Source organism: Sus scrofa, chromosome 14 (genome assembly GCF_054392235.1).
Source record: "Sus scrofa isolate SSC_HxYL_T2T_F1_AM1 chromosome 14, Sscrofa_HxYL_maternal_Yorkshire_Landrace_v2.0, whole genome shotgun sequence".
NCBI lineage: Eukaryota > Metazoa > Chordata > Mammalia > Artiodactyla > Suidae > Sus > Sus scrofa.
The window spans coordinates 25,340,903-25,412,991 of NC_139396.1; the positions used below are offsets into that span (position 1 = coordinate 25,340,903).

The 72,089-nt window shown below is 42.5% G+C and overlaps 1 long non-coding RNA gene across 2 annotated transcripts; it reads right to left on the reverse strand.

The window, feature by feature from the left end:
- Positions 1-29,206: 29,206 nt before the first annotated feature.
- Positions 29,207-60,329, reverse strand: LOC146396416 (uncharacterized). Of its 2 annotated transcripts, XR_014826438.1 has the most exons (6): positions 59,881-60,329; positions 51,123-51,207; positions 46,418-46,525; positions 45,764-45,865; positions 44,884-45,020; positions 29,207-32,312 (listed from the first exon to the last, which is right to left on the reverse strand). It is a non-coding gene; the product is annotated as an uncharacterized LOC146396416 (long non-coding RNA). The 2 variants fall into 2 exon arrangements; XR_014826437.1 differs by lacking the exon at positions 46,418-46,525.
- Positions 60,330-72,089: the final 11,760 nt, after the last annotated feature.

A 72,089-nucleotide genomic window follows, 5' to 3' on the forward strand; every position in this document is an offset into this window, starting at 1 on the left:
GCTGAACTGGGACCCCCCCAAACTTCATACCTTGAAGCCCTATCCCCTAGAGTGACTGGAGATAGGGTTTTGGAAGTGATTTAAGTTAGCTGAGGCCATAAAGTTATCTATCATTTATCTATCTCTCTCTCTATCTCTCTATCTCTCTATCTATCTATCTATCTATCTATCTATCTATCTATCTATCTATCTATCTATCATCTATCTATCTTCCATGGGCACACACTGGGAAAATGCCATGTGAGGATATAATGTGAAAGTGGCCATCTGCAAACCAGACAGAGAGCTCTCACCAGAAACTGAACTGGCTAGAACCTTGACCTTGGATGTCTAGCCCCCAGAACTGTGAAAAAAATGCATTTCTATTTAAGCCACCCAGCCAATGGTACTTTTTATGTCATCTGGAGGCTGCTAATACAGAATGGTATCAAAATTCTTGAAAAGTTCAAGCCTAGCTGTTCTTTACAGGCTAGAGCTTATAAGAGAAGGGTCATGAAAATTATGCAAAATTTTATAGTCATGAAAAAAGAGAGGCCAAGGTGCCATTTAACCATCTAAGGCAAGGTGGGTGCAATGTCATAATGATTGACAAGTTCAGTGTGGCAGCCAGGTAGAGGTCTGACCTGCAGAGTACTATGAAGATTAAGGGACTTGTCATAGTAGTAAAAAAAAAAAAAAATTTAGGGCTCTAGTGTCTGGGGTGTGATAGGACATTCCCTTCAAAGTGAAGAGTAAATTATTGTTTTGCCTGTATTTCACCAATAAGAAGGAAGCACCATACTTAACAGACTCCTTTCAGTGCTGAAGAGTTCACATTGGAGAATATTGTGCCAATCTGTGTCATGGCTGAAATCGAAGGCTTCCACCTCTGAATGAGGCCTAGAACAGGAAAGGGCTCTGTAGCAGGTCAGGCTGCTGTGCAAACAGCCTTAAAGCATGTGCCGTAGATCTTGTAGAACCTATGATACAGTTCTGTGACACATGGGTTGTCAGGGAAGGAAAACAAAGTGTACAAAGGAGTTCCCATTGTGGCTCAGAGGGTTAAGAACCTGACTGGTTTCCATGAGGATGTGGGTTGGATCCCTGGCCCTCTCAGTGGGTTAAAGGATCCAGGTTGCCGTGAGCTGCAGTGTAGGTTGCAGATGCATCTCCAATCTGGCATTGCCGTGGCTGTGGCGCAGGTCTCAGCTGCAGCTTCAATTCCACCCCTAGTTTGGGAACTTCCATATACTGTAGGTGAAACCTTAAAAAAAAAAAGAAAAAGAAAAAGGAAGTGGACGAATTATATCTTGCACTCCCACTGATGTTGCATCAATTAAGTACACTTTTATAAGTGCCCAGTGGCCAAATACTTTGATGTAAGCTATCGTGTCCTGGAATCAGTAAAAGACACTTCTAGGAAGATGATGGAGAGCTTGGGGTCATAGCAAAGAGAAAAAAAATGCTTCACAAAATATTTACGCATTACAGGTAAAGGCACAATCTGAAAAATATGTACGACGTACCACTGGCAAACAGACCCCCTTCTGCATTCTCTATCCCCACTCTCAAGGAGCTAAGAGTCTTAGACTGTTAGCCTGGGTCCCCAACCCTGGTCCTTGGTCTGTTATTACCTCCTCTCCATGGCACTCCATTCTCTGAAACTTTCCTTTTTTTTTCCTTCTGTCAACATGGGTTGGTCAAAGTGTACAGTCTCCAGGCAGTGCAGGGGAACTAGCTTCCTTATGCTGTACTATATGGTTATCTATATAATCATCATTTTCCATTTATTTATTTATTTATTTAGGTCTTTTTGCCATTTCTTGGGCCGCTCCTGCGGCACACGGAGGTTCCCAGGCTAGGGGTCGAATCAGAGCTGTAGCCGCCGGCCTACACCAGAGCCACAGCAACTCGGGATCCGGAGCCGCGTCTGCGACCTACACCACAGCTCATGGCAACGCCAGATCGTTAACCCACTCAGCAAGGCCAGGGATCAAACCTGCAATCTCATGGTTCCTAGTCGGATTTGTTAATCATTGCGCCACGACGGGAACTCCATCATTTTCCTTTAAGGTGGGAGAGAAACTATGTTACAGGTAGCATAGACAACAATTATAAGGCACACATGATTTATGAATCCTTAACCTGTACAAACTAGTATTTTTCCATTTGAGGAAGTAAAATATGGCATTTAACAAACTTAATATTTTTCTTGTTAATAAACTGAGACTGTTATTGATATCTCTTGGGATGTTTTATGCTAACAATTATCATGTATATGTGAAGGATAGTGTGAATATTAAATGACATTTTTAACTAATAGCAGACCAGAAAATAGGTTTATACATAGGATCCTTTCTTTTTTTTTTTTTTATCCGCCCTTGAGGCATATGGAAGTTCCCAGACCAGAGATTGAATCTGATCCAGCACTGTGATCTACACCCTAGCTGCAGCAACGCTGTATCCTTAACCCACTGCACAGGGCCAGGAATCGAACCTGCATCGCCACAGAGACAAGCCAGATCATTAACCCACTGCACCACAGCCGGAACTCCTACGTAGGATCCTTTAAATGTATCATTGTGTTATCCTACCTGGAGAAACTTGAAAAAAGAGGTCATCTGTCACTCAGAGACCAAAAATGCAATTTCTCAGAGCAATGAATGTGTGATAGTGGAAATTTTAGGCTCCACTTCAGAACATAGAGGATTTATGTCTTAGCAGGTCAGACATTTACTGTTGCCTTGAAATCTTACCACGGAGATATTAGCCAATCGTCTCCATCTGCATTTGAGACCTGTCCTGCCTTTTGTTTCCCTATTGTTACTCTATCCTTTAAGATGACAAAAGAGGCTGCTTAGGATGGCAAAAATTAGGTTCCATCTGGAGTCACTTTTGTTGTTTGTTTATTTACGCTTGTGATACCAACAGTGCCCAATCCTGTCACGGGGTGAAACCCAAGGTCTCAGCATTCTTCAATCTGCATTGCTCCTTTGATCAGCAGAAGCCTGGAACGGCGCAGGCTAGCATCCCTCTTCACAGCCAGCTGCAGCCTCTGCACACCATCCTACCAAGGAGCCTGCAGCTGGGAGAGGGTGCTGTGTGTGAGGCTGTAGGGATTGATGGGCTGTTAATGCAGTGGGACAGTTGCATTGTCTCATCTCGACAATGCTGCCATTTAACATCCTCATGGGCGGGCACCGGGCCCCAACCACACAGCTAATGAGGCTTAGCACGCCCAACTCAGTCTCCCCTCTGCATAGTAGTTAACTTCAGTGTCCGCAAGCACAAATGCTCAGCAGGCTCACGATGGTGTGGAATGATGCACAGTGGCTCTTGCATATGAAGTGAGGCCCCTGGAATTTCTGACCTTTTGAAGAGAAATTCATGCTAGGCATGGGAACTCGCAGGGGAAATGAGCATTTCCCAGGACTCTTTCACATAGAGTTTTTCATGAAGGTCCTAGAACAGACCTCAAAGCACATTTTATCAGTCCCAAAGCCTGGAGGTAGGATAGGACTTGACTAAAACAACTATAGACATAAAACTTCAGCCCAAGGCTCCTGGACTCCTAGGTCCACAGCCTCTTCCCAATAAAAAAAGTCTTTCACCTGGAGGCTGACACCTTGATTTTACCCGGGCTTAACTCGTAGTCATCCTTCATTCCTCCCCCAGCTTCCCCTTACCTTCCATACACACTCAGTCAACGTTTTCTGAATCGAGCCCCACTCAGCCCTCCCTTCACTTTCCCACCTTCTCCTTCGTTGAATGCTCATGACCTTGCTCCTTGACCATGACAGTAGCTTCCCAAATAGTCTCCCTTCCCCCAGGATTTTCTCCCCCACTTTCCCTGCATGCTACTGAAACCTCCTTTTCTTATATGGCCTTTCTCTGCTCAAGAACCTGCCATGGCTGTCCATGGCTGATGGGATAATGTTCACAGGCTAAGTGAGCCCTCAGACCATAAGAAGATTCCCAGGCTAGGGGTCGAATTGGAGCTACAGCTGCTGGCCACAGCCACAGCCACAGCAACATGGGATCCAAGCCGCATCTGTGACCTACACCACAGCTCATGGCAATGCCGGATCCTTAACCCACTTGAGGGAGGCCAGGGATCGAACCCGCAACTTCATGGTTCCTAGTTGGATTCATTTCCCCTGCGCCGCCACGGAAACTCCCCAATGACCTTTCTTACCAAAGTTTCATCTGTTTCCTATGTGCTTCCAGTCAACCTAGGCACCTCATCACTCCCCAAACACAGTAAGCATTCTCACCTCCACACCGAAGTAGTGCCTCTTCCTCCCATTTAGAAGTTCTTCCCTTTTTTTCCTCCCAGGCAACCAACTACTGCCCCCTTTCGAGACCAGATCAAGCTTCTCTCCTGTACTGAACACTGCACCAAATACTGCAACTGCTCCATCGCTCACTCCTTTGGCCTCTGGCCTTCTAGGTCTTCACAGCACATGTGAGACTTAGGTGTCTGCATTTTTAGATGTGGTTGTGCAAGTGTTTATGGATTCTGTGTCTTTTCAAACAATTTGTAAATTGCACAAGGAAAGAAAATTTGTCTTTGCGGTGGGTCTCCCATGACGTCTAGCAGAGGAATATACCACAACAGATGCCTAATGACATCCTCACACCATAGTTCATGGCAAATGGTAATGCCGGCGGATCCTTAACCCACTGAGCAAGGCCAGGGATCAAACCTGCGTCCTCATGGATACTAGCTGGGTTTGTTTCTGCTGATCCATGATGGGAACTCCCTCACTCCATTGAATTGTAAAAAGTTCAGGTGCACGTGTTCTCTCAGGTCAGCATTTATTGGCATCTCTCCACGTGATCTCCAAAAATTGGCACTAATTCTCCAGGAAAATATCCTGCTGCTCTTAAAACCAATGATAGGTTATCAAGTCACTTTTAACCATAAAACAATTCAAAGCCCCCGTGTTTCAAATAAGGTGAAGCTCAATCAAAATCCAAAGGAGAATCAAGACAATTCTCTAAAATTTATCATAAAGGGGATTGGTGTACATGGTGAAAACCCTTCATGGTTGAATCGGGGATATTGTGTAATCAACCTGAAATCAACCAGAGCTCAGCCCCTGTACTAAGTTTTATAATATTGCTGAGCCTTGGTTTCCTTATCTGTAAGGTTTGATAACCCCTTGCTTCTAACAGAGTGGAGGATTAAATGTGTTAGCATATGCGAACGCTCTTAGCGTGATCTCGGGCATATAGTTGGGGTTTGTTACATCTTTTGTTTTCTCCCTTGTCACCCACAGAGCGCACAGAGGAAAGATCTCCATGCACCATCAGTGACTGTCCTGTGTTGCACAGTGGGGTCAGAGGTGATAAATAAATACCGGAGTCTTTTCAGAAGGGCAGAAGGGCTCACTCATTTTCATTCTCCAAAGTGTAACTGCTTATAACAGAATGAGGCCTTAAGAAAAGGCTTTTTCTCCATCCCCATGTCCATCCATCTACTTTCTTGAACCAAGTTGACCATCCTTCAGCCACTGGCAGCCCAGGTCCCTCTAGCTTCCTGGGTCCCCTCTCTGTCTTGTTTCTCTGCTGCAAAGCCTGGAGTGGGGCAGGAGGAACAGGCAGGAAGGCAAGCAGCTGGGCAGAGTTTTGAATCTCATTCCCTACCCTATGCCCCCTTGAAGGTAAGACTTCGTACCCACCCTGAATGGTCCTTGAACAGAAGGTCATGTTAATTCATGATGCATTCATAGAGCTGTCCCTAGAAAGAAAAAGTCTTAGTGGATAGAGGCAGTTTAGCAATTCAGGGGAAAAGGAGAAAATGTGTTACTTTTTCACCTTGATGCAGCTATGCATCCCCAACCTCGGGACACCTGGACCTCGGTGTGGTACCCACTTCTGCGGAGCTTTATGAAATGGCTTTCCCATCTCTGCTCTGCAACAGGCATGAAGAGCACAAGCCACAACTGGACTATGCACACCATTGCCCCCGGCATCTCAAAGATTTTCTTCTTTCTGGGAGAAAGATGGCATTTCAGACTTGACAGCGCCTCTCTCAAGCTATGTGCTTGCTTTGATGAGTGATATTGTCAGCGCTCCTTCAAGGATGGGTCGTTATGAGCAAGGACTGCTCAGATAAATCAGGGTGATCTAGAGGAAAGAGGGGGCATGGGGTGGGGAGACTGTTTGGTCCACTCTCTAGCAGACAAGCATTGCTCGGAGAACCATGGCGGAGCAGACCCTGGCGGAGGAGGGAAGCCAAGGGGTCCAGGTGACAGAGCACAGGGGTGATGTCAGAAGTACACCAAATCTGGTCTCTCTCTGCCTCATTGGGACAAAAAGCATCCCTGCCTGGTTCTCGGGAAAGCAGAGCCCCTTGGCTCTTGCTTGTGTCTGCTTTTGCAACCACCAAGTTTATTTCTATATTTAAGGTTTTATTTACATAAATGTAAATCTTCTCTTCTTTGCCCCCATCATTAGGATAAATGGTCTAACCAGGCAAGTGAGCTCTGAAGCCTGACTTTCACAGCAGGTGCAAATACATCGCTGTAGCTGGGGAAGAGAGATAAAAGGAAGCAGATTTCAGCAACATTTAAGACCAGACCCAAACGATTGTGGTTGCCCACTGCAATGAAGCCATCTGTCCAATAAGGCAGTGAGGTCCCCATCCATGAAGCTGTCCAAGAGCGGTCGTTTGTAAGAGCATCTCCTGCCAGGGAGTAGGTTGGTCTAGGAGGTCTCCAGTCTCAGGTATTTTCTAATTCTAATCTTCTAAGGAAAAGACCAACGACTCATACAAGGTGATATGAGGGGATAGGAAGCATCGTGCTCAGCTCCTGTATGTACTCTGGCCTGATGTACCGAGGCGCAGGGCTTAGGGTTGGAGGCTCTTTGCTAGAGATCCCTCTATTTTCTTTTTTTATTTTTTTAAATTTTTTGGCCATGCCCAGGGCGTGCAGAAGTTCCCAGGCCAAGGACCAAACCTAAACAATAGCAACAACCAGAGCCACAGCAGTGACAGTGCCGGATCCTTAACCCACTGAGCCACCAGGGATTTCTAAGCTCCCTTTACTTCTGTCTCCTTCTCTGATCTGCTCAATTGGTTCTAGACAAGTTCCCATTTCCTCCTTTCACAGGGAGGAATATGAAATGTTAATGGCCTTTTGGGACATACCTTTCCCTTGGACCTGCCTTCTGTGGTGACTAGGAGTCCAGCACTGAGACAGAAAGAGAGCAGGGGTGACAAATTGTATTGACTACAGCCTCTCGGCTCCCATTTCACTTGTGGCTTCGGCTGGAATCTGATGGACCTTTAGGGAGATGTCCAGTTATTCTCCCAGAGATCCGTACCTCAGGGACCACAGACCCAACCCCTATAGGATTAGCAGAGAGCAGATGTTACCACTGTGACTTTTGGAGCCAGAAAGGCATGTGTTTGAAGGCTGCCATCACCACTTTACCAACTGCCAACCTTGCTGTGACCTTGGTCAAGTTATTCCACTTTCTAAGCCTGTTCCCTCATCTGTAAACTATGGAAGATAGTACCCACTCCTTTTGTGAAAATTTTTTTTCTTTTTAGGGTCACACCTGTGGCATATGGAAGCTGCCAGGTGAGGGGTTGAATCAGAGCTGCAGCTACTGGCCTACACCACAGCTCACGGCAACACCAGATCCTTAACCCACTGAGCGAGGCCATGGATCGAACCCATATCCTCATGGATGCTAGTCGGATTCATTTCCACTGCACCACAAGGGGAACTCCTGTGAACCCTTGTATTTAGTAAATGCTTAGCACATCCTAGGTGTGTAATAGAAGGTAGCTATTATTATACCATGACATTCTGCTCACTAGAAGCTTCTGATTCCACATGTTCTGCTCTCCTGTCTGTTACCTAAATCTGCAACCAGTCTCTGCACCCCATCACTTGCTTCTATGCCCCTCCTGCATATTCAAGGACATTAATTTCACAATTCTTCCTCCTACCCTCTCTTGCATCACTAATTTTTTTTTTTTTTTTCCATAGGGCAGTACTGGTAGCATATGGAGAGGTTCCCAGGCTAGGAGTCAAATTAGAGCTACAGCCTACACCACAGCCACAGCCATGCAGGATCCAGCTGCATCTGTGACCTACACCACAGCTCACAGCAACACCAGGTCCTTAACCCACTGAGTGAGGCCAGGGATCAAACCTGCATCCTCATGGATGCTAGTCAGATTCGTTTCTGCTGACCCACTGGGGGAACGCTCATCACCGATTTTTTTAATTTTCTACTGAAACAGTTCCATCAGCATACAAAAATATTGCTAGATTGCTCTTTCTCTTATATTAAAAAAAGAAAAAACCTTCTTGTGATCCTCACTTCCCTGTCAGACAAGCTAACCTATTTCTTTGCTTCAAAATCCTTGAAAGAACTATCTCTACTCACTGGCTTCAATTCCTCTTTCACTATTCTTTCCTAAACACATTCCAATCAATCCTTTGGCCCCACCCATCCATCAACACGGCTCTTACCTTGGTCACCAACGACCTCTGCATTGCTGGACCTGTCCTCATCTGAGTTGGCCCTTTAGTAGCTCCGACCCAGCTGATAACACCCTCTTCATGTACACCTTTGCTGTGCCTGGCTTTACGGACACCCCTCTCCTGCTTTTCTCTCCACCTCACTGGCCACACCTCAGGCCCCTTTCTGGCCCCTTTCCATTGCTTCTACCTGATAATGATGAGGAGGGGGTCACAGGGTTCGGTCCTTGGGTCTCTTCACCTCCATCTGCCCTTATCGCGTGTGGCCATTAGTCTTGTGGTTTTAAATAACATCTATATTCCGATGGCTATCAAGTTTATATTCCACTCCAGATGTCTCTTGTAAATTAGCATGCCACCAACAGACTAGCATAGGCAAGCTCCATTTGGATATCTAAAAGAAATGTAAAAAGCATCACATCCAACACCAAACCCCTTATCTTCCCTCCCAAATCTGTTCCTCCTGGAGTCTTCTTCAGCTCAGGAAATGGCAACTCCATTCTTCCATTTACTCAGGTCAAAAATCTTAGCATTATTGTCGATACCACTCACTTACATCATATATCCAAATCATCCAGAGTTCCCATCTTGGCACAGCGGAAACGAATCCGACTAGGAACCGTGAGGGTGCAGGTTCGATTCCTGGCCTTGCTCAGTGGGTTAAGGATGCAGCATTGCCATGAGCTGTGGTATAGGTCACAGACATGACTTGGATCTGATGTTGCTGTGGCTGTGGTGTAGGCCAGCAGTAATAGCTCCGATTAGACCCCTAGCCTGTGAACCTCCATATGCTGCGGGTGTGGCCCTAAAAAAAAAAGAAAAGACAAAAGATATATCCAAATCATCCGGAAACACTGTACAGTCCACCTTTACAAATAATTCTTGATCTCCCATTGTGGCTCAGTAGAAATGAACCCTAATGGTATCCATGAGGATGTGGGTTCGTTCCCTGGCCTCACTCAGTGGGTTAAGGATCTGGTATTGCCATGAGCTGTGGTGTAGGTCTCAGACATGGCTCGGATCTGATGTTGCTGTGGCTGTGGTGTAGGCCAGCAGCTATAGCTCCATTTCGACCCCTAGCCCTGGAACTTCCATATGCCGCAGGTATGGCCCTAGAAAGTAAATAAAATAAATAAAATAAAATAAAATAAAAAGTAAAATATTTCTTGAACCTGGCCACTTGTCACCATTCATAAAGCTACCATTACCTCCCACCCAGATTCCTGCCATTGGCTCCTGGCTGGTCTCCTCGTTTCCACCACCACCCTCTTCTGTCTCAACAGAGCAGCAAAATAAAGCCACTTAGTCCATGTCACTCTTCTGCTCAGTTTCCTATGATGGCTTCCCATCCCACTAGGAGTAAACCCGAAGTCCCACAATATTCTCTAGAGTCCTGCATGATCTGGATCCCTGTTGGCCCTCATACCTCATTTCTTCCCATTCTCTCCCTCTTCTCTTCATGCCCATCACGTTAACGTCTTCCTGCACCTGGAGCACATTTCTGTTCAGGACCTTTGCAATGGCTCTGGCTAGAACGGATATGGGCATATCTAACTCCCTCAGTTCCTTTCAATTTTTTCTCAAGTGTTCCAGCTCAGTGAGATCCTCCTCAACCCCCTTATCTCCAAATGCAACGGTCAAGCCTCAGGCGACACTTCCAGCGCCCCCTACTCATGTCTACCTTTTTATTTTCCAATAGTGCTTATCTCTCTTAATATACTATGTAATTAAGCTACTTTTGTCTCTAGTGTTTAATGTTCACCTTCCTCCCCTCTTTCCACATCCTGCTTGCCTGTCAACACCATCAGAACAGGGGTCTTTGTTTTATTTCCTGATATGTCAGCAAAACATGAAACACTGCCTGGCACAGAAGAAGCACTCGGCAAATACCTGTTGAGTGGCAAGAATTAGCTGTTATTAAACCATTTCATTTCCCCTCACAATCACATATTTAGACACAAATCTGCCTCAACGAACAACACATGAGCATCCTTTTCCTCAAAGATTCTTGCACGCGGTGAGGCTAAATCAGGCCGTCAATACTGTTGAGTGGCCAGCAGGTCTAAGGGAGTCAGCCACACTGGCCCATATATTAGAAGGGATCTGGACCATCCTCTTGGTGAGAATGGCCTCTCTGTCCATCAATCTGCGTAGCAACTTCACTGCTCACTGTGAGACGACAGGAGAAGTTAATACAAGGTCCCTGCCCAAAGGCAACACTTAGCCACATAAAACAATAAGCAGACAATACCAGGCAGTATATCATCAAGTGCTAAATTGGGTGTTATTGAGTCTAAGTGCTGTTAGAGTTCACAAAGGGGAAAAAAATCAATGTGTGCTGAAGCTGTGCCCAGAGCTCCGAGCCATCACTCCTCAAGTTCCTTGAGGGCAGGGGCAACATTATCTCTTTATTTCCTTTCCTTTTCTTTTTCTTTCTTCCTTCCTTGTCCATTTGTTGCCTCCTTTCTTTAGTTTCCTTTCCATGGATTTACCACAGGGATGTGCCCGTGATAGATACCTAAGAACTGCTTTCTTTATAATCCCCCTAACGTCTCTCCCTAAAGATTGAAAGTGGCGGATAGGGATATAAAATAAATAAAGACACAAGCTTTGAGAGAAGGTGACAAAGAAGAAGCAAAACAAGGGGAGAGACATAAAGCGGACTAAGAAATGAGGAAAACACGATGTTAAAATACAAGCCATCAAGGGCCATGCCTTTGCCATAGATGAACCACAAATTTGGCTGTGCACTTTCACACGGAGTATTTGAAAAGGAAAATCAGATTAATTATGCAATTTACACTGTCCTGGGGACAAAAACAGACCAAGTGTTCAGCAGATACTAAACTATTCCAGATACTTAAGCCTTCTGTGTATTTCTCCCTTGAGTCCTCGTGGAGCAGACATGTTATAACGTAATAAACAGTTTCTTCCAGGAGCTTCTTTGCTTAGACTCAACCATGAGTTTCACAGGGCTGTTTATTGCACACGTATTTTCAGGCATTTGGGAGTATTCTTATTTTGTTCAACTTAAGGGTTATGGGACAACCTATACATTTAACTGTGGCCCTGATCTATAAATTTAACAAGGTAAAAGGGAGTAGAACATATTTAAGAAGGGTTCTGCTCTTAGAAATTTATAGGTTGTAAACACTCACCCTACACACGTGGGCGCGCACACACACACACATACAGTCTTTGATCAAGCTGGAAACAGTCTTGTAAACTCTTACACATGCTACATTTTATTTATTTATTTGTCTTTTTAGGGCTGTACCTGCAGCATATGGAAATTCCCAGACTAGGGGGCCAATCAGAGCTGTAGCCGCTGGCCTACACCACAGCCACAGCAAAGCAGGATCAGTGCCGCGTCTGTGACCTACACCACAGCTCACAGCAATGCTGGATCCTTAACCCATTAAGCAAAGCCAGGAATCAAACCTGCATCCTCATGCATACTAGTCAGATTTGTTACCCCTGAGCCACAATGGGAACTCTACACATGCTACATTTTATATTTAACAGTGTAGGGATGGCTGTACTTACTTGATTGCTCTTGTTAGATTTTAAGTTCATCAAGTCCAAGTATGAAGAGGCATCTTATATGTCTTTATATCCATCACAGCATCCAGCACCTTGACTTGCTTTAAATGAAAATATATATACCTACATACATACGGCATACGGAACTTCTCAGGGCCAGGGATTGAATCCCAGTTGCAGCAATGACATATGCTTTAACCCACTGCACTGGGCCAGGGATTAAACCCATGCCTCCATGGAGACCTGAGCCACTGCAGTTGGATTCCTAACCCACTGCACCACAGTGGGAAAGAGCATGAATATATTTTCCATTCGACAGGTATTTGTTACTTTTCTACTAGGTGCTAGACACTTTTTTTTAGCACCTTAAACCCACTGCATCTGGCCAGGGATCAAACCCACTAGGGGCTAGACACTTTTTTTTAGCAATCAACAAAACAAATGAAATTCCTTACCCTCGGTGGAATTTACAATAAGGCGAAGATTGCTACGAGACAGACAAGAAGAATAAATTAGTAAATTCTATAGTATATAAGAAACTTGTTACAGAGAAAAATAAATAATAGAGTAGGACAAGAGGGATTTGATATATGTGTGTGTGTGCATCTGTGTGTGTACAGGTGCAGTTGGTAGTATCAACTAGCCTAGTCAGGATAGACCTCATTAAGAAGATGAGACTTAAGCAAAGAGTTAAAGAAAATAAGACAGGAGTTCCCATCATGGCTCAGTGGTTAACGAATCCGACTAGGAACCATGAGTTTGTGGGTTTGATCCCTGGCCTTGCTCAGTGAGTTAAGGATCTGGTATTGCCATGAGCTGTGGTGTAGGTTGCTGATGTGGCTCGGATCCCATGTTGCTGTGGCTGTGGTGTAGGTCAGCAACTACACCTCTGATTAGACCTCTAGCCTGGGAACCTCCATATGCCGCAGGTGTGGCCCTAGAAAAGACAAAAAAGAAAAAGAAAAAGAGAATAAGACAGTTAGTTAAGTAGACATCTGAGGAAAGAATATTTAGGCAGAGGAAACAACCATGGCTTCAAGACTGATTTATTGGAATTTGTGTTAGAGATAACAGTATAAACAGTGGTGTAAAACACACAGAAGGACAAATATGGAATAATAAAAATTTACAACTCTGTGTAATAACAATGTGTTGTTTAAAAACTAAAACTGTATATTTTCTTTTCTTTTCTTTTTCTTTTTTTTTTTTTGCCATTTCTTGGGCCACTCCTGCGGCATACGGAGGTTTCCAGGCTAGGGGTTGAATTGGAGCTGTAGCCACTGGCCTACGCCAGAGCCACAGCAACGGGGGATCCGAGCCATGTCTGCAACCTACACCACAGCTCACAGCAATGCCGGATCCTTAACCCACTGAGCAAGGCCAGGGATCAAACCCACAACCTCATGGTTCCCAGTCAGATTCGTTAACCACCGCACCATGACGGGAACTCCTAGAACTGTATATTTTCAATGAAGAATAATATTGTTATGATGCCCAGTTTGGAAGGAAAATGGCTTAGTCAAAATAGGGTAGGTAAGGCTGCCATAACAACAAAGTAAAACCCTGAAATCTTACTGGTAATGCAAAATTATTAGGTTCCATTCTGAAACGAGTCTATATGATGATAGCAGTTCTCAGAGGGGATAAATTGAATCAAGATGATAATTAGTAAATTCCCGTTGTGGTGCAGCAGAAACAAATCCAATTAGTATTCCTGAGGGCGTAGGTTCCATCCCTGGACTCAATCAGTGGGTCAGGGATCAGACATTGCTGTGAACTGTGGCATAGGCCACAGATACAGCTTGGATCCTGCCTTGCTGTGGCTGTGGTGTAGGATGGCAGCTATAGCTCTGATTCGACCCCTGGCCTGGGAATTTCCATATACCTCAGGTGTAGCCCTAGAAAGCAAAAGCAAAAAAAAAAAAAAAAAAAAAAAAAAAAAATGATAATCAATAACAATTTCTGGAAAGCTTTGTTTTGTGCCCTAGATCTTAAAGAGTTAATAAAGTGATGGTTAGAAAATGATTAAACCCATACTCAGCAATAAAAATGTATTTGCATTACACCCATTCATCTAATAAAATTATATACAACAAACTACCTATATTCTACAGAGGATTTCTTTATATTCTGTATGTAGTGATGTTCTGATACAGATTTTCAATATTTTATCCCTAAGGATTCATCAAAAAATTTAATCTATATGTACCTGTGAGAAAATCTCTACCCTGCGAAATTTTTTTCCTTGTAATTCCTTCTGATATTTCTGAGATCTGTCTGTTGTGACTTGTATTGGTCTGAGCCTCTATGTTTAATTATTTTTATCAGACTTCTTTTTACTAAATTCACATATCTTTAGCCTCCATCCTTAACTGTTCAAGAATTGGATATTAAATGAAATTATGTATTTCATTTTTTTGAAATTATGTGTTTCAAATAAATTATACAAAGATGGTGGACTGTTTTGTGCTGCTTAATTTTCTGCTCTTGCGGTTTTCTACCTCTCCAGTTTTTTGGTTTTTTTTTTTTTTTTTTTGCTTTTTAGGGCTGCACTTCTGGCATATGGAAGTTCCCAAGCTAGGGGTCAAATCATAACTGCACCTACCAGCCTACACCAAGCCAGGCTGCATCTGAGCCTACACCAGAGTTCACGGCAACGCTGGATCCTTAATTCACTGAGGGAGGCCAGGGGTGGAAACTGCATCCTCTGAATACTATTTGGATTCATTTCCACTGAACCATGAAAGGAACTCTCTACCTCTCCAGATTTGTGTACCCTCTGCCTTTCTTCTGGTCTCTAAACCTGCAAAGTACAGCCAGCCTCATGAATCAAGGATAGAAAGAGTCTTACAAGCTTAGAAAGAATAAATTCCAGATTGGAGATGAGCCTCACTCATTGGACAAAAACACGGTTTTGGATTCTGGAAGAATTCAAGGTGTCTCTCCACTCACTAAGTGTTTTGAAATGTTTACATTTTTTATAATGCTCTGGAGTTATCATTTTATATAGTAATGGCTTTAGAACATAGGCACATCCAAGACTTTTAGAATAATAAAATGAAAATGCTGACAGCAATGTGTTAGTTCTAGAAGGTTGCCCTGGCTTCAGCTGCTGGAAAATGAGCCCATCCTGATAGAATCCCTGAGGCCCAAGGATGAGAAAAACAAAAAGAAACAAAATCAGAGAGAAATTAGTCCATTTATGATCAGACTATAATTTCAGAAAGTAATTTAAATTTCATTTATTTGTTATAATCAGAATATAAAGACTGACTTTTATTTCGGAGTTCATTTTGGTGCACTGCATTTACTGAAAAGTCATTCATTTCAGTAAGAATTTCTAACTAGATAGAACAGATTTGAAAACTATCTTTTTGCATCTCAGTATTTTTAGGATTTCATGCTTTATCTTAAGGGTGTTTGTGTTTAATCTCACTTTTTCTTGTTATTTACTATGCTTGCCAGCTATTTATCAGATAAGTTTTAAATGGCTCTTGGATTTCTACTTCCAATTCTATTGCTTTTTTAATTTCTAATTCACTAATCCTCGTTTAAGTATTGTTCACAATCTCTGATTTTTTTTTGTTGTTGTTGTTTTTCGTTTTTTTTTTTTTTTTTTTTTTTTTTTTTTTTGCTATTGTTATTTTCCCAGTTTTTTCATTCTTGAACTCTTTTTTTTTTTTTTTTTTTGCCTTTTTGCCTTTTCTGGGGCCACTCCTGCGGCATATGGAGGTTCCCAGGCTAGAGGTCTAATCAGAGCTGCAGCGACTGGCCTATGCAAGAGCCACAGCAACTCAGGATCCAAGCCACATCTGTGATCTACACCACAGCTCATGGCAATGCCGGATCCTTAACCCACTGAGCAAGGCCAGGGATCGAACCTGCAATCTCATGGTTCCTAGTCAGATTCGTTAACCACTGCGCCACAACGGAACACCTTAAAAAATTATTCTTATCAGCTACGATGGAAAAAATAAACATCGTTGTAAAAAATACAATAAAAAATTATTCTTTTTGTTTAATAAAAGCCATGAGATTTGAATTTACTATTTGACAATTAGAAAATATGAACAGAAAAGGTCTACTTTTAGGACCTTGTAGTTTTCTTCATGACCTAGGGTATGATCAAGGCTTTGTAAACATGTCATGGTTACATGAAATAATTCTCTCGAGTCACATATTTCGATATTCATCTATAAAATTAACCTGACTTGTTACATTATTTTATCATCTCTACCTCCATTTGTTCTTGCCAATTTGATCCAACAAAGACTGAGGGAGTTATGCTAAAGTCCCCTTTTTTGTGTGATACAACTATTCTTGAACTCCAAAGTCATTCTTAAAAATTTTGGCGCTATGATATTTATAACATAAATGTTAATCCACTATATCTTTTATATGAAGAATGACGTCATTTACCTGTTAACTGCCTTTTGTCTTGAGTTTTACTTGACCTATTATTAACACCTTTTCCTCATTTGGATTTACTTGGTGTATTATTATACATACTCTTATTTTTTTGGCTTTGCCAATAGCACATGGAAATCCCCAGGCCAAGGATCAAATCTATGCCGCAATAGTAACCACGGCCACAGAAGTGACAGCACTGGATCCTGAACTGCTAGGTCACCAGGGAACTTCTCATTTTACATACTTTCATTTTTAAATTTTGTATATAATTTTGAGGTAGTTTTATCTAATTAATGGTATGTAACTGGGCTGGGCTCCATCGTTTTATGTTTTGTGGTATTTTAACACAATGTATGAATTCTTATATTTTAATGTGTGCATTTAACACTGTTGAATTCTTTAAATAAATATATTTCTTTTGAAATAGTTTTAGATTTACAGGAACTTTATGAAGTTGGTACGTACAGGTTCCCACTTCCCCTACTCAGGTCCCTATTATTAACAACTTACATTAGTATAGTATATAAATAATGGATCAAGGTTGGTACCTTATTGCTAAATAAAGTGCAATTTTTCTCAGACTTCCTTAGTTTTACCTGCTGAATTTTTTTCTGTGCTAGATCTCATCCAGGACACCACATTATGTTAAGCTGTCATGTCTCCTTAGGCTCTTCTTGGCTGTCACGGTATCTCAGACTTCCCTCGTTTGGGGCGGCGTTGACAGTTTTGAGGAGTACTGGTCACAAATATCTCAGAGTGTCCCTCAACGGATATTTGTTTGATGTTTTTCTTAAACTTCATTTCTGGGTTTTGAGGAGGAGGACCACTGGAATCAAATGCCTTTCCCATCGCATCATGGCAAATGTTCATATTATCAACATGACTTAGCACCGCTGCCCTTAACCTTGATTCCCTGTCTAGGTAGTGTTTGCCAGGTTTCTACATTGTAAAGTTACTCTTCCCTTTCCTTTTCCACCTTGTACTCCTCTGAAGTGAGTTGCTAAGGGCAGCCCACTCTTAAGGGGGAGGAGGTACCCTCATCTCCTCGAAGGTAGAATATTTACCTAAATTATTGAGAATGCTGCATAGGTTATTTGTCTATTTCCCCCCTTTTATTCATTTATTCAATCATTTTTTTTTTGCATCCATATGGACTCAGGGGTTATTGATTTTATAAATTGGATTAAATCCAATGTTCTTTCATTTTGTTGCTGTGATCTTTGCAGCTTTGTCTATTTAGAGCTCTTTCAGTTGGCTCATGTGTCTCTTTGACAAACCTCTATTATTGTTTCGTTTATTTGTTATTTTAGCACTTTCTTAACTTGCTGGTACTTTAAGATGCTCTTAACAGAAATCAGACCTTATCATTTATTTTTTTGAAACCCTTCCTATAGTTTTTCTCCTTTGACTTGTCCTGAAATTCTTCCCCTCACTCACTTGGCTCCTTTGTAAAAAGTGTGGATGTAAAAATCTGTAGATATGGCAGCTTCCTCTGTCTATAAAATGTGATTATCCCAGTGGTATTTCTGCAGCACCAGGATGTAGGATCGATCCCTTGCCAGGCACAGTGAGTTAAATAATCTGGTGTTGCTGCAGCTGCAGCTTAAGTCATAACTGCGGCTTGGATCTGATCCCTGGCCTGAGGAACTCCATATGCCACAGAACAGCCAAAAGAAGAAGAAAAAGAATTACCCCAGTGATCAACAGCTGAAGTTTGAATCATTTCATAAATGCAATTAATTAAATTGCCCTGACCAAAAAGTGACTGGTCAAAAATTCAAACCTTTGAAATAATTTGACCATGACAGTGTTTTTATTTTATTTTCACTTTAATTAAGAGTACTGCCTACATTGCTGTGACTGCGGCATAGGTCAGCAGCTGCAGCTCCGATTCAGCCTCTAGCCTGGGAACTTCCATGTGCCGTGGGTGCAGCCTTAAAAAGCCAAAAATAAAATAAAATAAAATAAAGAGTATTGGTGGGTCAAAATAAGAATTACTGTGGTTCTACGAGTGTTTAAAACAAGTCTAGAGCAAATAAGGAAATAAAATAAGCCAATTGTACTGATCCTTTTTAAAATTGTAGTATAAGTATTTAACATATATTGACTGTTTATGTTATGTGTGAAGCAAGTATGTGAGTCAGTCATAAATATATAATTACCATTTAAATTATTAACCTGGATTTAATTAGTTCTATAGTCAATGCTTAATCTTTTAAGAAAAATTAACTTTCTTAGTCTTGCTTTAAAAGAAAGAGAAGCTCCAGACTCATCTTGTAGATCTCTTGCCCTAGTCCTAGAATCGGCCATTTCTTAAGGAGCCCTGCTTCCTTTTACTGGAGAATGATTAGAACCTAAAATCTGGGCACTGGGTATTCTGTTCATAGAGGATGCCATTGCTTCTCAAATCTCTAAGCTGACAAGCAAGGAAAGATATGCCCTTTATTTATTTTTAACTTTTTAAAAATTCTGAAACGATTATGGATGTACAGGAAGTTGCAAAAATAGTACATAGAGTCCCTTGAATTTTTTGCCCAGCTTGATTCAACTTCTATAACTGCCAGCCTCTACAGCCATAGTATGAGCTAACCTGTGAAGCTAGGGGTCAAATGGGAGCTACAGCTGCCAGCCTGCACCACAGCCACAGCTGCTCCAGATCTGAGCCACACCCGTGACCTACACCACAGCTCACGGCAATGCAGGATCCTTAACCCACCAAGCAAGGCCAGGGATCGAACCCGCAACCTCATGGTTCCTAGTCAGATTCATTTCTGCTGCACTACAATGAGAACTCCCAATTCTGTGCAGTTTGATCCCGCATGTTGATCCCGCATGTTGATTCGTAGAACCAGCACCACAGTCAAGGTACAGACCTGTTTTCTCACCCAAAGGAACTCCCTTATAATATCCCAATCTCATCTTTGTCCCTGGGCAACCACTGGTCTGCTCTCCATTTCTAGAGTCTCCTCATTTTGAGGATGTTATATTTAGAACCACACTATGAGACTTTTTGAGGTTAGCTTTTTTCACTATGCATCATACCTTTAAGATCTTTCCAAATTGTGTTCATGACCTACTTTGTTCCTGTTTATTACTGAGTAGTACTCCATGGCATAGATATGCCAGGGTTTGTTTAACCATTCACCCACCAAAGGATATTGGATTATTTTCATTTGGGGGCTATTGCAAATAAAGCTGCTATGTACATTCACACACAAGTTTTTGCAAGCACAAATCTGCATTTCGCTGGGATAAATGTCCAAGAGTGTAATTGCTAGGGACCCATTATAAGTGCATGTTTAGTTTTATAGTTCACAGCAGTTGTATCATTTTATATTTCCATCAGTAATTCACACCAAATCCACCTTTTCCACATTCTTTTTAGCATTTCATCTAAAACATCTATGCCATCTCAGTGGGTGCATAGTGATATATCATTTCGGTTTTCATTTGTGTTTATCTAATGGCTAATAAGGTTGAACATTTTTCATGTCCTTATTTGCCATTCGTATCTCTTCCTTTTTTTTTTTTTTTTTTTAGTCTCTTTAGGACCCACACCCATATGGAAGTTCCCAGGCTAGGGGTTGAATTGGAGCTACAGCTGGTGGCCTATGCCATAGCAATGCAGGATCTGAGTTGCATATGTGAACTTAATCACAGCTCAAGGCAATGCCGTATCCTTAACCCACTGAGTGAGGCCAGGGATCCAGCCTGGATCCTCATGGATCCTAGTCAGGTTTGTTAACCTCTGAGCCACGAAGGGAACACCCCATGTCTCTTCTTTAGTGATTTTTTTAAACTGCTTTTTTTATGGTTGAGTTCTGTGGGTTCTTTACATCCACAGTCTGTGTGGAAGTCCATTGTCAGGTGAATGATTAGTAATATTCGCTCCCGATCTGTAGTTTGTATTTTTATCCTGTTCATAGAGCATTTCATGGAGTGAAAGTTTTAATGTGAAAAAGTCCAATTTGCCTATAACTTTATGTGTTTTTTGGTGTAATCATTTAAGAATTTAGCTAGTCCTACATCTTAAAAGATTGTCTCCTATGTGTTATTCGAATAGTTTTATGATTTTATGCCTTACATGTAAATTTGTGATTGCTGATATTTATTTTGAAGAATGATACATTTTACTACCTCTTTTATCTTACTGTATGCTTTATTCCTTAAGGTTTCTTTAGATTTTTTTTCCTCCTTTTTCCCCCTTCCTATGATTTAGCTGATGTATATATTACATTTAGGTTATATAATTTCAATCTGTAAAATAATTGACTGTAAGTTCCTAATTATCAATACAATAAAGAAACTAAACCTAATTACTTTGCTCTATTTAAAATTTAGCCTGCTCCTAACTTTTTCTTTCCTCACAAAATTATCATTCAAAGTATGTATCTTCTGTTTTAATAATACACTTTTTGACATTTATATTATATTTTATAACTATAACAGTTAACTAAATAATTCTGTATTTAGTTTTATTGGTCCTGAGTAATTCTATTTTCATCAATTATCATTATTTTTAACAGGTTTCATTCATCTCCATCATTATTATTCATTATCTCCTGATTTCTTTGAGAGATTTTAATTCATAAGAGATAAACTGGTGGTCGAATTTCTGAACCACATCTGAAAATAACTTTTTCTGACTCTCACATATGAATACAAATTCTTGGGGATATGAAATTCTTAGCTCTCTATTTTTTCTTTTTGTTTTGTTCTTGGTTTTAATATTCCTTCGACATCCTATGATTTTTTGATATTTGGTGATGTGGAAGAGAAAACTGAGGATATGTGAAGAGTGTCAGATGAGAAATCTTAAGTAAACAAGCAAGCTGAAGGCCCTGAAAGAAAAGGAAGCCAAGAGTTTCAGGAAGGAAAACTAAATCAATAATTAAATGTTGCCCCAAAGGTCAAGTAGGTTGATCACTGAGAAAAGTTATTGGATTTGCAATTAGAAAATAATTTTAACCTTTGAAAAGAACAATTTCAGGGAAATGGTAAAGTTGGAAGCCTGTTTCTGAGCCCTGGGAAGAGCCTGAGAGATTATCCAGTCCAAAATCTTCTTTGTTAATATCCAGGAGGTCACAGAAGCGACTTGCCCAAGGCGGTTAATAGACACCAGGGTCCAGACTCCTGCTTTAGTGCTCTTTTTATCTATGACAAGACCTGAAGTGAAGGAGTGAAGCCTAGAGAGAAGAAGCAGGTGGGATGATCCAGGGGAAGGAAGGAAGCTGTTGAAAGGGGTGAACCCAATAGACATGGATCTGAAAGAGGTGGGGGTGGAGCAAAATACAAAAAGAGAGAGAGAGAGAATACCTGAGATATTTATGTCTTATAGAGTTTAGATCAGAGGCAAAAAAAAAAGAAAGAAAAGAAAAGAAAAGAAAAGTCTCCAAAGAATGCACTTCACCAGAGGGTCAGAGTGGAAGCTAACCCAATCACTTTGCTAGGGCTGGACAGCAGGGAAGGAACACAAAATAGGCAGTATCTAGAAAAGACCACTTCATACTTGAAAGTTGTACCCTCACCTATGAAAGCAGAGGTGCCACTGAAAGGTTTCAACTAGAGCTAATTTGACAAGAGTCTCTTTGCTATACTCATTGCCTTCCTCCATTGCATGTGGCATAGATCTTAAAAACCCTTCTTCTGGCATCAGAGCCGAGCAATGCACCTAAACTCTGTAGTTCGGACCACAGTAGGACATAGGGAGGATGGCAAGGTCTGCTTAAGTAATCAGAGTGAAAGCAGGGCCAAAATATAGAAAGATATATAATATATATAATTCTGTAGTGAAACACAGAGCTAAACTCACCACCAGCTAAAGTAGATAACTTATCTTAGGTATTAAGCGATGTCTATTTCATCATTCCTTTGATATTTTACTGTTCAATTTTCCCACTTTAGATCATCCTTAATTTTATATAACATCTTAGATCCCACTGAAAGTAGAAAAGCTATATCCTCTTCTCACCCTCAACCCCAATATACATCAATAAAAGGGAAGCATGAAAGAGCATCAAACCAAAGGACCGTGGCTCTTATCATTGCAGAGCCATTGACAGTGATGGATCTGGTGCTGTCCTGCAGGCCACAGAGGGGCTAAGGTCAGTGATCTTCTCCTCTGGATGCCCAGCAACTTCAGTGTGGAGCTGCTCTGAGCCAGCTAGTAAGCAAACTGGAACTACCATCCATTAACATTTTTCAGTCTTTTGCAGCGTACTGTAATTTATCCCTGTCATTTAGACCCAGGCAGTGGTCTTTAGCTTATTTCTGAGATCTTATTACATTTTTTATTCATAGAGAAGTACGGTTTAGGTATCGAAGATCAATAGCAGCCTCCATCATGCTTACATTATTAATAAGAAAGATGTTGTATGAAGACAGACTGGTGTATTGGAATTGCTCAGCAGTTTGGCTCATTTCAGACAGGTAGGACAATTTGCTTGCATTTCACTCTGTCTCTTGTCTCCTCCCCTCCCTGTGCTCTATTCACCCCTCTGGGAGTGTGGTCTCCAGCACTGGCGTGTCATTTCACACCCTGGTTTGGTCCAGCCCAATGACAAAGAAGGGAAGAAGCCTTCTTATTGGAAGGGGTTTTGAGAAGCAAAGAGGTCTAGGCTTTCTTTGGTGCCCTGGATTCCTTTTGTGGTGCAGGCTGTCTTGGCTCACTCAACATCAACACAATCAATAAGAACAATGCTTGTTCTTCAAAGCATCAACAAAGATGCTTTGACATCTACAACACTCCTCTTCCCAAACATTGAAGGTTAAGATTTCCTCTCCCTAAGCTGTTACGACTAAATATTCATGCTTCTATACATTGTCTTAAAGCAGTAAATATTCTAGTGTTCTGTCCAACCCAAGGCAAGATTTAGTTTTCTCTCTTCCTCTCGCACTTTTCAGAGGAAGCAGAGAAAATCTCAGAGGCTGAGAACAATCAAGTGCTCCTTGAGTAAGAAGGACAAGAACCAATCTACCTTGTGACATTCTGTGTTCCCAAATTTGTCAAGCAGCAGGGCTGACTCTACTCTTGTCCTATGATGACCTGACTCTGGTATTGGGTGAAATCCTTCAGAGTAGCCTGCAAATCTGTCATTGCCCTGAGACCAGGTAGTGCTGATGGACAACTTTCCCAGTCTACTTAGTGTTTTCTTTCTTCTGTTTTAAATTTAAGTATAGTTGATTTACAATGTTGTGATGATTTCTGCTGTATAGCATAAAGTAGTGACCCAGTCACAATTTTCTCATATTATCTTTTTCTTTTTCTCATATTATCTCCATCATGTTCTAGGCCAAGAGACAGGATGTAGTTCCAGTCTTTGGAACTATATACAGTCTCTTGGATATAGTTTTTCTCATATTATCTTCCATCATGGTCTATCCCAAGAGACTGGATATAGTTCCCTGCGCTATACAGTAGGACTGTATTGTTTATCCATTCTAAATGTAATGGTTTGCATCTGCTAACCTTAAACTCCTAGTCCATCCCACTCCTTCCCCCTTGGCAATCATAAATCTGATCTCCATGTCTGTGAGTCTGTTTCCTTCCTGCAGATAGGTTCATTTTTATCATATTTTAGACTCCACATATAAGTGATATATGGTATTTGTCTTTCTCTTTCTGACTTACTTCACTTGGTAAGAGAATCTCTAATGGAATCCATGTTGCCATAAATGGAATTATTTTATTCTTTTATATGGATGAGTAGTATTCTATTGGATATATGTACCACATGTTCTTAATCCGTTCATCTGTTGATGGACATTTAGGTTGTTTCCATGTCTTGGCTATTATGAAAAGTGCTGCAGTGAACACAGGGGTGCATGTATCTTTTTGAGTTGTAGTTGTGTCCAGATATATGCCCAGGAGTGGGATTTCTGCATCATATGGTAGTTCTAGGTTTAGTTTCCTGAGGAACCTCTACACTGTTTTCCATCGTGGTTGTACCAATTTACATTCCTACCAACAGTGTGGGAGGGTTCCCTTTCTTAGTGGTTTCTAAAATCCATTCTCTCTTGGATCTTCTTTCACTTTTTTGACCAGTTTTAATGTGTGTGTGAATGTATGCATTTGTTTTAATTCTATTGGAATATAGATGACTTACAAAGTTGTGTTAGTTCCAGGTGTACGGCAAAGTAAATCAGTTATACATATACATATATCTCTTCCCTTTCAGACTCTTTTCCCATAAAGCTTATTACAGAGGATCAAGTGGAATACCCTGTGCTGTACAGTAGGTCCTTGTTACTTATCTACTTTCTATGAATTTGTAGCATGTATTTGTTAATTCCAACCTCCCGTTTTATCCCTCTCCCTGTCATTTCCCCTTTGGTAACTTGAAGTTTAGTTTTGAAATCGTTGCGTCTGTTTCTGTTTTGTGAATAAATCCTTTTGCATCATTTTTATTAGATTCCACATATTAGTGATCTCATATGATATTTGCCTTTTTCTGTCTGACTTGCTTCACTGGGTATGATCATTTCTAGGCCCATGCATGTTGGGGCAAATTCTGACCAATTTTTCTTAGTATTGTTTTCTGTTCCCATCTCTTAATGGTTGGGCTCTCTGAGGTTCCATTCTTGCCTTTTCATCAATATACATGCTCTTGCTGAGCAGTGTTATCCTGTCTGTTATTTTTAACTCTTGCTCTATAGGCCACTGGTTCCTAAATCATTATTTTTAACTCTGACCACTGCTTGGGTGTGTCTGGACTGAATATGTGGTTCTCCACCTGACACTGACATCTGGAGATCCCAGAGGCATTTTGAAACCAATATCCCTGGAACAGCTCAATTTTCTCCCCCAAACTCTGTCTCTTGGCCCATTTTAAACTGCCAGCATTCAGGCAACCGAGCCAAGGCAACAAATGTACATTCTTTTCCCTTGTCTCCATTTTCCATCTTCAATCTGTCATATTTGCACCCTCACCCCATGTCAGGCCTCAGCTTTCTCTTGTCTTCACTCTTGTAAAATTCACTGTAAATCTTCACTGTTAAAAGACAAGAATACCTTGTCCTTCTACTTTAGTCTTCCAGACTGATTAGACCAGGTTATAACAATGATCTCAATGTTGCTATAAAAAAGCCTTCATGGCTTCTTATCCCCCTGCCCTTTTTTTCTTTTTATGGCCTTGCCTGTGGCATATGGAAGTTCCCAGGCTAGGGGTTGAATCAGAGCTGCAGCTGGTAACCTACGCCACAGCCACAGCCACAGCAATGGGGAATATGAGCCACATCTGTAACCTACACTGCACTTGTGGCAACACTGGATCCTTAACCCACTGAGCAAGTCCAGGGATCCAATTCACATCCTCATGAATACTAGTCTGTTTCTTAACTCACTGAGCCACAGTAAGAACTCCCTCTGTGGCTGCTTGATACTTTTAAGGGAAAGATCACACTCCTCTTCCCAATTTCTACAGATGTCCCCTCTTCTCTCAATATCATATCTATTGTGGTTTGTTTGTTTGTTTGTTTGTTTGTTTGTTTTGGCAGCACCTGAGGAATATGGGAGTTCCCAGGCTTCTAGGGGTCATTTCAGAGCTGCAGCTGGTGGCCTGCACAATAGCCACAACAACGCCAGATCATTTAACCCACTGAGTTTTGCAAGGATCAAACCCACATCCTCAAGGATAACAGTCAGGTTCTTAACCCGCTGAAAGACAACAGGATCTCCTCAAGATCATATCTTAGTCTCCAGTCATGTCACACAGTCTGCAATTTCCCAGCTGTGCCTTGCTATTTTACACCCATTTTGTTTCTCCCCCTGCTGACTGCCTCTGCCCACTGGCCGTCCCTCCCTCCCTGTCCACCTGGCAAACGTGCCTCACCTTCAAGAGTCAGCTGGTGGTTATGTCTCCCTTGAAGTCTTCCCTGTCTCTACCCCTTCTTTCTCCTCCCCCAGGTAGAACAATGCATTTCTCCTTTATAGCCCAGCAAGACTTCTACTATAGTGCTTCAAACATTTTATTTATGACATATTTCTGTTTATAGAATAATCTGTTAGTTTTCTTTGTATCCCTAGAAATAGTGATAATAATAGTAAATATTTATCAAACACTATGCCTCAGGTACTGTTTCTTCCAATACATTAATCTTCACATGCATTAACTTGATTAATTCTCACAACAACCAACCCTACAAGGTAGCTGCTATAGTAGCCTGATTTTAAACAAGAGGAAACAGAGGCACAGAGTGTTTACATAACTTGGCTTAAGGTCACACAAACAGTAGGTGGCAGAGACAAGCTTTAGACCCATTTGGTCTGACTCCAAAGGCTGTGAGTTTAACCACTACAATTCACTACCAATGTCTAGCATAAAATATGCACTTAATGAATGCTTACTGGATGAATTAATGAGATTAGATGCTTGGGAAAGAGTGACAAGGATGCCCAAACTTATGGAAAGGAGGCAAAGCTATGGGCTAGGCAGAGTCATATAATCTATCAAGAGCATTAATCTGGGCTTGGAAATTGCAAGGACCAAAACCTATGGAGAGGGGAGTTCCCATTGTGGATCAGTATCCATGAGAGTTTGGGTTCAATCCCTGGCCTCACTAAGTGGGTTAAGGATCTAGTGTTGCCATGAGCTGTGGTGTAGCTCAAAGATGCGGCTCCGATCCTGCATTCCTGTGGCTGTGGTGTAGATCAGCATATATAGCTCCAATTCTACCCCTAGCCTGGAAACTTCCATATGCTGCATGTGCGGGGCGGGGGTGGGGTGGGGGAATAGGAAAACAAACTTATGAATATATTCTGAGACCCAAAGTAGGGATTTGGCAGGAAAGTAAGTCTCAATTTCTGGGTCAAGCTCGTAACAGACCAGATAACCTCAATGAGTCCAGAGTTAGTACCATCTCAGCTCTTTTGGAGAACTGAGGCCAGCCTCTGGTGGGCTTAGCGGGAGTCACCTGACCGTGTGTCTGAGCAGCAGTGAGTCACCAGAGAGACTGCTCCCTGCCTGTGCAGACTCCAGCGTGGGAAGCCCAAACTCTCTGTAGACTATGAGTCCACCAAGGCAGGGAGGAGTTCTTAACATGACTTTGAACTTTTCAAGCCCAGCAGATGGCACATGGTCAACATCCATAAAGTGTGTGTTAATTGAACTGAATGAAAACAACAAAAATAAATCCAGGATAGAGATCAACCCAACCTCCTTGAAAGGAGAAAGCCTATCAGAGTGCTAGATGCATAGATATTCCATGAACCCTAATTATTAAATACCATTCTTTTAATGCTTGCCTTCCTTTCCACTACATCTGTAGGGAAGTTTTCTTTCTCTTACGATCCTTATTTCTCTTCCCAACAAAGAACTCAGAGTCCAAAAAGCAGCTTAAATCCAACAGCTTGAGGACTGCCAGACATCAACCCAGAATAACACTTTCTGGTCCCCACACAACTCCTTTTAGCTAGGGAACCACTCTTTTCTCTTGGGTAGATGTTGACAATAACCGTAATGGAGGAAAAACTACTCCAGGATTTCTATATAGCAATCCCCATCTTGCATTGCCCACATTTTTTTTTTCTATTCCCATTTCCTCCAACCTCCAAAGTTATTTTCTCCAGAAATTCCCCACATTTTGATACCAAAATCTCTGTTCTTCCATCAATCACCAAGGATTTATTAAGCATAATCTGTGTCCTCAGCATTGAGCTGTTTGGATAGAAGAGACTTTGGACCTGAGTCCTGTTCACAACTTCACTTGGAGGTATTATTATTGTTATCTCAATGTTTGAACGATGAGAAACAGGCTTGCGAAGTTAAGTAACTTGTCTAAGTTCACCTAGGTAACCATAATAGAACTGGGACTTGAAGGCAACTTTTGTAAACTCTAAATCCCCTGTTCTTAATGAAGCTACTCAACTGTAATGACAATGGAATTCAATGCATAAAGAGAGTAGTTGGAATGAGAATAGTCAGGGAAGACTTTGTGCAGGAGGTGGGGCCATCAGCTGGATCCTGAAGATCTTTGGGGTTTGATTTGGTAGAAAGTCAGAAGGAGAACCTTTCAGGGGGAGGGGACAGCGTGGACAAATGTAGAGAAACAGGCATGTGCATAATATCTGTAGGAGAAAACCAAGGAAGGACAGCAAAGATTGGATAGGTGCCAAAGAGTACCTGGGGAAGTAGGGTCATGCCTAGTGACCTTTCTTCCTTCTGCGGTTGAGCTAGTGGCACTCTCTTCTCTGCGCCTGTCCAAGTCTGGACAGATTAATTCCTGGCAATTTCCCCCATTTCTTCCCCACCCCCTCTCCCCCTTCTGAATGCCAACCAATGGGCAGCCCAAACACGTTTTTCACAGTCTAATTAGCATCAACAATAGTTCAAGCTAATCGCCATAATTAATGGAGAGACAAGGCTATGACTGGGAGACTTACAAATGGGAATAATCGAATGTGATTGAGTCTGGAGCAGCTTCTATTCAGGAAAGCTGGAGGGAGAACAAATCACCTCATCCTCTGTTCCTTTCATTTCTCCAAACTGGGCTCCCCTACTACCCAGGCCCCCCATCAGGCAGCATGAATACAAGAAGCCTCGGTCTCATCAAATTAGATTCCATCCATAATGCAGCAGTGACCTCGCCCAGTGGAATCCCGTTATTAGATTTAATTATATAATAATAGTTGCACAATGGCCTGAGCCCCCTCCTCTTTTCCAGTAGTGCCCACGTACCCACAGAGACCACGTCTTTGGAATGGAACCACATTTTCTCTCTCTCCTTCTTTTTTTCCTTCTTCCCCCAAATCGCAGTACTTTTAAAAATTCTTCTTTTTATTGTTCTTCATTTCCCCATTTCTTTCTTTTTCTTTTCATCCTGCCTCTTCTTCTCCTTCCTTCTCTCCACCTTCTCTTTCTTTTCACTCCCTCTTTCTCTCTCCCTTTCTTTTAGTTTCTCTCTCCTCCCTCTCCATTCTGATCTCTCTCTTTTAAAATTGTTATGTAAAGACCAGGCTTCAGAAAAGCCACAGATGTCTGTCTGGTCATTTACTCCTACCTCCCTTTACGCACGTGTGCAGGAGGAAAATGTGATGGTGACTTCCTCATCCATGAGGTTTTCTTTCTCTTTGGCAGACACCTTCCTGATTTTACTCTAACATGACATCTCCAAGTCTTCATGAGAAGATCCTTCTTCCCTTCCTTCCTTCTCCCATCTTCCTTTTTCCTCCCTTCCCTCCCTTTTCCCTTTCAATAAATCCCTAAAATATACCAGGGATATTTATATAATACTTATCACTATGAAAATAGAAAACAGAAAACTATGAAACTAAAGCAGTTCTCCTTCACCTCTGAACTTACTCTCTCTTTGCTAAATTGGCTTCTTTTCCAACTAGATTATTCAGTAAGTGGTTCTGACATCTTGGGTTGCTTTACGTGTTGAGGTCTTGTTTTTCCTTCTTCCTTATTTCCTAGATAGAAATTGTCAACAAGCTAGGCTATGATATTTTTCCATTTGAAATCCTCTTAATATTCAGACCCTCTCCCGCCTCTCTTTGGCCAAAAAAAAAACTATCTCTATTCCACCAACAGGATTCTGTTGGGGCCCAAATCCCAGCATCACTGTGATGGCCAAGCCAAGGGCTGAGTTCTAGACTCTAACAGAATGAGACTTCTTTGTGCCCAGTGAACTAAATGGGAGGGTTTTTGGTTCTCCTTACTTTGAAGAACTATCCAGAAAAGGTAATAATTATGGAAAGCCAAATGATATCATTTTAAATGCAATCTATTCCAGTCTACAGCAACAACAAAGACAATGAGTGGATTATAATGTGGCTTTATCTTTGTACCCGTACCCAGACACATGCTGGGCACCTGAAGAGAATTTCATAAGGAGCATGAGGGAAGTATTTGGTGGCTTAAAATGGGTTAAATAGGACTAGGAAAAATCAGAGAGAAGGGGCCAGTTTTCATTTTTATATAAAACTATAAACTCTGTTAAGGGAACAGAACAGAAGGAAGCAAGAGAAAGAGGGGTGAAGTGTGGCCAATACAAGAGTTGATCTAAGAGACCAGGCATGTCATTAAGAAGAGGAAACATCTGGAGTTGGGAGCTTTCCTAGCAAAAGCATGATTATTTCCCCTTTCATTTACATATGTGACCCAAGGGTCAACAATATTTTTGGAATTCATATTACATAATGTACTAGATATTTCAGCAATAATCTTCAAGCACCATAATCTTTCTAGCATATATTTGTAAGAGGCAGAATGAAACTGTGAAAAGAGCATAGGATTTAGAATCCAAAGACATGGCCTCATGACACTGCCACCTATTAGCTGTGTGACCTGAAGACAGACACATTTCTGCTCCTCGTGGTTCTCTCTGCAAGATGAAGATTGCATTGATGAAGATGAAAATAACATTAAATTATATTCATGTATATGACTATATTTTGCTTGGTGATACAGGTTTGTTGTGAGGATTACAAAATATATGATAAGGTGTTCTGTGACCTGTTAATATTATTCACATTGGTTATTGATCTATATCCCCCACAGAGCTCAACTCTCCAGGTGTTGGGCACATATTAAGTTGCAGAGTGAATATGTGTGAACTGATTGAGATCTGCTTCTTTCGCTTAATACCAAAGAGAATGATTAAGTAACAGGTTCTAGTATATGAAGTTTGTCTCACAACCCTCCCAGAAGTGTGGACATAAGAAAACCAGTACAAAGTATAGCACAAAGCTTATGGTGGGGCATACCACTGTCTGCAACAGTCCCAAAAGTAACCTATCTCATTTAGCTGAGATTTTTTTCCCCTCCACATCCAAAGAGGCACCCCACATTGAACTTTTGAATGCCTGTGGCTCAGTTGGTTTTAGCTCCTTGAGGGCACACATTTTACTCTGCAGTGCTTTAGTCTCCTGTGTACTGTCTGAAATGTGCCCTCTACAAAGCAGGATGACTTTGTATTGACTTCATCTTTGTGTTGATGCTATGGTGTCTGGCACAGTGCAGGGACCCAGGTCATAAGTGTTGCATTGATTGAAAGTCATCCTGGCCATAAAGTTTGCCAGGCAGGCTATGAAGAAAGGTTGAAACTCCTTCTTCTCTTGAGAACCAGAGTGATATTCAATCAGTACAGATGTGGGCCAGGTGCAGTGATTCTCTGTAACTCCTTTCCACAGTCCACATGGTACCACCTCTGGGAAACCAGAAAAGGCTCCTTACTCTTTCCCTCACCGTGTTCTGTTCTCCCGTCCATGTTAGGGTCATCACACTGCACTGCTTATACACACAACACTCCTCACTCTGGTGGCTTGAGAAGCAGGGATGGGACTGCTTCATCTCAGGGCCTATCCTTCTAGGCCTCTGCTTCCGGATGGGATTCATACCTGCAATGCCTCCAGGTTGATGCGTACCTTCAAGACGCTGAGGCTACTTGAAATTTGCTTAAGATCTTCTTGTCTCCAAGATCTTCCCAGGGCTACCTGGAAGCCAACTTTTCATGACCCATTCCTTTAGAAAAAAGCATTCTCTCTCCATTTACTCCAGAAGGGAAGGGAATAGAAGGCAGAAAAATTTGCAAGAAGGGAATAAAGGATCATTGAGCTCTTTTTATATGTTAGGAACTTGGCTAACTACTTTATAGGATCTCATCAAATTCTCATGATAAATTATGAGGGAGCTGGGGTTATCCCCATCCTGCAGACGAGATAACTGAGGATCAGAGTGGTCACATGACTAGAGAATGGTGGAATCAGGACTGGAGGTCATGAAAGTTCCCGTCTTTTGGCCATCCCTGTGGACTCTATGCACAGAAGGCTTGGAGTTCTCCCAGAGCAAGGTTGTGGTCTCAGGGTTCAGGGCTGGCTGGGGTGCACAAGCAGAATTCAACTGTTCCGTCCAACGGGAAACCCACCCAACATTTACCCTGTTTAAAAAAAAAAACAAAAACAAAAAACAAAAACAAAAAAACACATTCAGTTCAAATTGTCCCTCAGAATTCTAAATTGTTGATATACTGGAGTTCCCATTGTGGCACAGTGGAAACAAATCTGACTAGGAACCATAAAGATCTGGGTTTGGTCCCTGGCCTCACTCAGTGGGTTAAGGATCCTGTGTTGCTGTGAGCTGTGGTGTAGGTCATGGACATGGCTCAGATCCTGCATTGCTGTGGCTGTGGTGTAGGCTGGCAGCTATAGCTCTGATTAAACCCCTGGCCGGGAACCTCCACATGCTGCAGGTGTGGCTCTAAAAAGCAAAAAAAATAAAAATTAAAATTAAATTAAAAATGAAATAAATTGTTCATATACTTTTTTCCTCCACTAGAAATAAACTGAGTTCCTGATGGGAATGAAATAGAGAATTGAGAAATGTTAAGTACTTTAAAATACACTATTTATTATGCCATGAATTGTATTTTGTTACCGAGATTCTTCTGTCATTATGCGATTTTGGAGAGGGTTGGGTTCTTTTTACATGCATTTTTTCCCCCTGTTCTCCAGGGAGCTTGTAGTACTTAAAATTGTGTTGTATAATAGATAGTATAATCACTGTAAATTAAATGTGCCTCTGCCGAGTTGTGTTTTATGTTAATTCTATTGTGTGGTGGCAGCTGCTTGGGAAGGAAGCTATAGATTGGCAGGGGATGTGGGATTCCAGCTCAGCCAAGTGCCCACAGCTCCAGGTTCTGTACCATGAGTGACGTGTTGGCCCAGGAGGGAGCTAGTGCTTTGGAAGGGGTGGGAGGGCACCCCATTAGCTGGGTTGGAAAGGGTAACTTCAATCCCTAGGACAATAGCCAAAGAGATCTTTTCTAAAGACCACTGGAAAATAGGGTCTGGAAAGGATCTTGGGCTAGTCTCAGGATCCATGACTCCCAGACCCTCGGCTCTGAGAGCAAAGGGACTTCCTAAGTGTCTGACACCCTTGTTACCCACTTCCAGCTACCCTAAGGCAATCACCAGTAAAACCCTCAAAATCAAAAGAGGCCTGTGCATCTGTTTAGGGAATTGTGAAATATCCATAAGAACAGAGCTCCTTTCTGTTGGAGTTTCAGAGGTTGAAGAACCCTTGAGAGGGCAGAGGAGAACTAAGGTTGGTAGACAAAGAAAGGTACCCATCCAGAAGATCCTCAGTGTGCATGAGGATCACAGGAGCCTGAAGACACCAGGGTGGAGAGGGCACTGGAGGACCAACACCTGCTTTCATTTGAGCTGAGCATTCACCAGCTCCCCTGCTGATAAATATTGTCCTCTTTAGTCTTCACCTTCTTCATAGGATGTCAACATCATTAGCCTGTTTTATGGGCAATGAAACTGATTTGGGGTGAGATGGATTTGGCACCTAGCTGTAATTTGCTGTGCCAAAGTCTCACTTGCAGATTCCACATTACCTCCATCGGAAAGAGTCAAGTGGTGTGGAGAGGGCAAAGGAAGCTGGCTGCTAAGCCAAGAAATGAAAAGGTGATCAAGATCCACAGCGATTCCCAAGGGTGGGAATGGTGCCACCAAACTTAGCTCCTTCCGTGATGTCGTGGGAGCATGTGTGCTAGAGAGGCGTGTATGACACACTAAAGCTGAGCACGGAGGCAAAAGGAGCAGAACTCCATGTAGAGAGGGTGTCTTGGTCTTTTCGTGCTGCCATGACAAAATCCCATAGGCTGTGTGGCTTAAGCAATAGAAATGGATTTTGACAGGTCTGGAGGCAGGAAGTCCCAGATCAAGGTGCCAGGCTTTGGAGTTCCTGATGAGATGCTCTTCCTGGCTTACAGATGCCTGGCCACCTTCGTGCTGTGTCCTCAGTTGGCAGAGAAGGAGGGAGACCTTTCATATGCCTTCTTCTAAGGTCACCAATCTTGTTGCATTAGGCCCGCCCTCATGACCTCATTTAACCCTAACTACCTCTATGAAGGCCCCGCTTCAAATAGAATCACATATAAGAATTGCGTGATTCTCTCTATAACAGCAAATATACTCTATAACAGCATGATTTTATTTTTATTTAAAAAAGAAATATGGGAGTTTCTGTTGCAGCTAAGCAGGTTAAGAACCCAGCTAGTATCCATGAGTATGTCGGTTGGATCCCTGGCCTTTCACAGTGGGTTAAGGATCCAGCATTGCTGCAAGCTGCGGCGTGGGTTGCAGATGCAGCCCACATCTGGCATGGATGTGGCTGTAGCATAGACTTGCAGCTGCAGCTCCGATTCGACCTCTAGCCTGGGAATTTCCATATGCAATATGACCGACCCTAAAAAGCAAAAAAAAAAAAAGGCATATATATATACATTACAATATGTATTTACCCTTGGAAGGATAGACAGCAAAATATATATGATATTCTAAATATTTCTTTGGTTATCATTATTATTCAATTTATCTGCAGCAAGTATATTATTATCATTGTCTATTGAAGAACGAAGTTAAAAATAATTTCAGCCCATTTGCCCTGGGGCCCGGGTGCCTGGCCAAGGCTGTGTGTACAGTGACCACCCATCTGCTCAGCCCTATCAGCTGTTCCCAGTGGCTCCTGATTCAGAAATGGGGTGGGAAGGGTGGAGAGGACCTCCCTGGACCAGGCAATCACCTCAACTCCATCCAATGCCTTGTCCCATACATTTTGGGGTCATCCCTCCTCCCCTGCCCTTTTCAGACCTTGATGCCACATTGAGACCAGGGGCAGCTGCCCAAAGGGCAGGCAAGAGATAAGCAACAGGCAGCCTCGCAATTGATATGCAAGGAAGAAGCCATGTGGCAGCCTTTGTATCAGAGCCTCACAAAAGCAATTCTCTGCAGTTGATATAAAAAGGTGTCAGTTCTGGTTTAAGTACTGTATTACCAGCAACGATTTATCTGCCTCAAAGCCGGGCCTCACGCCACCAAGGGAATAAACAGCTCTTCTGCTTATCTATTTCACAGAGCACAATATTTCTCCAGTCGTCTCTGCCTGCAAAAAAGGACTTTTTTCTTTGCCTTCCCCAGTTCATCTCCAGCAATTTGCAGACACAAATTACTCCTGTCCAATGATGATGAGAGACGCGCTGGTCCATAGCCCTCTCACCTAGGGTCTGGGGAGACCTCACAAAGAAAACAAAGAATGGAGGAGGGCCTTTTAAACTGGGAGCAAGTGGGAATATCAAATCCTCAAGGTTACAGAGGGGCAAAACAAACAAACAACCCCCCGCAGAACAAAAAAACCCTGTGCCCTAAAATGGTGGTAAGAGATCGGCTAGTTTAGGGAGGGAAATCCTTTAGAATTAACTGACAACTGCAACTAGAGGCATCCTTAGCATCCTTTGCAGTATCCTGGAGAGTCAGGCATCCTGGCATACCACGATATGGTACGATATGATAGTCTGGCATCCTGCATACCAGGATCTGGCACAGAGGAGGGTACGGTCACTTGAAGCTTTGTCACTTAGAAGATCCTGGCTTCAGGATGGAGCTCTGGGAACATTTGCCATCTGATGGCCACAGAACTCTTTTTTTCTAGTTGGGGGGCAGGGGTGTCCTAGCTGCTCTGCTCAGGTGCACAACGACAGCTCCTTTTTCATAAAATGAAGACATGAGGAATATCTATCTCTTCTGTCTCTTGGAGGTGTGGTGAGGACCAAAGGCTGCGTGAGAAACATCATCGGAGCTGAAGTGCTGCAGACATGCGCATAGGTGTGTGTTCCCACGGCAGTATCTACTCACTGATGCTTGACAGGGGCACAGAGAACAGCTTCTTTCATTCTATGAGTAGTAGCAGATTTAATTGGCCGGTGTTCCTGAGAGATGTACTAAAGGGGCTTAGATCCAGGCTCAGGTGTAAATGAGGAAGATCTGATCTGTTCCTGAAAGCCCTGTGCTGGGTGAGAAGGCTGAGTGCCTGAGAGAGGGGGAGGAGAGACAGTTTCCAGAGAGACAAAAGAGCAAGGAAGTGGCAGGTGTGGGAAGGGCATCGGAGATGAAATCCCCTGCCTCTAGACCTGTTTTGTTCCAGCGAGACCAGTTCCGAGATTATCAAAGCACCTTAGCCAGGCAGGGGCACTGGAGAGGCTGGGGAAAGAGCCCACCATGGGCACAGCTCAACTTTAAAGGAAAAGTGGTCTCAGCAGTTCCTTTCTCTGTGAGCTGTCATGGCGTTTGCAGTGCGCTTTATTAGTACAAACAGCCCTGTCACAGTAGCCATGGCTGGCAGGCCTGGGGACAGCAAGCCAGCTGACGAGAGAGGGGGACGGGCCTTGCAGGTGTCTTTAGCCTAACCTGCAGGAACTCCGACCACTCTGGGTAAATAAAGGTAGGCCACTCCCCAGGGTACCTGCGGGGCTGCAGAGTGACTCTCACAGCTGTTGACATTCCAGCGCTCCTCTGTCACAAGCAAGACAGCCCACATTCCAATCAGGGGCTCAGCCTCTGGGCAGCAATAAGCCACTTAGATACATGTACACAGAGGGCCACCTTTCCCAGAAACTTGGGCAAATCCGGCCCCACACCGAAGCAGCATGTCCTCATCTTAAGTATCGCCATTGTATTATGAACACGGCTTAGGAAAAAGCCCACTGATTCTCTTATGTTCCCTTATGGCTAGAATGTTCTGTGGCTACAATGTTCTATGGCTACGTCTATTGAATATAGCATCTGGTAGGGTTTTTTCAAATATTCTGAACTCAGAGAATATTGGTGTTTCCTTTGGGTGGGGGTGGGTGGAAATACGGTTGTTTAACCATCTCCTGTCCTATCTTTCATTTATAAGCTTTCTTCCAAATACTCTCTGGTCCAAATACTGCCTTGTTCCTGAGACAGGCATTGAAAAACCTTCCTTGGACAGCTTCCCTGGGTCAAATGATCCGAACATCACTTGAAGCATCAGTGAAAATTTTTGCCTATGTATTAGGAGTGGGGAGAAGACTGACAGCAACAGAGGAGGCATTACTGAATCAGGTACAGCTACCTAGAGTTAAACCTGCTTGCTCAGTCTTTGATCCAATATACAGTTTTTGAAACTTATAATGTGCTGATTCTGTGCCAAGTCCTGGACCTTCAGAAGGTAGCTGTTTCCCTGCCCTCAAAAAAAAAAAAAAAAAAAAACACACTGCACAGTAAGAACTCCAATGGAGTCATGCTAGAAGGATGACCAGATACAAAGGAGGTTGAACAAGCCTTGATGCTCACCCACCATCAGCCAGGTCAGGTCTCTGATAAAACATCAGCAGATAACAAAAGACAGTAACCAGATTCCAAATTTATAGAAGAGCTTAAGGAAAAAAAAAATAAAAGCCAGAGGCATCATACTGTGTGTTGAGATTAGGGAACGTAAGTAGCTTGGTATGGCTGGAATAGAAACAGAGAAAGATGGCAGGCAGGCGTGGGTTGGAGTGAGATTGTATGGGTACCAATGATGCACATGGCAAACTGGGAGTTGGGTAAGGATGCAGTAATAATGGGAAGCTTTGTCGCTTGACTATCCAACAGTCATTCCTCTCCTCCATTTCATTCTTACTAACGTTATCGAGCTTCCATGTAATTTAGGCAAGTCTCAGGGAACCACAGTTTTCCATACCCCTGGCCTATGAGTAGCTTAGACAGGGCATATAATGTGATCCTATCCAATGAGACATGAGTTATTCTGGAGGACCACAGGAATGGATTTTTATGGTTCCTTAAAATAGATGTTCTAATAGAAACAGGCCCTTTCCCTGTCTTTTGATTTTGCATATTCATACATCATCTGGAACTGCAGTGGTTATCTTGGGAACCAAAGGGAAACCAGTCCAAAAAACCAAGCCAGTACCCAGAGGATGGAAAAATGAACAAATGAAAAGAATTTGGTCTCTCAATGCCACTGAATCAACCAAACCTAGGACTATGTTGTCTCCATACTTATCAGTATGTAAGATAATAAAATTTCATTATTGGAGTTCCTGTTGTGGCTCAGCAGTCATGAACCTGACTTAGTATCCATGGGAACACGGGTTCGGACCCTGGCCTTACTCAGTGGGTTAAGGATCCGGCATTGCCGTGAGCTGTAGTGTAGGTCTCAGATGCAGCTCGGATTCTGTGTTGCTGTGGCTGTGGTGTAGGCCAGAAGCTGCAGCTCCAATTTGACCCCTCACCTGGGAGCTTCCATATGCTGCAGATGCAGCCCTAAAATGATTAAAAAAAAAAATCATTATTGTTTCCGTTGTTCAGGCTTCCACTATCTGCAGCCAAGATCATCCTAACTGATATACAAAAAGGCATGACAGGTTCATCTAGGCATGCTGATTTTGAGATTTTTCAGGGTTAGAGGAAAGCTATACACAGTGAAGAACTGGAGCTCAAGGTAGGCCAGATCTGAGAACATCTGTCTAGAGCTGATATTTGAAACTAGGAGGTTTAAAGAAAAAAGTGTGGCCAGGAGTTCCTGTCATGGCTCAGTGGTTAATGAACTGGACTAGCATCCATGAGGACTCAGGTTCGATCCCTGACCTCGCTCAGTGGGTTAAGGATCCGTTGTTGCCATGAGCTGTGGTGTAGGTCACAGATGCAGCTCGGATCCTGCATCTCTGTGGCTGTGGTGTAGGCTGGTGGCTACAGCTCCAATTGGACCCCTAGCCTGGGACCCTCCATATGCCATGGGTGTGACTCTAAAAAGACAAAAAGACCAAAAAAAAAAAAAAAAGTGTGGCCAACATAGCACACTGAATGCCATGAAGAGGACAAAACAAAGCTGCCTAATGCTGCGGTGAATTTGAGGAGGAACTGTTGGCTGGTCCATAGTTAGTGGCCATTTGTTACCTTTGGGGGAGCAGTTTTTATGGAATAGTGGGGGCATAGACATGATGTTGCAACATTTAAGGAATGGAGTCAAGGTGTACAGAGAAAATGGGAGCAGAGAGAGTATCCTCTATTTTCAATAGTCTGCTCGAGCATGAAAGGAGGGAGGCAAAAAGGGAGCTTAAGAGAGTAACACTCTTGAGGAAAGAGATTTTTAGGATGAAGTGACCGAAGCCTGTGTAAAGACAGGGAAAGGGGCTGGTGAGACACTGAGAGGGGAGGTTCCGTGCAGTGGCAAGAATAACCAGACGGAGCAGAAGAGGAGGGATGGGTCCTCCCCAGGGCTTGCAGGAAAGATGATGAAGTCTCTGAGAAGACGAGAAGAGGGGCTCACACTGCTAGGTCCTTTAGAGACTAGGAAGCCTCCTTGCAAATATCACCACATCCAGTCCCACCAAAACCTCCACTTTAGAGGTGAAAAATCTGAGGTTTGGGAAAGCCCACAAGCAGCAAAGTACACTGCTAGAGTGGAAGCAAGCTCTACCCCAATCCTTTGCCCTTTTGTGACTGGATCAAGCCAGTTGATTCCTTCCTGGGAACACAGGATGGTTCAGCACAGACGCTCCTCTCTGGTTTCCCAGGAGAGTCTCTGTGCCACTTTAAAGCGGAAACTACTGGACTTTGCTCCTTCGATATTCTGATTCTGTTGGCCTGACATAGGGATTGTATATCTGTATTGTTAAAACTCCCCTACTTTGGGGACCCACTGGTCTGGAGAATTAACACTGACTCCTAGGAGGCTCTGACTAAGCTGCCTTTAAACCCTAGCATAGTATTCTGTGTAGATGAAGTTCTCCGAGTTATTTATGGGAGGATGGAAGGAAACAGAAAGGAAGGAATGAAAGAGAGTGGAAGGCAGGAATCTATCTCCTTTATCTCCTCCACCCCCATTGACCCAGGCACCCATATGTCCTCATCGCTGGCCTCTAACTTTGCAAATGGACTATATTGCAGTCCCCAATCCAATTAGTCTTGTCTTCTGAGAATAGATGCCCTCCTTCCTCCATCCCTCAGTCCACAAGCTGCTTCTTGGCTAATTCTCAGGAACAATTTGGTGTGTTTCTTTAACATCCTTTGGCCAAACGATTGAGGAGAGATATGGTGGAAGACGTTCCAAAGAAAGAGCATCTAAGGTGGGAGTCAGGCAGCTGCCACCCAACTCTCCCCTCTGGAGCACAGCTCTGAGCCTGGCGTAAATGTTCATGCTCAAGCAAAAGCACCCACCCATAAGTTCCTGGAGGTCTAGGGCTGGAATTATAATATATGCATGCCAGTGTATGTACAAATTGGCCTATGCAACTTGAGCTAAATCTCATGAGCAGATATATGGTAAGACTCTAGTGGGGAGCTTACCCCCATCGCCTAAGAACTCAACAAGTTGTAAGTTGTATCCTCGCCAGTTGAAAGCTGAGTCACAGGTGGGCAAAGTGAAAAAACAGGCTTTATAATAGCATTTCTATTAATAATAATAATTACTGATGATAATGATGATTGCTTTTACCTCCAGACTGTCAACCGCCAAGGGAGGTCAATAAAGAGGGTATATTTGGGGGACTTCTCAGTCGTTGTTGTCCTTACCTGCCCCACACCACCCCCAAAAGAGAACAGCTCTCTGCTTTGCTGTCCTCCAGCCTCCAAAGTGTGAGAAGTTGGGGGGTTGTACCTTCCCTCGCCTCGTATGTCTGCCCGGTCCCATATATTTTACATGCCTGCACAAGGCGTTTTATGAGGCATATAAAAGCCAGACGGGAATTATCTCCTTCCCTTGTACGGGCTGTCTCTTTTGGGGGGAGAGATAACAGAGACCTATTTCATTTTGCTGCTTGCTACTGAATGTTCTGCTATAAATTGAGAAAAGAAGCTCTTTTTTGAAAAATGCTTTCTCTGACCCCATTGTCACTGGGAAACCACGGTGAGAGAAATACCATTCTCTGTAGGATCTCAGTTTAGAGCAGCGCAAGTTGGAGGAGAAGGAGCGCTCTTTCTTTTTTTCTCTTGTCTTCTCTCCTACCCCTCCCTCTGCCTTTGTTCAGGGGAGAGGGGGGCCGGGGAAGGAAGGCAGGTCTCTTGCTTAGAAAGAGCCCAAGAAAGCAAAGTCCTGGCTTGACAGAGCCCCCTCCCGCCCCCACTCTGGGCAGACAGGGGTGCAGACCCCCACAGGAAGGCATTCATTCAGCTTGAGTTGCGTGCAGCACATTATCAAATATGCACCACCAATATTTCATTATCAGCCTCCTATGCAGCCCAGTCCACGCCTGGATGAGCCTAGAAATTAAACTGTACTTTCACCTTTAAAGAATGTTGTTCCTGCCAGTGCTGAAGGGGAGAGATTGCCAGGCCACTGGGTTATCGAGGGATATGAGTGAAGAGCAATGGTGTCGGCTGCAAAAGCACTTCTGCAGGGGCTGGTGGTGAGGTCTGTTCGTGGTCGTCCTTCCTGGAGCTGAGACCCTCGTGTCAAGTGTTCTTAACCCCCCGTTTGGTGTGACTGGTCCAGAAGGTAAAACTGTGGTACCACAGACACAGCTCAGTTTCTTCTTTGAAGATAAATTTCCCTATCCTCTTTTCTGCCCTCTCCAGGCATCCTCTGCTAAAACTCAAATACTTCATCCTACCCACCACCTACCTAGGAGGTTGTATGTGTTGTCTCTGGTAATGTAGCACGGATGGATTTGTTACATCTTCCCTTTCTAAAGGAAGCTATCCCAAACTGCTCAAGGACACTGTATATTTAAAGGGATGGGTGAGCCCCAACCCCCCCGGCCAAAGTAACAAACAAAAAATAAGATAGAAAATACTTTAGCATTACAGTCTTGCTGGGACCGACCTATGCACTGAGCATCACGTCTGTAGCTGGTGGACCACTGGCTGCAATGTCAGAAGAATGAGAAGGTGGGAGCTGTGGGGGTGAAGAGGCAGCTGCCTTCCATGAGCCAATCAGAGCCAGAGAATCTGGGAAGGGCCAATGGGAATAGGATTTGAGTCCTTCTCAAAATCCAAGTCTGATCATGTCACTTCTCTGTTCCAAAGCATCCCCAGTGGCTTTCCACCACTTAAAATCCACTCCAAAGCCCTTGAACCTGATTGCTAGTAAATCCCTCATCCATGGCTCTCCAGCTTCACTGACCTCTTCGATGTGACTAGAACAAGAGTCTATCTCAGAGACCGTGGCAGAAACAATGCTAACTTTCCACATGGCTCGCGTTTCTTGGGTACACAGGGAGAGTCACGGGAAGATGCATCTTTCCCAACCTTATATGCATTAGATGGAAGGCTTTGAAATGATATTCTGCAGAAGGGAGGTGAGCAGAATTCATAAGCCCTTGGTAGTCCCAACTCTTAAAAATAACCTGCACGATCCTCCTGTTCTCCCTCCCCGTCCCATAGCATCCTCGGAGATAGCAGGTCGCAAATGAAAGACTTAGATCCTCAAGTCACTGCTTGCAAGAGAGCATTGGTGTGCAAGGAGAGGCACACCACTCTCACAGGACTCTGATGTGAGCCAGACATAGACTTTGGCTCTGCTGGGCAAACACATCATTGCTAATCCCATCTTCCATGATGGCTTCTGGGCAAGAAGACTTCACATCCCAAAGTCAGGACCTTCGTGGGGCAGGGCAGGGGTGGGGGGTCCTGGTTGATAAATTTCAGATGTCTAACAATCTGGAAATAAGAACAGGATCCATGCCAGCCAGCATGTGTTTTTGGAGCTTGCATTCATTCCACACCAAACACTGATGGAGGATCCAGAGGGACTCTGAGATAAGCACATAAGACAAAAGGTCTGCTCTCAACTTTGCCAGGGTATTAAGAGTTAGACATATACAATGTTAACGGAAAAATACAAAACATACGTGATATGTTCTAGAACAGATAACGCGTTATGTAGATGTGTAAGAAGAGTTTGGTTTCGGCTGGGGGATCAGCGAGGGATTTATGGTAGATGGGTAATTAAAGTTGATCCAAATATGGGTCAGGAGGAGTTCCCATCATGGTGCAGCGGAAACGAATCCAACTAGGAACCATGAGGTTGGGGGTTTGATTCCTGGCCTCGCTCTGTGGGTCAAGGATCTGGGGTTGCCATGAGCTATGGCGTAGGTCACAGATGTGGCTCCAATCCTGCATTGCTGTGGCTGTGGTGTAGGCCAGCACCTGTAGCTCCTATTAAACTGTAGCTCTGATTAGACCCCTAGCCTGGGAACATATGTATGCTACTGGTGAGGCCCTAAAAAGAAAAGAAAAAAAAAAAGAAAGAAAGAAAGAAAGAAAGAAAGAAAAGCAAATATGGGTCAGGTTTAGCGAAGCAAAGATATATATATATATATATATATCCAGAATGGTCTTACAAGATTGAGTATATTTTGCTTGATATTTCTCCATCTTGTGATGGGAAAGAGGATTCCAAATTACTAGATAACACTTGAAATTGTGTCTGTGACCTGGAAATGTGTCCATCATGTTTTACGCAGGGAATGTGGTCCTCTCTTGCTTGTTCCCTAGAGAAGAATGTCTCACGCAGATAACAGATATTTTTTGCTCCAGTGCCAAGCTTAGAGCTGCGAACACAAGACTCCTCTTTCTCCTGCTCCAGGGGATACCGGTAACAGAATTTGCAGTGAATTGCTAGCTTCCTGGCATAGAGATTGTATGGCTTCATCTTAGAGGTGCCCTACTATGGTCAGGACAAAGTCCTGGGGTCAGCGCCCCTCTCCCCAGACCTCAGAAAGCAGATGGACCTTGTCTGACTGATGACTGAGAGTGTGAGATCAGAAGCTCAGGGCTATGGAGGCCACCTCTCATCCTTGCCCACAAAAACCTAGAAGGCCCTAGTGGATAATTGGGAGGAAAGTGCTTTTAAAACTCCTTCCTTTGAGAATTGATGATGGAAGGCTTTCGATGGCTGATATCACATTAAGCTGAAACCCTTCAAGGGGTGTCCATGTGTTTGATATTCATCCCTACTTTTATCCATGAACACTTCCATAGGAGGTTGTTTTAAGAAAGGAAAGAACATAGTTCATCATAAAGTTTCCATCTGAACAGGTTTTGTAATGAGATTTTGGTCATGGACTCTGTGTATTTCTATGTAAGTTAATAGACAGAGAGTTAGACAAATAGATATTGGTATAAAGATGGATAAGAAGAGGGATGGATGGCTAGAGATAGATAGATAATAGATGATAAATAAATATCGGTGACAGATAATCGATAGATGATAGTTTGATAGATGGAACATAGATAGATAGATAGATAGATAGATAGATAGATAGATAGACAGATAGATATAAAATATCGATAACTCCTCACCATATTTATGCATTCAGCATCCCAACTCCGTTTAATAGAAGCCACTCTGTGCTTTTTGCACAATTATCCTTGCAGACACAAACCACTGCAGCGGATGCTTGGAAAGGCATCATGTCCCACCTGAATGCAGATGAGGCTGGAGTCCCAAGAAGCCCCAGTCGCCTGCATCCACAGAGGACAGACAGCCTCTGGCGCATCCTCAGGTGCAGAACTCCTGGCCAAAGATCTGAGTATGCTGAGCTTTTTAGCAGCCATGGCTGCTGGAGGCCAGGATCTCATTAAACACTTCTTATCCACAAAGTTTTAAAACGCAGAACTCTGTGCCATCCAGCCCCGGGGGGTGCTATGATCCCATGTGTTTACTGACAGGAGCCAGGTATCCACGCTGAAACCTACCTGGGCTTCCTTCCTAGCCAGACTCCACCATGCAGAAGAGAAACATCTCAGCTTCCAGGCTATGAAAATCCACATAGGGTGATGCAGTTTCTCAAAACTGCTGGCGGTGTAGCCCTCCTCACTCTCATCTCCTGGAGCTGTAGGGATCATGAAGAAGAGGAAAATGAGGAGAAGGGCAGAATGGGAAAATTCCTCAAGCCAGCTGAAGAATTTGGCCAGTGGCTAGCAAAGAGAATGCTTTGGAAGAAGGGGAATTTATTCATGGACACCTGTCAGAGACTGTCATTCCTCTGGCTGAACTATAGTCTGAATTTTACTATGATATAAATCAGTTCCTCCTGGACTTAATAACTCTTCTTTATAGGTTTCTTCCCACTCATAAATAAACCTCATTCCATATGTATATACAGCAAAAAGCCTGCTTGATTTGCAGCACTGTTCATCAGAAGAGGTAGGTGCCAGCCTAGTCATACATGGGGGTTTTTCTATGGTCACCCGCTCCAAGGAGACCGCTCCTTTCCCTGTGGGAATGTTGACCTCCAAGAAGAAGGTTCTTTTCTAAAACGTCCTCCCCGGGTGCATGGAGTGAGTCTAAGATGGAGAAGACCATGAAAAAAAAAAGATATTTTCTTTCAAAGAGCCAATTGTGACTTGGATGGGTCCAAGTGCAGCAGAGCTGCAGGACCAGATGCAAAGGGATTTATGCCTCTCCTTGCTTGGGGGGAAACATTGGGCTTGGGCAACATGCACCTGGCCAGTTTTGCTGGCAGATTTACGAGGCTATAGATTCCAAGGAGACGGGCCAGCTAACAGCCAGAGTCCAGGGATGCTGTGGAAGGCTGCTTCAGATCTAGGGCATCAAACTGGAAGAGTCACTTACCCTCCTCATCCTGCTCGCTCTCCACATAGCAGTGATCCTTGGCGTTTCGATTTGCAACCTTCCATCTAAGTTGGATTTTTGGACACCAGTTCCCATTCTACTCTAATGTGGCGAGACAACAAAGTGCATTTTTAAAACCATGCATTACAGTATTCTCAGGGTTTGGTACAGTCTCAGAAAGCCATCCATAAATATTCGAATTTTTACAATGTAGATGGAAAGGACATTAGGAGGCATTCTTGTCCAGTATCCTACTCAAGGAAGCAAATACCCCCAAAGCAACCCTAGCAGATGGACTTGCACTCCTCCCTTGTCCTTCTGATAGGAAAACCATAAAGATCTTCTGCTGTTCTCAGACTTTAAAATAAATTAGAATTCACTAACAATATTTTGAAATTTTGTCATCAAGATCAGTGAACATTCCCTGGGAATTCAGACTCTTAGAAGAAAATTTATCAATATTCAATGACACAGATTGTGCATCTCGAATTATGTTAGGGGCCATAATTACAAAAATCGTTCAACTGAAAGTTTGAGAATAATCCTGTGACTCTAAGGATAAGAGCACTGAAAGTCAAAAATCAATAATGTTCACCCAAAAAGTGGAAAATAACAAGAGTTGGCAAGGATGTGAAGAACCTGGAACTCTCATACCTCATTGGTGGGAATACAAACTGGCAGCTCCTGGGGGAAAGGTCGGAAATTCTTCAAGAAGTTAAACAGAGAATTCTATGATTTGACAACCCCACACCTAAGATACACCTGTAAGGATTGAAAATAGGGACTCAAATACATCTCCATGCATGTTCATTAGCAGCACTATTCATAATAGTTGAAAGGAGGAAATTGCCCAAATTTCCATGAATAGTTTTTTTTTGTCCCATCCAATAGTGGAATGGATGCTGGATAGGCTATGTTACATACCTACAGTGAACTATTTTCCAGCCATGCAGAGGATTAAAGTATTGATACATGCTACAATGTGGATGACTGTCAGAAACAGGATGCTTAATTCAAGAAGCCAGACACCGGAGTTCCTATCATAGCTCAGTGGTTAATGTATCTGACTAGTATCCATAAGGACGCAGGTTCAATCCCTGGCCTCGCTCAGTGGGTTAAGAATCTAACATTGCTATGAGCTGTGGTGTAGGTCAAAGAAGCGGCTCAGATCTGCTGTGGTTGTGGCGTAGACCGTCAGCTACAGCTTTGATTCGACCCCTGGGAACCTCTGTGTGTTGTGGATGCAGCCCTAAAAAGACAAAAGAGAAAAGAAAAGAAAAGAAAAGAAAAGAAAAGCTGGACACTAAAGTTTATGTATTGTATGATTTCATTGGTATGAAATACCCAGAATAGGTAAATTCATAGAAACTGAAAGCAGATTGCTATTCATCAGGGCTGGAACCAGGGAAGAATGAGAAGTGACTGCTCAATGAATACAAAGCTTCCTTTTGGGGTGATAAATATGTTTTAGGGAGTTCCCTGTGGCACAGAAGAAAAAACTCTGACTAGTGTCCATAAGGATTCGGGTTTGATCCCTGGCCTCGCTCAGTGGGTTAGGGATCTGTCATTGCCATGAGCTGTGGTGGAGGCTGCAGACTCAGCTCAGATCCTGAGTTGCTGCAGCGGTGGTCTAGGCCAGCAGCTGTAGCTCCTATTGGACCCCTAGACTGGGAACCTCCATGTGCCACAGGTGCGGCCCTTAAAAAAAAAAGAAAGCAAAAAAAAAATGTTTTAGAGGTAGATAGAGGTGGTGATTACATAGCATTATGAATGTACTAAATGCCAGTGAATAATTCACTTCAAAATACTAAAGACCTAAATAGACATTTCCCCAAAGAAAACATACAAATGGCCAATAGGCACATGAAAAGATGCTCTTTATTAGCAGTTATCAGAGAAATGCAAATCAAAACCACAATAAGATATCACCTCACACTGGTCAGATGGCCATCAATAAGAAGTCTACAAATAATAAATCCTGGAGAGCATGTGGAAAAAAGGGAACTCTACTACATGTGTCGGTGGGAATGTAAATTGGTGGAGCCACTATGGAAAATAGTACAGAAGTCCCTCAAAAAACCTAAATATAGACTTACAATAGCAATCCCACTCCTGATGAATATCAGGACAAAACTATAATTCAAAAAGATACATGCATCCCTATGTTCATAGCAGCACTGGTTATAATAGACAATGCGGAAGCAATCTAAATGTTCATCAACAGATGAATGGCTAAAGAAGATATAAGGTGTGTATGTGTGTGTGTGTATACATATACATACACTCACAATGGAATACTACTCAGCCACAAAAAAGAAATAATGCCATTTGCAGCTACGTGGATGCAGTTGGAGATTTTCATACTAAGCTAAGTAAGTCAGATAGAGAAAGACAAATGTAATATGATATCACTCATATGTGGAATCTAAACTATAACATAAATGAGCTTCCACGAATCAGAAACTGACTCAAAGCCATAGAGGATAGGCTTGCGGTTGACCAGGGGGAGGGGGTGGTGGGGGTGGAATAGACTGGGAGATTGAGATTAGCAGATACAAACTATTATGTACAGAATGGATAAAAAACAAGGTCCTACTGTATAGCATAGGGAGCTATATTAATGGAAAAGAATATGCAAAATATGTATAACTAAATCATCAATATGTATATATGTATAACTGAATCACTTTGCTATATAGTAGCAACCAATGCATTGTAAATCAACTATATTTCAATAAAATAATTTTTAAATGAAAAATGTTATGTTTTATGAATTTTACCTAAATCGAAACTTGAGAAAAAAATTTTAAAAGGTCTCTATTCAAGCTTCATTTCGAAGACTAATCGTTCACGTGTCTTTGAGCAAAGTTGATTCACGTCTTTGGCGCCAAGTCTTCCCATCGACATGTAACTCCAGTAAAGCTGGTCTACCTTGTGGCCAGTCTCAGACCATGTCCTATCCAGAAGCACAAGCTTGATGTCCCACAAGAACAGAAAAATATTTAAAGTATTTCTGGGCTAAAATCATCCCTAGAAACTGCATCTAAGACTGTCTCTCACCTACTATGCAACAAGATAACTTTTTAAAATAAAAATGTCGTCCCTTCCGCCACACAAAGAACTACTAGTAGACAACAAACAGACCCCCAACTGACCCATCACTTTTTTTGTAGATAAAGTTTTATCGGCACACAGCCACACCCCTGTGACAATGCATTTTCTATGGTTGCTTTCAGGTTTCAACTCAGAGCTGAGCCAGAGCTGGCAAAGCCCAACATATTTACTATCTCACCCTTTCCATAAAAAGCTTACCAGCCTCTATTAGAGAATATACTAATAAGAAATTGTCAGCAAAACAATAACTTGGGATAAAACAACAAAATGGCATGGAAAGTGACGCGGAAGCCCTAAGGAAAAAGAAACAAACTCAGGAGCTCCCATCATGGCTCAGTGGTTAACGAATCTGACTAGGAACCATGAGGTTTCGGGTTCGGTCCCTGGCCTTGCTCAGTGGGTTAACGATCCGGCCTTGCCAGGAGCTGTGGTGTAGGTCGCAGGTGCGGCTCGGATCCCACGTTGCTGTTGCTCTGGCGTAGGCCAGTGGCTACAGCTCCGATTGGACCCCTAGCCTGGGAACCTCCATATGCCGTGGGAGCGGCCCTAGAAAAGGCAAAAAAGATAAACAAAACAAAACAAAACAAAACAAACAAACTCAGTCCAAAACATCATTTGTAATCAGGAAATCCACTGAAAAGTAAGAAACATAACAGACACCTCTGGAAACCAAATTACTGCCAAAGAAAAGTTGTCTAGACAATCATTGTGAACATTAAAAATGAAAAATTAAATTAAAATTTAAAAAAAAGTGTCAGAGAGATTAAGTGGGGAAATGTCACTTAAATATCCTAACTCTCATATCTTAATGTTTTTAAATCTCCCTTTTTAAACTTAAAGGAATCTTTCAGGAAAAGCTCTCCCCTGTGGTGACAACAAAGTTGTTTGAAGTTCAGAGATTCTTACAATTTAACGCCAGGATCTTTTTCTTCAGTGAAGATCAATTAAAATTAAATTAATTACATTTATTTTAAAATAGGATCCTTGGAGTTCCCGTCGAGGAGCAGCAGAAACAAATCCGACTAGGAACCATGAGGTTTCGGGTTCAATCCCCGACTTCGCTCAGTGGGTTAAGGATCTGGCATTGCTGTGAACTGAGGTGTAGGTCACAGACACAGCTTGGATCTGGCATTGCTGTGGCTGTGGTGTAGGCTGGCAGCAACAGCTCCGATTAGACCCCTAGCCTGGAAACCTCCACATGCCACAGGTGTGGCCCTAAAAAGACAAAAGACCAAAATAAATAAATAAATAAATAAAATAAAATAGTTTCCTTATGTGACTCTGTTTCCCTGAAAGCACACACCCTTCTATCTGTATATTTGTAGAGGAAGATTCCAGAATGATGTTCACCTACTTATAATGATGCTCATTTCTGGGTGGTACAATTTGTAGTCATTTTGACTTTCATCTTTGTATTTTCCTATATTTGTTTAAAAATAAATCATTCAGGGAGTTCCCATGGTGGCTCAGTGGCAACAAACCTGACTAGTATCCATGAGGAGGCAGGTTTGATCCCCGGCCTTACTCAGTGGGTTAAGGATCGGATGTTGCCATGAGCTGTGGTGTAGGTCACAGATGCGCCTTGTATCCTGAGTTACAGTGGCTGTGGTGTAGGCTGCCAGCTGCAGCTCCAATTCAACCCGTAGTCTGGGAACTTCCATGTGCCGAGGATGGGACCCTGAAAAAGAAAAAAGAAGAAAAAAAGAAAAATAAATCATCCATTCTTTTTTTTTTTTTTTTTTTTTTTTTTACAAAAAAGGAGGTTTTTATCTTTAAAATCCAACTCAAGGCCAATAGCCAAACTGTATTCTTTTTTTCCTTCCAATTTTATTGAGATATAATTGACATACGGCCGTGTATAAGTTTAAGAGGTATAGCATAATGATTTGATTTACACACATCATGAAATTATTACCACAATGCATTCCACGAACATTCACCCTCTCGTGTAGAAACAAAATTAAAGAAATAGAAAAAAATATTCCTTCTTTGTCATGAGAACTCTTAAGATTGACTATTTCAGCAACTTTTACACGGACCACACATCAGTGTTAATTATGTTTGGCACGTTGTACACCACATCTCTAGTACTTATGCAGCTTATTACTGGAAGTTTATCCCTTTTGACCGACTATATTCAACTCTCCCTCATCCCACCCCGACCCGACTCCCTTCGCCACCAATCTAATCTTTTTCTATGAGTTTGTTTGCTGGCTTGCTTGCTTTTGAAGTGTCATTGACCTACCGCATTTTGTTAGTTCCTGATCCACAACGTAGTCATTCATTATTTCTATACACTTCAGAATGATCACGATGAATCTTGTCACCACCTGTCACCATAGAAACAGACGACATAATTATTGACCGTGTTCCCCAAACTGTACATTTCATACTTGAGACTCAGTTCTTTATTTATTTATTTTGTGTCCATACCTTCAGCATTTGGAAATTCCCCAGCTAGGGGGTCAAATCAGAGCTACAGCTGCCAGCCACAGGCACAGCAACTCAGGATCCAAGCTGCATCTGCGACCTACACCACAGCTCATGGCAACACTGGATCCTTAACCCACTGAGTGAGGCCAGGGATGGAACCCATGTCTTCATGGATCCTAGTTGGTTCTTTACTGCTGATCCAGGACAGGAACTCCCTGCGACTCATTTATTTTGCAGCTAGAAGTTTGTACTTTTTAATCTCCCTCAACTATTTCTCTCCTTCCCCACCATTCTTTACCCCTCTGACAACCACCTCTTTGTTCTCTAATCTATGACTCTGTTTCTGTTTTGTTATATTTGTTCATTTGTTAAGTTTTCCATATTCCACATATAAATGAAATTATACAGAAATTATACAGTATTTATCTTTCTCTACCTGACAATTCTCTAAGCATAATACCTTCTAGGTCCATCCATGTCGTTGCAAATGGCAAGATTTCATTCTTTTTGTTATGGCTAATATTGCATTGTAAGTGTATATATACACACACACTCACTGACACACATACACACACACACTATATCTTCTTTTTTTTTTTTTTTTTTTTTTTTTTTTTTTTATTAAATTTTATTTTCCCACTGTACAGCAAGGGGGTCTGGTTATCCTTACATGTATACATTACAATTACAGTTTTTCCCCCACCATTTCTTCTGTTGCAACATGAGTATCTAGACATAGTTCTCAATGCTATTCAGCGGGATCTCCTTGTAAATCTATTCTACGTTGTGACTGATAAGCCCAAGCTCCCGATCCCTCCCACTCCCTCCCCCTCCCATCAGGCAACCACAAGTCTCTTCTCCAAGTCCATGATTAATTTTCTTTTCTGAGGAGATGTTCATTTGTGCTGGATATTAGATTCCAGTTATAAGTGATGTCATATGGTATTTGTCTTTGTCTTTCTGGCTCATTTCACTCAGTATGAGATTCTCTAGTTCCATCCATGTTGCTGCAAATGGCATGATGTCATCCTTTTTTTATGGCTGAGTAGTATTCCATCGTGTATATATACCACATCTTCCGAATCCAATCCTCTGTCGATGGACATTTGGATTGTTTCCATGTCCTGGCTATTGTGAATAGTGCTGCAATGAACATGCGGGTGCATGTGTCTCTTTTAAGTAGAGCTTTGTCCGGATAGATGCCCAAGAGTGGGATTGCAGGGTCATATGGAAGTTCTATGTATAGATTTCTAAGGTATCTCCAAACTGTTCTCCATAGTGGCTGTACCAGTTTACATTCCCACCAACAGTGCAGGAGGGTTCCCTTTTCTCCACAGCCCCTCCAGCACTTGTTACTTGTGGATTTATTAATGATGGCCATTCTGACTGGTGTGAGGTGGTATCTCATGGTAGTTTTGATTTGCATTTCTCTTATAATCAGCGATGTTGAGCATTTTTTCATGTGTTTGTTGGCCATCTGTATATCTTCCTTGGAGAAATGTCTATTCAGGTCTTTTGCCCATTTTTCCATTGATTGATTGGTTTTTTTGCTGTTGAGTTGTATAAGTTGCTTGTATATTCTAGAGATTAAGCCCTTGTCAGTTGCATCATTTGAAACTATTTTCTCCCATTCTGTAAGTTGTCTTTTTGTTTTCTTTTGGGTTTCCTTTGCTGTGCAAAAGCTTTTCAGTTTGATGAGGTCCCATGGGTTTATTTTTGCTCTAGTTTCTATTGCTTTGGGAGACTGACCTGAGAAAATATTCATGATGTTGATGTCAGAGAGTGTTTTGCCTATGTTTTCTTCTAGGAGTTTGATGGTGTCCTGTCGTATATTTAAGTCTTTCAGCCATTTGGAGTTTATTTTTGTGCATGGTGTGAGGGTGTGTTCTAGTTTCATTGCTTTGCATACAGCTGTCCAGGTTTCCCAGCAATGCTTGCTGAATAGACTTTCCTTTTCCCATTTGATGTTCTTGCCTCCCTTGTCAAAGATCAATTGACCATAGGTGTCAGGGTTAATTTCCAGATTCTCTATTCTGTTCCATTGGTCTGTCTGTCTGTTTTGATACCAGTACCACACTGTTTTGATGACTGTGGCTTTGTAGTATTTCTTGAAGTCTGGGAGAGTGATGCCTCCTGCTTGGTTTTTGTTTCTCAGGATTGCTTTGGCGATTCTCGGTCTTTTGTGGTTCCATATAAATGTTTGGATTGTTTGTTCTAGTTCTGTGAAAAATGTCGTGGGTAATTTGATAGGGATTGCATTGAATCTGTAGATTGCTTTGGGTAGGATGGCCATTTTCACAATATTGATTTTTCCAATCCAGGAACATGGAATATCTTTCCATTTTTTTACATCTTCTTTGATTTCTTTGATTAAGGTTTTATAGTTCTCGGCATATAGGTCCTTTACCTCTTTGGTTAGGTGTATTCCGAGGTATTTGATTTTGTGAGGTACAATTTTAAAAGGTATCATTTTTTTGTATTCCTTTTCTAATGTTTCATTGCTGGTATACAGAAATGCAACTGACTTCTGAATGTTAATCTTATATCCTGCCACTTTGCTGAATTTATTAATCAGTTCAAGGAGTTTTGGGGTTGAGTCCTTAGGGTTTTCTAGGTATAGAATCATGTCATCTGCATACAGTGACAGTTTGATCTCTTCTCTTCCTATATGGATGCCTTTGATTTCTTTTGTTTGTCTAATTGCTGTGGCTAAGACTTCCAAAACGATGTTGAAGAGCAGTGGTGAGAGTGGGCATCCCTGTCTTGTTCCAGATTTGAGTGAGAAGGCTTTCAGTTTTTCCCCATTGAGGATTATATTTGCTGTGGGTTTATCATAAATGGCTTTGATTATATTCAGGAATGTTCCCTCTATACCCACTTTGGCGAGGGTCTTGATCATGAATGGATGTTGAACTTTGTCAAATGCTTTTTCTGCATCTATTGAGATGATCATATGATTTTTGACTTTTTTTTTGTTAATGTGGTGTATGATGTTGATTGATTTGCGTATGTTGAACCATCCTTGTGAACCTGGGATGAACCCAACCTGGTCATGGTGTATAATTTTTTTGATATGTTGTTGGATTCGGTTGGCTAAGATTTTGTTGAGAAGTTTTGCATCTATATTCATCAATGATATTGGGCGATAGTTTTCTTTTTTGGTGGTATCTCTGCCTGGTTTTGGAATGAGGGTGATGGTGGCCTCATAGAATGTCTTTGGGAGTATTCCTTCTTCTTCAACCTTTTGAAAGAGTTTAAGGAGGATGGGCACCAATTCCTCTTTATATGTTTGATAGAATTCACCTGTGAAGCCATCTGGTCCTGGGCTTTTATTTGTAGGGAGTGATTTTATGACCTCTTCAATTTCATTTCTAGTGATTGGTCTGTTCAGTTGGTCTGTTTCTGCTTGACTCAGTTTTGGCAGGCTGTAAGATTCTAGAAAATTGTCCATTTCTTCCAGATTGTCAAACTTATTGCCATATAGTTGTTCATAGTATTCTCTTATGGTTTTTTGTATTTCTGCTGTATCCGTTGTGATTTCTCCTTTTTCATTTATAATTTTGGTGATTTGGGTTCTTTCTCTCCTCTTTTTAGTGAGTCTGGCCAGGGGTTTATCAATTTTGTTCACCTTTTCAAAGAACCAGCTCTTGGTTTTATTAATTTTCTCTATTGTTTTTTGAGTCTCTATTTTATTGATTTCTTCTTTGATCTTTACAATTTCCTTCCTTCTGCTGACTTTAGGACTTCTTTGTTCTTCTTTTTCTAATTCATTTAGGTGGAGGGTTAAGTTGTCAATTTGGGATCTTTCTTCTTTTTTGAGAAAGGCCTGGATTGCTATAAATTTCCCTCTGAGCACTGCTTTCGCAGCATCCCATAGATTTTGAGAGGTTGTGTCTTCATTATCATTTGTTTCAAGATAGTTTTTAATTTCCTTCTTGATTTCCTCATTGACCCATTGGTTTTTTAGTAGCATGTTGTTTAGTCTCCATGGAGTAGGTTTTTTCTCTTTCCTTTTCCCATGGTTGATTTCTAATTTCATGGCATTGTGGTCAGAGAAGATACTTGAGATAATTTCTATGCTCCTAAATTTATTGAGATTCGCTTTATGTCCCAATATGTGGTCGATTCTTGAGAATGTTCCATGAGCATTTGAGAAGAATGTGTATTCTGATTTTTTTGGATGTAGTGTCCTGAAGATATCAATTAAGTCTAACTTTTCTATTGTTTCCTTTAGGATCTCTGTTGCTTTATTGGTTTTCTGTCTAGAGGATCTGTCCATTGATGTGAGGGGGGTATTTAGGTCTCCTACTATGATTGTATTCTCATCAATATCTCCCTTTATGTCTGTTAATATTTGTTGTATGTATCTGGGTGCTCCTATGTTTGGGGCATATATGTTGATGATAGTAACATCCTCTCCTTGGATGGATCCCTTAATCATTAAATAGTGTCCTTCTTTGTCTTTCTTTATGTCTTTTGTTTTAAAGTCTATTTTGTCTGATATGAGCGTTGCAACTCCTGCTTTTCTGTCATGTCTATTGGCATGAAATACTTTTCCCCAGCCTTTCACTTTCAATCTATATGTATCTTTTGTCCTAAGGTGAGTTTCTTGTAGGCAGCATATTGAAGGTTTTTGCCTTTTTATCCACTCAGCCACTCTGTGTCTTTTGATTGGGGCATTCAGTCCATTGACATTTAAGGTGATAATTGATAGATGATTATTTATTGCCATTTGATCCTCGTGTTCCAGTTGATTCTATGGTTCTCCATTCTTCTTTTTTTTTTTTTTTTTTTTTTGGTTGGATGGTCTCCTGTTATTATCTGCTTGAGTGTATTTTTTTTTTTCATTTTTTGCAAATGCAATATTTGGTTTTGGCTTGTGGTTGCCCTGTTTTTTAAGTATGCTAACCCCTTCCCATAATTGTGTGTTTTAGCCTGATGGTCCTGTAAGTTCAAACACTTCATTATTATATTAAAATTAAGAAGAGAGACATACATACAAACAAAAAGGATTATTTACCTCCTAACATCCCTTGCCCACATTTTATGGTTTTGATGACTCTTTTATTTTTTTCCTTTTTTTTAATTTTATTTTGTTTGAAGCATGTTCATGATTAAATCTGTATGCTGGCTTATTTGAGTGACTGCTCTCTGATTGTATCTTCCTCAGTCCTAGTTCTTCCTCTTCTTCTTCTTCTTCTTTTTTTTTTTTCTTTTCTTTTTTCTTCCCTTTCCTTCCTTTCTTTTTGGTTTAGAGAAGCCCTTTCAATATTTCCTTTAACCTGGGCTTTGTGTTGCTGTATTCTTTAAGTTTTTGTTTGTTGGGAAAAATTTTTATTTCCCCTTCTATTTTAAATGATATTCTTGCTGGATAAAGTATTCTAGGTTGCATATTTTTTCCTTTGAGCACTTTAAATATCTCTTGCCATTCCCTCCTGGCCTGTAGTGTTTCTGTAGAGAAATCAGCTGATATTCTTATGGGGGTTCCCTTGTAGGTAACATTCTGTTTTTCTCTTGCTGCCTTTAGGATCCTCTCTTTATCACTAACTTTTGCCATTTTTATTATGATGTGTCTTGGTGTGGGTCTGTTTGGGTTCAGTTTGTTTGGGGCCCTCTGTGCTTCTTGTATCTTGAATCCAGTATCCTTTAGATTTGGGAAGTTTCCAGCGATAATTTCTTCAAATATATTTTCCATTCCTTTATCTTTTTCTACTCCTTCTGGAATTCCTATTATGCGTAGATTGGCCCGTTTTATATTATCCCATAGGTCTCTTATATTGCTTTCCAGTTTTTTGATTCGGTTTTCTGTCTGTTGACCAGATTGAGTGATTTCCATTATTCTATCTTCCATATCACTGGTTCGTTCTTCTGCATTATTCATTCTGGTTTTTACTGCCCCTAGTTCAGTTTGCATCTCTGCAAATGAATGTTCTAGTTTTTCTTGGCTCCTCCTTATATTTTCTAGCTCCTTTCTGAGGGTATCTGCATTGCTGTTCATATCTTCTCTTAATTCCTTCAGTATTTTCACTATTTCTCTTTTGAACTCCAGGTCTGTCAGACTGCAGAGATCAGTTTCATTGTTGACTGTTTTAGGTGAGTTCTCCTGTTGGTTTGACTGGGGGTGGTTTCTCAGCTTCTTCATCTTGCTTGTTGTCTTCTTTCTCCTGAGGGAGTTGTACTCTCCGTTATCGGGTAGTGTTTGCCTTGTCACTGCCCTGGAATATTTCCTGAGGGCTGTCGTTGTTGGTCAATCTTTTTTTGAGGCAGTGTGGCTTTTCTGGAGTGTTGATGGGACTAACAGTGTTTCTTTGAAGCAAAGGAGGACTTCCTGAGGGCAGACAGGACTGGGAGGTCCACCCCACGATGGTAGCAGATTTCACTTGGTTCTCAGCACCCCCTGGGGTCTTGGGCGGGTAGCAGGGCCCTTGGAGACTCAAGAGGTTCCTCCCCAGGGCAGCCCGACTCAGAAAGACCGTCTGAGATCTTTTCCCGATTCCGCCAGGCTTGTTGCAGCTTTTCTGGGCTGCAGGGGGTCCTGCCTGGAGCTGGCAGTCCTATGCAGCTGGTCCACTAGGTCTCAGCACCCCTTGGGGTCTTGGGCGGGTAGCAGGGCCTTTGGAGGCTCAAGAGGCTCCTCCCCAGAACAGCCCGACTCAGAAAGACCGTCTGAGATCTTTTCCCAAGTCGGCCAGGCTTGTTGCAGCTTTTCTGGGCTGCAGGGGGTCCTGCCTGGAGCTGGCAGTCCTATGCAGCTGGTCCACTAGGTCTCAGCACCCCCTGGGGTCTTGGGCGGGTAGCAGGGCCCTTGGAGGCTCAAGAGGCTCCTCCCCAGGACAGCCTGACTCAGAAAGACCGTCTGAGATCTTTTCCCGATTCGGCCAGGCTTGTTGCAGCTTTTCTGGGCTGCAGGGGGTCCTGCCTGGAGCTGGCAGTCCTATGCAGCTGGTCCACTAGGTCTCAGCACCCCCTGGGGTCTTGGGCGGGTAGCAGGGCCCTTGGAGACTCAAGAGGCTCCTCCCCAGAACAGCCCGACTCAGAAAGACCGTCTGAGATCTTTTCCCAAGTCGGCCAGGCTTGTTGCAGCTTTTCTGGGCTGCAGGGGGTCCTGCCTGGAGCTGGCAGTCCTATGCAGCTGGTCCACTAGGTCTCAGCACCCCCTGGGGTCTTGGGCGGGTAGCAGGGCCCTTGGAGGCTCAAGAGGCTCCTCCCCAGGACAGCCCGACTCAGAAAGACCGTCTGAGATCTTTTCCCAAGTCGGCCAGGCTTGTTGCAGCTTTTCTGGGCTGCAGGGGGTCCTGCCTGGAGCTGGCAGTCCTATGCAGCTGGTCCACTAGGTCTCAGCACCCCCTGGGGTCTTGGGCGGGTAGCAGGGCCCTTGGAGGCTCAAGAGGCTCCTCCCCAGGACAGCCTGACTCAGAGAGACCGTCTGAGATCTTTTCCCAAGTCGGCCAGGCTTGTTGCAGCTTTTCTGGGCTGCAGGGGGTCCTGCCTGGAGCTGGCAGTCCTATGCAGCTGGTCCACTAGGTCTCAGCACCCCCTGGGGTCTTGGGCGGGTAGCAGGGCCCTTGGAGACTCAAGAGGCTCCTCCCCAGGACAGCCCGACTCCGAAAGACCGTCTGAGATCTTTTCCCGATTCGGCCAGGCTTGTTGCAGCTTTTCTGGGCTGCAGGGGGTCCTGCCTGGAGCTGGCAGTCCTATGCAGCTGGTCCACTAGGTCTTAGCACCCCCTGGGGTCTTGGGCGTGTAGCAAGGCCCTTGGAGACTCAAGAGGCTCCTCCCCGGGGGAGCCCGTCTCAGAAAAACCGTCGGAGAATTAGGTCGATCTATTCACGGCCTGGCTAGGCTTGTTCTAGCTTTTCTGGGCTGCAGGCCTTTTCTAGGGGGCTGGTGGTGTTTGGTGCTGCTCTGTGGAAGTGTAGCCCCTCCAAAGGGCAAGCAGGCCTGTGCAGGGAGAGCCCCTGCGGTGGTAGGCTTCAGGCAATTGTTGAGGCCAGCCCTCCTGGATGGCAGGCAGCCCCAGGTTCGGCGAGAGCGTAGGGAGTGGCGGGGGTGGGGGGAGGGAATGCACTGGGAAGCACAGCTTTCTGCTAGCTAGCGGGCCTGTAAGCTTGTTGTGGCGTGGGGGGTATTCTATGGGGACCCACCCCTTCTTCTCTCCCCTCCCCAGCACGGGCGCAGACCAGGCTCTTCTCTCAGGTTCCCTCTGAGGCGGCTTTCCACTTCCCCGCCCCTAGAGTATTGCTCCCTTCCTCTGCGACAGCTTTGTTTTCTAGTCTCCCAGGCAGTCTCTGCCCCGTCAAATGGTTTAGAGACCTCCCAAGCAGTTTCCGCTCTTCCCCGCCCCCCTAGCCCGGGGACTAATCTCTGGAGCCGAGGTCTCGGTGCCCAGCCCCCCCCCCCCCAGGCGTCCCCCGGCCCTTTCTTGGGGACTAACCTTCGGAGGCGAGGTCTCGGTGCCCAGCCCCAACCCAGGCGTCCCCCGGCCCCCTCTCGGGGACCAACCTTCAGAGCTGAGGTCTCGGTGCCCAGCCCCCACCCAGGCGTCTCCCGGCCCTTTCCCGGGGACTAACCTCTGGAGCCGAGGATTCGGTGCCCAGCCCCCACCCAGGCGTCTCAATTTTTGGTGACTGTGCCCGTAGTTCAGATGGTCCGTTGGGTTCTTGATCGTTTTTCCGTACTCCGACTTACTGCTACACTCTTCTCTGCATCTGGAGATTCCTCCGGTTCGCTTGATCTTTCGCCCGGTAGGAGACTTTCCAGGGTGCGGGATCCCTTTCTCCTCCGCAGTTCCCTTTCGGGAGCGCCCGTCCCGCTCGGATTCACCTTCTCTCACTCTCCTCTTTTCTCCCGTTCTGCCCAATAATGTCACGAATTTCTTGCCGTTATTGGAGTTTAGGTTCCTCTGTCAGCGATTGGTTGTTGTTCTGTGCGAGTCATTTCTTCTGTAGATGTGCTTTTTTTGTTGTGTTTGTGGGAGAGGGCGAGCGTGTCCCCCTACTCCTCCGCCATCTTGTCTCTCACTATATCTTCTTTATTCATCTGTTAATGCATACTTAGGTTTGTTTTCATATCTTGGCTTCTGTAAATAATGCTGTAATGAGCATAGAGATGCATATATCTTTTTGAGTTAGTGTTTTTGTTTTCTTCAATTACATACCAAGGAGTGAAATTGCTGGATCATATGGTAGTTCTAGTTTTCAGTTTTTGAGGATTCTCCATGCTGTTTTCCATAGTAGTTGCACAAATACACGTTCCCACCAACAGTGCACTAAGGCTCCCTTTTCTCCACAGCCTCAGCAACACATTCTTTGTTGTCTTTTTGATAATCGCCGTTCTGACAGGTGTGTGGTGATATCTCACTGTGATTTTGATTTACATTTCCCTGATGATGAGTGATGTTGAGCATCTTTTCATGTGCCTGTTGGCCATCTGTAGGCACGTATTTTTGTTTGGAAAATGCTAAAGCATTATATTTTTTGTGTTGACATATGGATGATTGTCACCTTCCTCTTTGTATCTTCATACATTTGAATGTCCACAATTGTAATCAATATTTGAAATAATATATTTATAGATTTTTTTGAAATTGCCCACAGTACCTAGCAGAAGCAAGGTACATAATCCATGTGCATTAAAAAATGTATTGATATTTTTTTTCTAAAATATCCCAGGAGATGTTCACTGTTCTCAAAGACAATAAAATTTTAAGATATTCTTGACACATGTTACTTGTATTTTATATTTTATTAATTGCAATAAAATTACAACTGAACCCCTTTGTAATAACAAAAGAAGAAACAGTTTACATCATTTAAGATGTCCCTCAAAGCTTTGCATTTTATGAGAATTGAAACATCCAAGTCATCTAAATCCATTCTTTACCTCGGTCCTTCTTACCTGCCAGGTATGCTCCCTAAACTCCCCAAACCTCCAACCAAAGTTAACCCAGGCTATTCTGGGTTCCCTCATCCCTTTCTCCAACTTTTCCAGAGCAATTTATTTCCTCCTCCTCCTCCTCCTCTTCTTCTCCTTCTCCTCCTCCTCCTTCTTCTTTTTCTTCTTTTTAGGGCCACACCTGCAGCATATAGAAGTTCCCAGGCTAGGGGTCAAATCAGAGCTGCAGCTGCCAGCCTACCTCACAGCCACAGCAACATGAGATCCTGGTCGCATCTGTGACCTGCACCAGAGCTCACAGCAGTGCTGGATCCTTAAAGAGAGAGAAGAAAAGAAAGAAAGAAGAAATTGGCTCTCCTCTTTTCTTCACCATTTCCCCTCACCTTGGAGTTTCCAGTTGTTGACAGGAAACTTGAATATCATCGAACAGTGTGTGTTTGATGCAGGCATCCATCCTGAAGCCTGACTGCCCTCCAGGGCTCCAGGTGTGTCTATCTGACTGCCTACTTTGGTAGCTTCCCCAGAATGTCACAGGATTAAACATCAAGATTAACATGGTCAGAACAGAGCCCACCTCCTTCCGCACCACCTCCTCCTGCTCTTTTGTTCATTTTCCTTACTTTCCTCCCTCTAGTTTTCCAAGTTGGTCCTCTCTCTCTCTCCCTCAAGTCCCATGTCCAATTGGCCACCAGGTTAGTTATGGTAATCTTACCTCTAGAGTTTCTCTCGAACCCACCCCATCTTTTCTCATTCCCACTCTCATTGCCCATTTTGGTCCCTTGTGATGTCTATGACAGCTCTCAGTTAAAACTCTTCTCCCTGCATTCAACCTCATCCTCATCCTACCACCTTTACAATTTCCTTGAGGCTGTGGCTAGGATTGGCTTCCTAATGCCCCAAGTCTTATCATGCCCATGTCTCTGCTTAACAAAATACCCATATGTATCCTCATTACCAACAGCAAAATGCCTAGATTCCTTGATATGCTATATCAGGTCCTCTGAATTCGGACACTAACCACAGTTTTAGTCTCATCCTTCACTCCTTCTTCACATCTGCCCTGTTAAACCACCAACTTACTCCAACAATTTCCTTAGCCTTTACCAGTGGTGTTCTTACAGCTGCAATGTATGTGTTATCACTCTTTTATGTCTCTTCCTACCAAGATAATTTTGTTCCTTTCAGACTCATTCAAATATCTCACCTTCTTCCTTCAAACCATGCTGGATTCCCCCCAGCTAGAAACTGCCCAGAACACTGAAAACCACAGCAATATTTTGGTAAGGGATGAATGATTCAATCAATCCATGAATAAAGAGATTAATAAAAGATGGAATTCTTTCCTGTCTTTGAGGGATTCTCTCGCATTCCAAGCCGTTTCTTCTTGTTCAGGCTGAGCTTCCCCAGAGCCTGTCTGTTCTGATCGACCCACAACACCTACTAAAGTATGAATGATGCACCAGTTAAATCTAGGATTTGACTAGTTTTTGTTGCAGACACCTCCACACAGGGCATGTAAAAGCAGCTGCAGGCTGGGCTTCAGCCCTGTGCTCTGAGCCTTCAGTTTGATATTCCAGGGACAAAGAAATACTAGCAAGTTCAAAGACAGACCACATCTGAATGCAATATTTAGAGAACCATTCTAAGACTATGCTCCCAGACCAAAACGCTTGCTGTGCACAGTAGTTCCCCTGGCTCTCCAAAGTGGCAAAGTGCTGGGAGACAGGCACCAGGAGAACAGAGATCTTTGCAGATTCTTCACCTGTCTGTTCCCTCCCAGCTAACCTGACCTGCAGGCTTGGAGGGCTTGATGAGTAATGACATTTGGCTGCCTGTCCAAAATTCTCCCACTAGAGTTCCATGTCTTCATGGTATTACATACTATTAGGACATACTTCGAAAATGACTTTGTCATTACTGCCATTCCCTCAAACCCTCCTTACTTTGGGTGACTGAGGATCCTATAGCCCCTAGGGAAATAAACAGAATGAAAATGTTTGATTTTGGATATAGGGGATATACAGAGGACTCCTCTGTACTGTGCTAAACCTAGGCACCTGCACAAAGGCTTTAGGAAGTGAAGGCTGAAGGGACCGAGGGGGATGAGGAAAGGGAAGTAAGAAATTGCCACAGAGGCCAAAAGGGTCTCATTTGTTAAATGGTCTTACAGCTTATAATCACCTGAAATGTGCTCTTTTTTTGATCCCCACAACACCACCCTGGGGAAAGAGAAAACAGGGACAATTTTTCTTCTGTTCATGGATGGGGAAATCAAGGCTTAGTGAGGTCTGACTTACTTTGGGTCAATCAGCTAATTAAGGGATAATCCAGGATTTCAAACCAGTCTTCTGACCCCTAGTTGAGTGATCTTACTATCACACCATCCTCGCCTCTGAATTTTATTCTCCTTCCAGTAGCAAAGTAAGTCACTGTAAATCTAGCATCTAATCAGTTTTTCATAAACCGATCACCAAATCCAGGGAACTAAAGGAGACTCTTCTACACCTGGGGACCACTTCCTGATCTACTCCCTAGCCTCACCATTGACAAGGTCTCAAACAAGCTCAAGACATGATCAATTGCACTAACCTTTATGGACTTGGGGCACCCAGGTCAAGAAAATTGTCCCCTGGTATCTCTATGCCAGCAAGCACACCACGTCAGAACTGGACCCCCGTGGAAGCTCCTGCTGTGGCACAGCAGAAATGAATCTGACTAGTATCCATACGGATGCAGGTTCGATCCCTGGCCTTAGTCAGGGGGTCCAGGATCCGGCGTTGCCGCGAGTGACAGTGTAGTTTGCAGATGAGGCTGGGATCCCACATTGCTGTGGCTGTGGTGTAGGCCAGCAGCTGTAGCTCTGATTTGACTCCTAGCCTGGGAACTTCCGCATACTGTGCATTCAGCCCTAAAAAGCAAATAAAATAAATAAAATAGAATTGGACCCCAGTGATGATTAAAATGGCTGCGGTGAGCTCCTGCCTGCTCCTCCTACAGCCATATTGAACTCTTCAAAATGATAATCTGGCGGTGGCAGTAACTCAGACTGAACAGGTCCATCACTCATGGAGGAGTGGCTCAGCCCCCAGGCTCCCTGTGTCTTTTGCCAGAGCCAGCATTTCTTCTCCAAGCCCTCACTCATCTTCTGCACAATTTATTTCTCCAGAGCGTCCTTCATACACATCAGCACTGCTCACTTTACCCAGAGAGTCAATCACCAGTTGCCAAGAGAAAGGGAAGGTTCCTTGGGGGAGATTTAAAGAGAAGCTTAAACTCAAGGTCTGCAGTGAGGTGAGAGCAGAAGAAAAGAGGGCTAACACGGGCATGAGGAAGACGACAACGGTTGGACCCTGAAAAGAGACACAGGTTGATGCAAATGAGGGAAATGGATGGAGTTGGATATGGGGTGAAGGGGAGAGAAAACAGAGAACTGGACCACCCCCAGCCCCTCCCCACTGCCCCAAGCAGCCACGTGCCCTTACTCTTCAGTTTCTGGAGACCCCAACTCAAGTCCTGTTGCCCAGGGGCAGGAACTACTGAATACTATTCCTAGGGGTTCGGAAATCAAAGAATTCTAGGATGGTTCTTAATAAGAATGATAAAAGGTGATGAATATTGAGGTTGAGGGGACTCAACAAATAATAACCCCTTCTCCCACCTCAACACAGAACCAATGGAGAGAGAGAGTTTCAGGAAGGACACAGATGGAAATGTAGCCAAATAGTGATGTTATTACTAATAAAGGCCAGGCTGGAGTGGAGACTGTCTCTTTTTTTAAGATTTTTATTTTTTCTATTGTAGTTGATGTACAATGTTTTGTCAATTGCTGCTGTATAGCAAAGAGACCCAGCCATACATATATATGTGTATATACATTCTTTTTTTCCTCACATTATCCTACATCATGTTCCATCACAAGTGACTAGATATAGTTCCCTGTGCTGTACAGCTGTGGAGACTATCTCTTAATCAGGTCTGTCCAGTTGGTTTGATATAACTCGATCCTTGATGATGAGTGTTCTTCCAGCCTGTGGAAGTCAGGCCCCTGCAGACACACTGAGAGGAGGGGCTGAAAATAGGTTGTTTCCTCCAGGCTGGCTGGAGACAGAGGAAGCAAGAGGAAAGTGAGGAGTCCACATGGACTCATCTCCTTCTTTCAAGCTCACCCATCAGAGTGGCCAGAGCACAGGGACGGAGGCCCAGAGAGCTCTCCCAGTGGAGGAGCCTCCGCCTGGAACAGGATGCATGGGAAATGGACATCCGGTCCCCTGACACCTAACATGCGTGTGTCCTTTGCAGATTAAAACACTGCAGTTCATCCAGAAGAGAAGTCTGTGTAATGACCCTGCATGTGGGTCCAGATGATGATTTTCAGACCTGCTTTAACAATGAAAAAATGAGGTTCAAAATGATAGGCGAGTTGACCTCTGTCACCAAGTCACGCCATGGTAGATCTGGAATACAGATCAGATTTCTGACCCATTTTTGGAAGCAGGTTTCCAAAAATATAACAAACAGGGTAGGCAAGAGATTCTTGCAAGCCAGCGTTAGTAGTTACAGAAGTGAACAGACAGGCTGATTGGGCTAGTGCAGGCAGCTGAAACCCATAAAACATTCTTTCACTGAACAAATAATCACCTGCTGTGTGCTGAGTGATGTAGGATGGAGCTGAAAACCAGACATACATGATCCCTGCCTCATAGAGCTAAGCTGGACATGTCCAGGGTTCTAGGAGACCATTCAAGGACAGAAGCTCACAGAGGAAGCATCTGTAGCCTGGGGCTCACAGAGATGACACTGGGTTCACATCCAAGGAGGTCAATCCAGACTCAAGGTCAGCACCAATGGAAACTGGCCCTGGGTCTGGAGTATGAGAAGCCAGGTCTGGCCTTGAGGTCCAGAGCAACTGAATGAAGGAAATGAGCTATGGTAGCCAGTATGGTCTGACTACACAACGGAGTGCTCTTTGCTCTATTATTTCATCATTTTTTTGGTTCACATTCTTTCCTGTCTGGCTTATTTTATTTTTCTCTGCATCCCTTAGTAAAATTCCTTTGCAAAAACTCCAAAATGTTATAGGTAAACCAAAATAAAGGGGAATTGCCCATACCTAGGCTAGAACTGCTAGAGAGGGACTGACAAGTAAGAGGTGGTAGAGACCAGATCCAACCTTGGAGACCCTGAAAAGACCAGTGTAGTGGACGAGTGGAAGGGGGATCCATGGAAGCTGTCCTGGATGCCCTTTGTTTGGCCTGAAACCCCTGCTAAACCCAGAGCCCTGGAACATAGTATCTTCTTCACTGGGCATTTTTAGGCTTACTTGAAAGGAAACTGTGACCAGTGGTTGCCAACTATTTTCTGAAGGGCAAGAATGGACTTAAGAGGGGGTTGTGCCTGCATTGATCACCTTATGCTATTTTATTTTATTTTATTTTATTTCATTTCATTTTTATTTTTGTCTTTTGTCTTTTTAGGGCCGCACCTGAGGCATACGGAGGTTCCCAGGCTAGGTGTTGAGCTATAGCTGCTGGCCTACACCACAACCACAGCAACACTGGATCCAAGCCACGTCTGTGACCTACTCCACAGTTCATGGCAACGCTGGATCCTTAACCCACTGAGTGAGGCCAGGGATCAAACCCACGTCCTCATGGATGCTAGTCAAGTTCGTTAACCACTGAGCCATAACGGGAACTCCTCCTTGCACCATTTTAGGCTGCTGCTGCCTACTGGGAGAGCCTCGTCTTTCAGTCGTGTTTTTTTCAAGGTATGTAGTTTCCCCAGAGACAGAAAGCCCATACACCTCCTGACTCAGTGTGACGATGCTGGGCAGTGGATCTGCATAGCTCTTTCATTACACACACTTTCCTGATCTATACTGTGGATAACAGGCCAGTCAGAGAGAGCAAGGCAGTGTCCATCCCATGCTCAAAGCAGAGGACTATTTGGAACAGGTATTTGATGTCTTTTCAAAGAGTAAATTAATCATTTTTTTCCAAGTCTTCCCAAATCTACCTTAGACTTGGTGGAGGTCATTTGTATCTCCAGTTATCCTGGTATTTCACATTAAAGATTTTCTGTTTGTTTTGTTTCCCCCCACAAGATGTTTAACTTATGGATAATAAATGCATCCACTCTATGGATACAGACCAATGAATTGTTTAGCATAAAGTCATTTTTGGCTGTTTAATGAAAATTGCACAAGTATCATGTGGTGCAAATCACAAATATGGATTTCCCTGAATAGAATAGATTCTCTCTCTGATGTCCAGTATAAAGCTTCCTGCCTTTGCTATCAATTAGCTAAAACTTACCTATTATTTTATTTTTAGTTTCTTCCCCTGCTTAATTGAGGTATAATTGACATACAATAAACTTCATGTATTTTTTCTTCCAGTTTTTTTTTTTTTTGAGATATGACTGACATGCAGCACTGTTTAAGATAACACAGGACAATGATCTGACTTACATATGTCAGGAAATGATTATCACAATAAGTTTAGTGAACATTCATCCTTTCACAGAGACACAAAATTGAATAGAAAAGATATGTTTCCTATGATATCACTTATATCTGGAATCTAACATATGGCACAGATAAACCTTTCCACAGAAAAGAAAATCATGGACATGGAGAACAGACTTTGTGGTTGCCAAGGGGGAGGGGAGTGGGAGGGGAAGGGAGTGGGGTTAATAGATGTAAACTATTGCCTTTGGAATGGATAAGCAATGGGATCCGGCTGTATAGCACTGGGAGCTATGTCTCGTCACTTGTGATGGAGCATGATAATGTGAGAAAAAAGAATGTATATATGTATGTGTGACTGGGTCACCTTGCTGTACAGAAGAAAATTGACAGAACACTGTAAACCACTGCAAACCACTGGACAAAATAAAAATCATTATAAAAGAAAAAAAATAATTAAAAAAAGAAATGTTTCCTTGTGATAATAACTCAGGATTTACTCTGACTTGCTCTATAATATGCAGCAGTGTCCCTTATCTTTATCTTGTTGTACAATACATCCCTAGGACTTATTTATCTTATAATTGGAAAGAAGAATTGGAGGAAGGCAGTCAAAAAGTAAATCGTAAATAGGTAAGAGAAATTTTTGTAAGTTTTGACATATGAAACCCCCATGAAACCATCATCATAGCCAAGATATTGACCATAAAGACACTCCCCAAATTTTCCTCATGCCACTTCTCCTCCTTGTTTTCTTCACGTTACTGCCAATAGCCCTCCTATTGCCAAGGAACCCACAGTCTGTCCTCGTAGATTATATTTTGTTGTCTCTGAACTTACACAGTTGGGATCAGACAGGATGTACTCTTTTTTGGTCTGTTTTTTATATTTCACTCGGCACAGTTAGTTTCAGATTCATCGTGTTCATAAATGTCAACAAGGATGTCAAAATTTCAATAATCATTCCTTTTTATAGCCCAGCGGTATCCCACTGTATGACTGTACCACCTTCACCTGTAGATGGTCATTTAGATAGTTGCTAGTTTGAGGTTGTTACAAATAGAGCTGCTATGAACACTCACGTACAAATTTTTGTCTGAACTTAGGCTTTCCTTTCTCATGGGTTGAATACCTAGGAATGAAATGGCTAGATCGTATGACATGTGTATGTTTAATTAAAAAAAAAAATCTGTTCAAATATTTTCCAAAGTGCTTTTACTATTTTACAGTCCTAGCAAAAATTTATGAGGGTTCCAGTTTCTCCATAACCTCTGTCAACCTTTTTTTTTTTTTTTTTTGCTTTTGGGGATTGCACCTGCAGCATGTAGATGTTCCCAGGCTAGGAATCAAGTTGGAGCTACAGCTACCAGTCTACACCACAGCCACAGCAACATGGGATCTGAGCCACGGTCTGCTACCTACACCACAGCTCATGGCAACGCCAGATCCTTAACCCACTGAGCAAGGCCAGGGATCGAACACGCAACCTCGGATTTGTTTCCACTGTGCCATGACAGGAACTCCAAATTTTTTAATTTCAGTCATTTCAATAGGTATGGAGTGACTTCTTATTGTGTTTTAAATTTGCATTTCCCTAATACTTAATAGTGCTCAGTAACTTTTCAGTTGCTTTTTTGTCATCTGTATATCTCTTTGGTTAGGTCCCCTTTAAAAAAAAATTGGCTATTTGTTTTCTTACTATTGAGTTTGGAGAGTTATTTAATATATTTTGAATACGAATCCTTTGTCAGGAGTTCCTATTGTGTCTCAGTGGGTTAAGAACCCACCTAGTATCCATGAGGATGCAAGTTCAATCCCTGGCCTTTCTCAGTGGGTTAAGAATCTGGCATTGCCACAAGCTGCAATGTAGGTCTCAGATGTGGCTCAGATCCTGAGTTACTGTGGCTGTGGTACAGGCTGGCAGCTTTAGCTCTGATTAAACCCCTAGCCCAGAAACTTCCATATACTGCAGGTATAGCCCTAAATAGAAAAAAACAAACAAAAAAACCCCAAGTATTTTGCAAATACTTTCTCCAAGGGTATAGCTTATCTTTTCATTATTTTAATAGTCTTGCAAAGAACAGAAGTTTTCATTTTGATAAAGTCCAATTTATCACTTTGAATGGAATAGGATTTTAGTGTCATGCCTAAGAAGTCTTTGGTTAACCCCAAGTCACAAAGATTTTCCTTAGGCTTTCTTCTAGAAGTTTTGAGATGATTTATTAATATGGTGAGAGGTATAGACCAAAGTTTATTTTCTTTCATGTGGATGTTCAACTGTTCCAGCACTATTTTTTGAACAAAAAAAAAATATTCTTTTTACACAGAATTCTCTCTGTGCCTTTGTAAAAATTCAGTGGTCTATATTTGTGTAGGTCTATTTCTGGACTCTATTCTATGCAACTGAATTGTTTGTCTTTTTTTTTTTTTTTGCTTTTTTAGGGCCACACATGGGACACATGGAAGTTCCCAGGCTAGGGGTCAAATCGGAACTACAGCTGCCTGCTTATGTCACAGCCACAGCAACCCCAGATCTGAGCTGAGTCTGCAAACTACAACACAGCTCATGGCAATGCCGGATCCTTAACCTACTGATGAATGTCAGGGATTGAATCCACAACCTCATGGTTCCTAGTCAGATTTGTTTCCACTGTGCCACAATGGGAACTCTTGTTTGTCTTTCTTTATGCCAAAATTTGACTGTGCTGATTATTGCAGCTTTATAGTAAGTTTTGAAGTTAGGTAGTATTAATTCTTCAACTTTTTTGGCTATTATAGATCCTCTGCATTTCCATGTGAATTGTAGAATTGGCTTTTCAATTTCTACTTAAAAGCTTATTGGGATTTTTATTGGGGTTGCATTGAATCCATAGATCAATTTGGGGAAAGCTGACATCTTATCAATATTAGTATTCAACTTATGAACATGGTAAATCTCATATTTATTTAGAATTACTTAATTTCTCTCAGCAATGTTTTTCAGTTTTCAGTGAATTGGAAATCTTTTGTCAAGTACTTTATATCTTTGATGATATTATAAGTGCTATTTCAAATTTTCAATTTCTGATTTTTACTTACTAATATATAGAAATGCAACTACTTTTGTACATAGATTTTATATTCTGCAACTTGCTAAATTCATAATTCTGATAGAAATATGTTTATATGTGTGCAAAATACTTAATGTAATTTTCTACATAGGTGTCTATGTTGATATAGACACCTATGTTTATATACAAAGACAGTTTACTTCTTTCTTTCTTTTCAGTTCTTTCTCTTGTCTTATTTCACTGGCTAGTACTTCCAGTACAATGTTGAATAGAAGTGGTGGGGGGACACTCTTGATCTTAAAGGGAAAGCATTAATAACAATGTTATCGGTAGGATCTGTAGATTACCATTATCAAGTTAAAGGAGTTTCCTTTTATTCTTAACTTGCTGAAAGACTTTATAAGGAATGCATATTGGATTTTGTCAAATAATGCATTATCATAGTGGCTCAAAATGAATGATAAAAATTAATAGCCTAAAACTAGCCAGAGAAAAAGATACATTGCGTACAGAGGAATAACTATAAGGAAAAACAGAAGATTTCCCATCAGTAATAACATCAGCAAGAAGATAGAAGGAAAACATCTTTTAAGCCCCAAAGAATAACACTGCCAACCTAGCATTCTATACCAACCAAAAATATCTTTCAAAAAATGAAGGCAAAATAAAGACATGCAAATTTGAAAGAAATCAATACCAACAGCAAGAAATGTAAGAAGAAAGTGATATTAAATAGAAAAACATATCAATTCCAAGGAGTGAAGTGTACAGAAAATTCTAACTATGTGAATAAATACATGTGTATATAATTTTTTATTTAAATCACTTTAATGAGTAAGTCATTATTATAATATAGTTGATTTATAGTGTTGTGTCAATTTCTGCTACACCTCATAGTGACCCAGTCATTCACATATGTGTGTGTGTGTGTATATATATTCTTTCTCTCATGATATCTTCCATCATATTTTTCTCCAAGAGATAAAGATAATTTATTGTTTAAAGCAAAAATATTAATAATGCAGTTGGCATGTACACTCTGTGTAGAAGGAAAATATCTGACAGCAATGGAACAAAAAAGAAATGGACGTAAACCATTGTAAGTTCCTACGCTGTATACAAAGCGGTACAATATCCCTTGAAGTTAGACTGATAAGTGGAAGATGTATCCTATTAATCCTAAAGCAACTATAAAAATAATACAACAAAGAATTATAGCTAATCAGGCAACAAAAGAGAAAAAATAGTATACTAAAAATTAGTCGACACCAAAGAAGATATAAAAAGAACAGATGGGGCAAATAGAAATAAAAATGGAAGGATGACAGATTTGAATCCTTGTATCAATGGGACATGAATGGTATATTCA